The sequence below is a fragment of the Heloderma suspectum genome, chromosome 3 (assembly GCF_057233095.1).
Source record: "Heloderma suspectum isolate Gila_16-S chromosome 3, 16-S_ref, whole genome shotgun sequence".
Lineage (NCBI taxonomy): Eukaryota > Metazoa > Chordata > Lepidosauria > Squamata > Helodermatidae > Heloderma > Heloderma suspectum.
The window spans coordinates 16601659-16673747 of NC_139460.1; the positions used below are offsets into that span (position 1 = coordinate 16601659).

Sequence of the window (72089 nt, forward strand, 5' to 3'; positions counted from 1 at the left end):
TCCCAGCATCAGGGTCTTTTCCAGAGAGTTTTCTCTTCACATTAGGTGGCCAAAATATCTGAGCTTCAGCTTCAGTATCTGTCCTTCCAATGAGCACTCAGGGTTGATTTCCTTTAGGATGGACTGATTTGACCTCCTTGCAGTCCAGGGGACTTCCCAAAGCTTCAGACTTTGAAGCTTTGGGAAGGAAACTCAAGAAGTTTGGGGCCCAGATAGCTTTCTCATCCATCCTTCCAGTAGTTAGAAGAGGGATAGAAAGGGAAAGAAAAATACTCCGGATGAATGACTGGCTACGAAGGTGGTGCCGATGAGAGAGATTTGGATTCTGGGACCACGGCCTATACTTCCTGGAAGATGGGCTGTTGGCAAGGGATGGGTTGCACCTCACAAAGGATGGGAAGAATGTGTTTGGCCACAGCATGAAGAACTTCATCAGGAGGGCTTTAAACTGAATCCTACGGGGAAGGGAGATGTAATGTTGGGGGTAACAGTGGACGTAGGAGCATGCACTGCAATGGAGAGAACAGCTCTGATAGCACCTAATAATAGTCTTCAGACACATGTAGGAAGAAAGCCAGACTATGAAGCACATGGTCTTCAATGTCTATATACTAATGCCTAATATATACTAATATGGGAAACAAACAGAACAAACTTCAACTCTTAATACAGGAGGGAAATTATGACTTGATAGGTATAACTGAGACTTGGTGGGATGACTCTCATGACTGGAATACAGCAACTGAAGGATATAACTTGTTCAAAAAGAACAGGAGGAACAGAAAGGGGGGTGGGGTTGCACTGTATGTGAAAAATACATATCTCTGCACAGAAATACAGGAGGATGCGCTTGGTAGCCCCATCGAGAGCATCTGGATCAAAATAAATGGAGCAAAGAATAAAAGGAACCTGGTGGTCAGAGTCTACTACCGGCCACCCAATCAAGGAGAAGACGAGGATGAAACTTTTGAAAAGCAAATAGCCAATGTTTTAAGGAAGCATGATGTAGTAGTAATGGGGGACTTCAATTTCCCCGATATTTGTTTGGAGACAAATTCTGCAAAACATGGCCCCTCCAGGAAATTCCTGACTTGTGTGGTGGATAACTTCCTCCTACAGAAAGTAGAGGAAGGAATGAGAGGATTGGCTATCCTTGACTTGATCCTAACCGACAGAGATGATTTAGTGGATAAAGTAGCAGTTACAAGAACTCTGGGGGAAAGCGACCATGTTGTACTTGAGTTCTTGGTTCTAAGGGAAACAAAAGCCGAGTGTAGTCAAACGCGTACCCTGGATTTTAGGAAAGCTGATTTTAATAAACTCAGAACAATGATCAGTAAGGTCCCAAGGCAAGTGATGCTAACGAGAAAAGGAGTCCAAGATGGGTGGGAGCTTTTAAAAAAGGAAATTCTCACGGCACAATTACAAACCATTCCAACAAGAAGAAAAGGTGGAAGACAACAGAAGAAGCCAATGTGGCTTCACAAAAAGCTTAGGGATGACCTGAAAACAAAAAAGGACACATATAGGAAGTGGAAAGAAGGCCAAGTAACAAAGGAAAAGTACAGGCAGGTAGCACAGAATTGCAGGGATGGCATCAGGAAGGCTAAAGCTGAGAACGAGCTGAGGTTAGCGAGGGATGCTAAAAACAACAAAAAGGCTTTCTTCAGCTACATGCATAGTAAAAGGCAGAGGAAAGAAATGGTTGTTCAGCTATTAAATAAGGATGGCAAAATGATAACAGATGACAAAGAAAAGGCAGAGGTGCTCAATTCCTACTTTGGCTCAGTCTTCTCCCAAAAGAGGGTCTATGACCCCCTGGCAAAGGCGAAGTACAGGCTGAAGGGGCAGGATTGCAGCTTGAGAGCGATAGACATATGGTCAAGGAACACCTAATTACTTTGAATGAGTTCAAATCTCCAGGGCCAGATGAACTGCATCCTAGAGTAATAAAGGAACTGGCAGAAGAACTCTCAGAACCTCAGTCTATTCTGTTTGAGAAATCATGGAGGACGGGTGAAGTGCCAGATGACTGGAGGAGGGCTAATGTTGTCCCTATCTTCAGAAAGGGTAAAAAGGAGGAACCTGGGAACTACAGACCAGTCAGTCTGACATCAATCCTTGGGAAAATTCTGGAGCAGATGATAAAGCAATCCATCTGGAAGCACTTTGAAAACAATGCCGTGATTACTCGAAGCCAGCATGGATTTGTCAAAAACAAGTCCTGCCAGACGAATCTGATCTCATTTTTTTGATCAAGTAACCTCCCTTGTGGACTGTGGGAATGCTGTGGACATCAGATACCTCGACTTCAGCAAAGCTTTCGACAAAGTGCCCCATGATATCCTGATGAGCAAACTAGCTCAAAGTGGGCTAGATGAAACAACGATCCGGTGGATCCACAGATGGCTACAGAACTCAAAGAGTGCTTATCAATGGGACCTTCTCAAACTGGGGAGTGGGGTACCGCAGGGCTCAGTCCTAGGCCCAGTGCTCTTCAACATTTTTATTAATGACTTGGAGGAGGAGATGCAGGGAATACTGATCATATTTGCAGATGACACAAAATTGGGTGCGATAGCTAAAACTTTGGAAGACAGAAACAAAATTCAAAGTGATCTGGATAGACTGGAGTGCTGGGCAGAAAACAACAGCATGACATTTAATAGGGATAAATGCCAAGTTCTGCACCTAGGAAAATGAAACCAAATGCACAGTTACAAGATGGGGGATACGTGGCTCAACAACACTACAAGTGAGAAGGATCTTGGAATTGTTGTCGATCACAAGCTGAATATGAGCCAACAATGTGATGTGGCTGCAAAAAAGGCAAATGCTATTTGGGGCTGCATTAATAGAAGCATAGCTTCCAAATCCCGGGAAGTACTAGTTCCCCTCTACTCAGCATTGGTTAGGCCTCATCTGGAGTACTGTGTCCAGTTCTGGGCACCACACTTTAAGAAGGATGCAGACAAACTGAAGAGGGTTCAGAGGAGGGCAACAAAGATGATCAGGGGACTGGAAACAAAGCCCTATGAAGAGAGACTGAAAGAACTGGGCATATTTAGCCTTGAGAAGAGAAGACTGAGGGGAGATATGATAGCGCTCTTCAAGTACTTGAAAGGTTGTCAGAGAGAGGAAGGCCAGGATCTCTTCTTGATCATCCCAGAGTGCAGGACACGGAATAATGGGCTCAAGTGACAGGAAGCCAGATTCCGGCTGAACATCAGGAAAAACATCCTGACTGTCAGAGCAATACGACAATGGAACCAATTCCCTAGGGAGGTGGTGGGCTCTCCCACACTGGAGGCATTGAAGACAAGGCTGGACAGCCATCTGTCAGGGATGCTCTGACTTGGATTCCTGCATTGAGCAGGGGGTTGGACTCGATGGCCTTGTAGGCTCTTTCCAACCCTACTATTCTATGGTTCTATGAGTCTTCTCCAGCACCACAGTTCGAAAGCATCAATTCTTCGGCGCTCAGCCTTCCTTATAGTTCAGCTCTCACAGCCATACATTGCTACTGGGAAAACCATAACTTTGATGATACGAACCTTTGTCATCAAGGTGATATCTCTGCTTCTTACTATGCTGCCTAGGTTTGCCATAGCTTTCCTCCCAAGGAGCAAGCGTCTTTTAATTTCATGGCTACAGTCACCATCTGCGGTGATCTTGGAGCCCAAGAAAATAAAATCTGTCACTGCTTCCATTTAAACATTTGGAGCAATACTGACATTGCATCACTACTAACTGAGGATCTTGATGCTGTGGAACAAAAGCAAAGTCTAGAACATACTCTTTGAATCTAGTGTATTTGGTTCTAATACTGTCTGTCCTACGAGGTTCTAAAGACACTTCTATAGGTATCTCCAATATAGCTGAAGTTTCTTCACTTCCACTGGAGAGCTCTGATCAATCATTCTGCAATTGATTTTCTGGAGAAAGCGAATATCTCCTAGGTTCAAACTCCCCTGCTAAGGGGTTTAGTTGTGAGTGAAATGTAGGTTCGGTCTGTGATTCTTCTTCATTCTCTACTTGAATCACTACTTCATCAGCTTCCCTCTGTCTGGTTCTGCTACTAACTGGACTTGAGTGCACGAGTATAATTTCTGAAGATTCATGAGCTGTAATAAAACCGCAGGTCCTCAGCATATCCCTGTGAAGTGTTCTTATAGGGCCCTCTCCAGTTTCTGCTTGTAATTTATAAACAGGCAGGTCTTCTTCTAATTGTTCCAATATTATATGCACCACTAGTTCCCATCGATCAGCAGGCTTTTGTTTTCCTCTAAGACTAAAGCTGAGCACTGATGCTCGATCACCAGGCTCCAAAATTGAAGTAATCACTTTGTTTATTAGCCCGTTGATGCTTTGCAGCTTCTTTGCAGCTTCTAGTAGCAAGATCACAGGCATACCGCAGCACTTGCCTTGCTACCTACCCCATGAGCTACATGCAAGGCTGTGGGTAACAAACTTTCTATAATCCTTCTCCTTTTAGCCCTGTCGGGTATTGCATCATCTTCCAGAAATTCTCTAACCTGTACTCGCCGGCTGGAAAAATCAACTTCCCTGGTAGCTTTAGGTACATTGCCGGAAAAGCATTTTTATTTAAACTGTGTCTCTTTTGCAGATTTCATACTGAGGAAGGCTGTGACCGGGTGACCTGTGTGTCTTCTGCCCTGGTGCTATTGATGGACAACTGCTCTTGAGGTTCTTTATCTTTAAACTGGCCTTGGACAGGACAGCTGTTCAAACAGAGGACAACATCAAATACAGGATAGTCCTCTGGCTGCCCTTCAAATAGAGGATTATTCTCTGTAAAAGAGGATACCTGGCCATTCTATCTCTGCATGAGCTGCAGGAGGCTATTACCTGGACCAGGTTTCCTGTTTCGCCATCACTCTCTGGGTAGGGTGGCCATATGTCCTCTTTTACAGAGGGCAGTCCTCTATTTCAAAGGCTGCCAGAGGACAGTCCTCTACTTTGAAAGCATCCTCTGTTTGAAGGGCTGTCCAGTCCAAGTCCAGTAAAGAACCACCAGAAGGAAAAGCAGGGGTCCTAATGTTGTCCATCAAAAGCACCTGGACAGCAGACTGAGCAAGGCGCACAGGTCGTCTGGTCAGTCTTCCATGCTATGGTGAGAGGTACTGTATTTCTATTTAAATCATAAGGCAGTATCCAATACTGCCACTGTACTCCCTCTCAATCTGTTGCACAAGCAGGACCCACCACTCATAACAAAGAAAGTGGTGGTTCAAAAAGCAGCCCCAGAAGCAAGTAGCTTCTGTTTGCAAGCTCCACTGACCTTTCCCTTTTCGGAAATGAGCATTTCCGCTTGTTTCCAGCTACTCCTAGAGCTGCCAGCTTCCCACTGTGCCGGCGGCGGATCCCACAAGCACAGGAGGTGGGTTGGATACTGCCCATTTTAATTATTTCTCAATGTGTATCTGTACATATAAATTGGCACGTGCAAATTTCATGTATACCAGTGTCCTTTGATTGTGCAGTTCCTCTTTTTTGGCAGTTCATCAATGGCAAACCTGGGCAGTATCCAACCATGTCATTCTCAAAGTCAAATAGCGTTACCAGAGCTCTGCCGAATATTTCAGTTGTGCAAGTGCTTGTGCAACCGGTTGTGCAAACGTGACTTTAGTTGTGTTTTCCCCTTGGGATAGTTCAGGATAATGGAGGCGGCTGGCTCTGATTTCGGTGGGGCTATGAATCCAGAACCAGCCAGAACTCTAAAGGATCTATCCGCGGTGCTGAACCCTATCCCCAAAATAGGCTTAGCATGTTGGATAGCTCCTTTAGGGTTCTGGCTGGTTCAGACTGAAACCCAGAATGGATGCACAGCCCCACCAGAGCCAGAGCCATCAGCCTCCACTAGTTCAGACCCTAGTTTCCTCTAGCGCGATGTCACTTGCACCAGAGGAATTACACCCTTGGATACTGCTCCCTATCTGCAGTCCAGAATGTACGCAAGCTTAAAGCCCAACCTAAATTCCTCCCAGCAGTGTTGAGCTGGAGAGGGAGCACCAGATGAGGGAGCAGGTAGGGCTCCATTCCCACTTCGGGCCAGTATGCTGACGTACACGTGTTGGCAGAAGGGGTGTGCTCCACTGAGCTCTATGGCAATCCCACTCTGCACATGCCAGGGCAGATCATGCCCCAAGGTTACTCTGGCCCAGCCTGCCTCCACCTGGTGTCCCCCGGATAGGTTGGCCTGCCATCCCCATCACCCCCAACCAGCATGACCATCAACCATGCTCCTGGGGATGATTGTAGTTGCAGTCCAACCCATCTGAAAGAGTGCTAGGTTGAGGAAGCTGCTCTAGTCCAATGGCCCTGACTTCCAAGCAAGTACATTTCGCAGAGGAGGCTGGTGGCTCCAGTTTCAGTGGGGCGGAGATTCCATTCTGGGCTTTAGTTACAAAACCAGCCAGCCAGCTAAAAGAGCTATCCAAGGTGCTGAGCCCTGTCCCCCAAATGGGTCCAGCACCTTGGATAGCCACTTTAGACTTCTGGCTGGTTATAACTAAAACCCAGAATGGAAGCTCAGCCCCACCGAAACTGGAGTCACCAGCCTCCCCTGAGGTTCTGGACTGTAGTCATTGATATATATATGCTCCTGGATGTTTTAACTTTTGGTGGTGTGGGTTTGCCCTTGAGAATTAGTCTGCAGGTTTCAGGATGTGATCTTTAAAAAAGCCCATTACTGGAATGGAACTTGGATCATCCTACCAGCTTGTCTGCTCATAGATACCACTTATCTGCAGTGATTTGCTTCTCCTATTGTACGGTTATATGTCTTTATGCAGCACTTGGCACGAATGCTGGTAATCTCTCCATTTCCCTTATGATTCTGCAGTGCAATCTTTCTTCTACATTTAAATTGACATCATTTTTAAAAATCAGGTTCCTTTTCATCCTCCACAAAGCCCCACTCCTTCCTTTCATCACTGCTGGATCCCCCTCTCCCCCAAAACCCCACCATGCAAGACGCGAGTGGACAGCCCATCTATGTGACATATGCATCCTTTCCAAGTTGTAATTGTTTTCTTAATGAGGACCATGCTTTTATTAATCTCTGCTGTGTGATCATCTCTTTTATCTTATTTAACATTTGAGAGACATTTTGAAATGATTTTCTCTTGTTTTACCTCTACTAATTTCACTTATCGGAAGAAGGAAGAATGAAACATCTCTTGTCTTCCTTCCCTTTATGAGATGTATCCAATCTAAACTGTAAAACATTAATCTACATTATTATAGGGATGTCAGAGAATTTCGTCACGAATCTCGGGGAGGCCGAATGCCAGCGCATTCGGCCCTCCGAAATTGGTGGCGAAACGGTCTGCCCCCCCGAGACAGGACTTGCCTTGGGCGAATCCGCCTGGCGGCGGCGGCGACAAATCCAATGGCGGTTCGCCGGCGGTTCGGTGGCGGCGGCAGCCGGTCTTCTGACCGGCTGCCACTGCCGCCATTTGCAGTAAAAAAAAAAATAGTAAAAAGTGATAGGCTACATAAAGATTTACGTAGCCTATCATGGCTAGATTTTTAAAAAATACCGTGATAGGCTACGTAAATGTTTATGTAGCCTATCATGGCTGATTTAAAGGAAAAGAAAAACGCGTGTACACAAATGGCGGCGCCCATGGGCGCCGCCATTTGCGTTCCTTATTTTGACATGTCTTAGTCTACGTAAACATTTACGTAGACTAAGACGGCGAAAATAAGGGGAACGCAAATAGCATAGACACTACGCTATTTGCATTCCCCTTATTTTCGCCGTAGTCTACATAAAAGTTTACGTAGACTAAGATGTGTCAAAATAAGGAACGCACACTTTTTTTTCCTTTTAAATCAGCCGTGATAGGCTACGTAAACATTTACGTAGCCTATCACGGCTGACTGCAGGGACGCAAACGGCAGCGGCTACGGCTGCCGCCATTTGCGCACCCGGCTGGCCAGGATTTGAGGGGGGAGGGACGGAGCGCCTCACCCCCCCGGCTAGAGTTTCGGGGGGGGAGGGACGGAGTGCCTCCCCCTGCCAGAATTTCGGGGGGGAGGGACGGAGCGCCTCCCCCCCACCTCGAATCAAATTTCGTTAAAGGTAAGTCACTTTCGTACATCCCTACATTATTATGGTGGTGATTGGCTGAGTTCTGCTAATATCATAAAAGGTTAGGGTAGACTTATGGCACAATCTTATGGCCGCACACACACACACAAGAGAAAAAGAGAAGCAAATACTAAACTACCTACAAGCAACGCCAGGGTGGGGGGACTATGTATAATCCTAACAGAAAAGGGCTTTACTTAAAAAAAAAAATAGGGAAGGGAAGGAATACAGGAATTGAGAAGGGCCAAGAACAAGGAAAGAAAGAAAGATAGATGATAGACAGACAGACAGACAGACAATAAAAAATCTAGACAGAAAGTAAAGGGAAACTAATGGTTGGGAATTGAGAAGCGGGCGGGGGGTGGTAAGCTAAAGAACAAGGCAAGGCAAGGCAAACTAAAGTACTTTTAATGTTTTGTTTTTTAAATCATCAAGAATGAAAGGTAAAACCTATTAAAGAAAGGTTGGCATTGGGCAAGGAAAGGAGGAAACTCAAACTAAGTACTTTTTAAATGTTTTGTTATTTTTTAAAAAAGGATCTACAAAAGAAAGAAAGGGAATATTTGAATTGGGAAGGAAGAAGAAAGACAAAGCTGCAGTACAAACACACACACACACACACACACAGATCTAGCCAACTCTCTCTAGCAGCAAGTAAATAGGTTTCTTCAAGTACTTGAAAGGTTGTCACAGAGAACAAGGCCAGGACCTCTTCTCAATCGTCCCAGAGTGCAGGACACGGAATAATGGGCTCAAGTTACAGGAAGCCAGATTCCGGCTGATCATGAGGAAAAACATCCTGACTGTTAGAGCAATATGACAATGGAGCCAATCCCCTAGGGAGGTGGTGGGCTCTCCCACACTGGAGGCCTTCAAGACGAGGCTGGACAGCCACCTGTCAGGGATGCTCTGACTTGGATTCCTGCATTGAGCAGGGGGTTGGACTCGATGGTCTTGTAGGCCCCTTCCAACCCTACTATTCTATGATTCTATGAACCACCTCCAACTCTAACCATCACACTCTCTCTCACAATGAAATGAAAGCAGGGTGATTTCTCCAGTATTTTTCCAGTATTTCTCCAGTATTCCCCCACCCCCACCACTGTCACTGATTGGGGACTGCTGGGTTATGTTTAGCCCTAATTTGGCAACTAGAGTTGCCATTCTCCAAGACTCACCATTTCCCCCTCCCTTCTCCCCCTCCTCTCCCCTTCCCCCCTTCGTTCTCCTCCTCGCCCCCTCCCTGATTTTTTGCAAGTTGATACATTGAGAGACAGGCTATCTGGGAATAGCTTCAGTAGCTCCGAAGCTCCAAGGCGGACTGAGGCACCTTGGTGATGAGCTGCTTCGCTTCGGGGCGCCTTGGTGATGTTCTGTTCTGCTTTGCATCACACAGAGGCACCTCTGAAGCTGCCTGCTTCGCTTCTTTACTTGGGATTCAGACTGAAGCGGTGCACAGCCCTACTACTGAGCATGCTTAGTCCTCAATGGGATTTGGAGGAGGGGGAGGTTTTTTAAAAAGCTTTTTAAAAAGCTTTTTTTTTATACTTCTGCAAACTGTGGGGTTTGCCGAGCACATTCATACCTCTCTCTGTTGTTCCTCAGGGGCCCCACTTTGGCTCCATTTCTGTCAGCACTCACCACCTGAGTTTGCTATGAAAGGGACTGATACAAGACAAGCGTAGAAAAGGACGACACAAGGGAAACATTTTTATGTTCAAATTTCACAGCAGCATTTCAATCTTCATTTGGAAAGTTCATGACCATGCTGTGAAAGCCTTAATTCTGAATTACAGAGCATTCATTTATGGATCTTAAAATGATCTTAGTACATAAGAACTGCTAACTAACTACCCAGGTGCCTTTTTGTGCTTTTGTTTTATTGCAAGCTCACTACCAATTAGCGATCACTTAAGCTGTGTGAAAACTGACTATGATGGTAAAGTGGAGAAGAAAAACAACAACAGTCAACCAGCACTTGCATCCATCATCGTCAAAGAAAAGCATCTTGAATGGTTCAATTTTTATATGACTCCTCTCTCCAGGATGATTCAAATGACAGCTAGTTGCAGCAGTTTTATTACATATAGCATTAGAAGGTACATATCCTTGCACCATCTTACAATGATTCAACTACATGCAACCCAACTGTATTGTGAAACAACAAGCGTGTCTAACCAGCAGTGGTATTTGTGTCACAATGCATTGGACTGCCAATTGGGAATGAGTGAGAATTTCATTTGTTTTCTGGAAAAAAAAAACTTACCCAAATTCACAAATTCCTTCACAAACAGGATGGAAAGAACCTGGGATTAAAACAAAACACTGAATGTAGGAGAAAGTAAAATGGACAGATTTGTACATCCACAAAGAGGGATTTGACTGTTTAGGTCTTAAAAGTCTGGCTTTGAATCCGTATATTCAGCCATGTTTGCAGTGCTGGATCAGGGTTGCCACTTCTTTTTTCTGATGGGCTCCTCATCTTGACAACTACATGTTTGGCAGGTACAACACGGTCATCCCCATGCTAGGAGTAACTGTACCTATTAAATTTGGCCAGTGAAGATAGGTCAGGATTCCGTTTGGTTCACTGTTCCATAAGAACCTACCAATATGTATCAAATTTCTTCATAAACAGGATGGAAAGGACTTCAGATTTAAAAACAAAAATGGAATGTGGGAGAAAGTGACACTTACAGAGTTGTCTGTCCCTAGTGCCAATTAGGGGTGTATGAACCCCACTCACCCGTCCGGGCCGGGGCATCTGCTGGGGGGGAGGCGATCTGTCCCTCCCCCCGGAATCCTTCCCGGCTGGCTCCATTCTGTGGCAAGTCCGCCGAGCCACTGGCCAGGCCCGTCAGCAGCTGGACTTCTGGTCACTGCCATGCAAACGGCGTCTGACGTAGCGGAAGCCATTTGTGTCCCAATGTAAATATTTAAATGTAAATATTTATTTAGCCTATCACGGCCAAGGGCAGGGATGCAAATGGCGTCCGCCATGCTGAACACCATTTGCGTCCGCAGCCCAGCAGCGGATAGCTGCGGATGGCAGTGGATGGACCCGGACCGGCCGGTGCCAGGTAGGGTCCGTCCCTACTGGCCTTCACGGGGTGGCGGGGGGGGAACAGTCCATTCTAAAGAATCCAGCCTCACTGGAGTCCGTGGCAGATTTCTCCGCCATCCCTAGTGCCAATTCTGGCCTGAGAAAAGACTTGAGGTGGAAGAAATCCAGCTTTGGGACAATCTCTCAGATTTACAATTGCTTCCAGTTGAACTAACAAAGGATGCTGACATGCTTGACAGAAAATAAAACTTCTGGATTCACAGACTCAGGACTCCTAGTCTTTTTGGCCTTAACCTGGAGGAGAATTCATAAGCTTTATACTACTTGCACCTGTTTTTTTTCTTAGGAATTTTCATCTCCTGGCATTCCAAACTGCTACTCCTAGTATCCATTTAACATCACAGCCATTGAAGAAGACAGAAGCTGAAATATTTAGCCCTAAATATATTTTGAAATTACTCTGCTGTTAGTCTATCTTCCTTATATATATTTTATTTCAGACTGACTGCACCCATAGTGGAACCACAGCCTCATTGTTGCTTTGCTGTTGTGCCGCTGTATATGCACGCACGCACGCACACATTAGGGATCTAGGAATTTTGTTAATTCCATCTGTGTTTCATGGGTTGTCAGGTGCCTTTCATTCTGTTATCTGCTCATTGACAGAACTGGATTTTTTTTTAAACCAGAATTTCATTTTACTTAGGCTAATTTGCCTTAGCGCTAATGCGCACTGGCACTAATGAGAATTAATGCAAATCCCCACCCCTACCCCATCAGTGAAAAACTGGTCCAGATGACTCAGAAAAAGCTGGCCTAGTGCAGAATTCACAAGTTGGATTCTTATAAATCTGAACTCATTTGAATCCAGTGCAAATTTCTCTAATATCCCTACTGTGTATTTGCAAAAAAGAAGTAACGCAATTAGGGGGGACATTGTTTATTTCTTTGGGTCCATGGAACAAACATTTCCATATGTAGAATGTGGAGTATCTCATTTTATGAACCACCATATGAGATGGTCTGAGGCAATGAGTGATACCATTGTAGAACTGTTGTAGCCCTCCTTCTTCAACCTTATCCTTAAAAGCTGCGGTACACTTCTGATACAATAAAAAAAAGAGCTGAACGTCTGCATGCCCTGTTGAGGTAGGCAAGTATTCTTATCCCTGGTTAACAAATAGGAAAAGCTGAGGCGGGGCCATTAAGGCTGCAATCCTATACACTCTCTCCTGGGTGAAGAGATGCCTAGGATCTACTCCTCTTCTGAGTAGACATGTAAATGATTGCATTGCATGTGATTAATTCAAGACATTGAAGCAGATGCCTGTGTCTGAGATGTCATGAGGATTCACATGCTGGTGGTCAGCTTTCTAGAGGCCTCTGGAAAAGGAGTGGTCCGATCCAGCAGAGTTGTTCTTACATTAGGCATTTATGCTTGGGAATGTGCTTTTCCCAGATGAAGAAAACAGAAGGAGCTGAGCATCCAAAGTAGATCACAAAGAAGAGAAACAGGTTCTCAGGATGCAAGATCGAATTTATTATACGAAGCCTCTCTTCTTTGTGATCTTTTCCCAGATGGAAAACAGCTAACCTGTATTATAAGACTCGGTGGCCTTGTAGGCCCCTTCCAACCCTACTATTCTATGATTCTATTACCTTAAGGCTGCAATCCTAGGCCTGCTTAGTTGGGAATGAGTTTTGTTAAAACCAGCAGGGTTGAAGTTCCAAGTCAACATTGATAGGATCAGGCTGCAGGTAAGCAAGCAGAGTGTAGGGCTCGCATTCCTTTGAGATGGCCTCCCACAACTTGGTGCCCTCCAAATGGGTCAGACTACAACTCCCATAATGCCCCACTAGAACCCATGCTGTCTGCAGATGCTGTCTGACCTGCCTGGAGGAAGCAAGACTGGGACAGGCTGTTTTAATAGAAGGAGGCCAAGATTTTGGGAAGCATCGCTTTTTCTCACCTTTGTGTGACAAGCTACATGCACCTGCAAGCAAGCCACAATCCGTGAGGCATGGCACATCTTACTAATCTCTTTGGCAATCCTTAAAGGCTCAGTATGGTTGGCCAAAGGGAAGCCATCTCACCCAGTGCTGGGCATCTACAGCATTACATCGAACATGAAAAGTCAAAACTACACCTGCCCAAGTAGGCACTCTGAAGAGGAGCCCATGTTCTCTCTTTTTTTTAGGCCTAGTTCTGAATGAAGTGGTAACCTTGTTCCTTGGGCTGTACCATGTCACGGGTGAAGCTCACATGATCGAGCACTCCTCCGCACAAAGCTATTCTAGAACAGGGGAGGGCTGACTTCAGGCTTGCAGGATCTTCTTTTTTTTTTTTAAACTAGAACCCCAAGATCCACCAAACAGAGACTAGTGCAAAACAACATACAGTGAGGATTAAAGAATTCTAAGCTTGGGATGTTGGAGAAATCCTACTGGGGAGTGGAGTTTGAAGAGTTTTCTTAGGCTCAGCCCTGCGGACATCAGTTTGGTTCCTGCTGCAGTGCCCGACTCAAGCTGCAGTGAGTCAAGACAGTTTGCAGATTTCCTGAGAATCTTGCACAGGGTTTTTTGTTTTTATTTTTTGGAAGGTTCTGTAATTTGCACAAATTTTCAGAGCAATTTGTTCAAATTACAGCCAAAATCTTGCAAATTACAGCCAAATTTGCACCCATTTGGCTATCATTTGTGCAAATCGCTCAGAAATTGTGCAAATTGCAGAACCTACCCCAAAATGCATGAAAAAGTTCCCAGAGTTTGGGGAACAGCCCGCAGCTTGGCTTGCAGACGCAAAGCAAGTTGTACATGCTGCGGAACTCTGTTGAGCCAAAAGAGAACCGTATTTCCCAGTGATAAACGACCCTATTCTGAACCCACAAATTTGTTTTGAGCACCAGAACCAAACAGGGCTCATAATCTTTCCACACATTTTTATTGTGGAATCATTTTGTCTCCATTGTTAAATGACTGAGAGCCAGAAATCCTTGCTGATCTACTTTGAATCACTCAGAGATCTACCAGTAGATCCTGATCTGCCTTCTGCCCACCCCCAGTGCAGAACATTTGTTTCTGACACTAGAGATGTGTATAAATGGCCCCTAGAAATTCTCCACTCTGCTTTTGGGGCAGAGAAATTTCACTGAATTTCTCCAGGGGAAGGAGAAACTATCCAATAGTTTTCTGATGGGTAGGGCTCACCATTGGCAATAATTGTAGCAGTTTCTTTCTTTTTTTCAAAGGGCTTTTGGTTTTTTTTGTGCCACCATGGCAAGTAACAATAGCAACTGTGTTGGCAGCCTGGCCCCCATTTGGCATTGTTTGCAATGCCCCATACCTGAGGCATTGTGGTGGTAGTGGGGTGGAGGTGGTGGTAGTGGGGTGGGGGTGGTGAGTGGAGAGTTGGCCACCACCAAAGAAAAATTTCTGAGACACATGTCTTCTCAGCAATTTTGGCTCAGCTGTAGTGGTCATTCTTCAGGGTTCATCACCTTCCCCAGGGTCTTCCAAAAAGTAAAAATTCTGAGGGGCAATGGTGGATGCCTTTTGTCTCTAATGCAGATACTTATCATACTTCCCTGAACCCATAGCAAGTGTAAGGGAGAAAGTGTTGTGTCTAGCTCCAGGGAAGAGGTGGAGCTAGTTCTGTGCAAAAATCAGTTTTCCAACATCCCAAATGTTTTCTCTCCCCCTGCCCCGAATGAGGCTTCCATTTTTCTGCCTCATTCTCATGGCATTTTATACTTTATTTTGAATTTCTTTTGGTGGTGTTTTCAAGCTTACTTAATCACTGTGAGGTGGCTGAGGGTGCAATGTGTGTATTTTCTTTCTATTTATACAGCTTTCCATTGCTTTGCAGCATCCCTGGCTGCCCACACTTCCTGATTTGAAAAAGCCCTGTAGGAGGTGTTTTTTCATCATGTCTTCTCCTTGGCTTTAATTGAAGTGCAGGAAACTGAGGAGACTACAGGCTGCCAGAGAGATGATTTTACAGTGAAAGACAGGACACTCACACAAACACTTCGGCCACCTCTTAAGTCAGGTAAGAACCCAGTCCATGAGAATGTATCCAACATTCTCTTCTCTGAATTTCTTTCCAAAAGCATTGTTTTCTGTGAAACTGAATGAGAGTGCTCAAAAAAGCAAAGCAAAGAAAGAAGTTTTCAGCACAGCACTACCCAACATTTAGTTTTTATGTGCCACACACTTCTGTATGGAGAAGCAATCACATGAACCTCAACCTGCAGACTCAAGCAGTACAGCCCTGACACAGGTATATTTCCTCAGTGAAAACTAGGACTTAATGACACCCTTCAGATGTAACACCAAACCGTGATTTGGTGTAACACCAATGAACCCTCTGCTTGCAAAGCTGTCTCTCCCATCATGTGCTTCCTTGATTAGTAACTTCCTGTTTTTTGGCAAACCATGGTTTGCGATTACATCCGAACTGGCAAACTATGGATTGGCACTAGCCCTGTAAACTAGGACTGGGAATGGTGGCTTGTTTCCAAGACTCACGCCAGCCATATTTCATGGGATGTGAGGGCAAACTATGCTTGACAAAAACCATGTAGCTACTAATCAAACTGAGCATGTGAGAGGAGCGGGAGGTGGGAGTGCATTAACATGTAACATTGTTCATGTAACACCAAGCCGTAGTTCGGTGTTACATACACCCAAGAGTTAGGATGTCATGACACAAATAATAATAGCATGCTGAGATTTCTTTGGTTTGATATGTTCGTGGGTCACACGCGCCGGCCCCCTGTCTCTTTTTCGTAAGAACTATTCAAAATACACTGGAAATGAGGTTTCTGAGCCTTTGTGTTGTGAAGACTCAATCCTGAATCCACTTTTGTATCTGCACTCTCCCCAGTGAGACTATAAATACATTTCAGATGGAAAGTGAAATTCAGAGATGGTGAAGACTTTCAAACTTCTTCCCGTCTGAATTTCTTCCCAGATTTGGAGGTTTTTGCACTTTGAACCTTCTAGTCTTTGTTCTTTGCTTAGACAGCAACCTTTGTTCAGATAGCTGGGCATGCAGAGTTCACCACAGTTTTCAGTTCACATCTTCTTTTTTTCCTTTATATGTTACCAGTGGGCATGAGTGCAGATGCGCGTTGATTAAAATGCCACCCCAAAAGAAATCTTGATGCAATAAGACAATCACACCAGGGGTGCTGCTAGGCACTTAAAAGATTGGGGCTCAGGCCCACAAGCCACTAATCTGCATAAAATTTGCATATGGTAATTTATCCGTATGGGCAAATTCAGAAATCATTACTAGGATTTATTTATTTATTTATTTATTTAAATTGCACAGAAGGCAAAGTCAGCCAACCAATCACCTCAAATAAAATAAATTATTCTATTAATTTGCATTCTGCTCCAAATCAGTAGTTCCTCTTCAATTGCAGTACTTGAAAGGTTGTCACAGAGCGGAAGGCCAGGATCTGTTCTCAGTCATCCCAGAGTGCATGACACGGCATAATGGGCTCAAGTTACAGGAAGCCAGATTCCGGCTGAACGTCAGGAAAAACTTCCTGACTGTTAGAGCAATAGGACAATGGAACCAATTGCCTGGGGAGGTGCTGCTGGGCTCTCCCACACTGGAGGCATTCAAGATGAGGCTGGACAGCCATCTGTCAGGGATGCTTTGTAGATTCCTGCACTGAGCAGGGGGTTGGACTCGATGGTCTTACAGGCCCCTTCCGACCCTACTATTCTGTGATTCTATGATTCTAATTACAATTAGTTTGCAACGGTGTGAAAAAAAATGAAAAGAGTGAGTGGCTGGAAGGTTTTTTTCAAGAGCACACACACATGCTCCTTTGGAACCAATGGACATTCAGGGCTCTGGGGAATAGTTTCATGACCAGGATCCCCTCAGCTCAGGTCTAGCAATGGAATGACATCGAGATTTCGAGATTTGTTACTGTGTAGTGTTTTAATCAACACAGATATATGTTCAGAGCCATCACTAATCTGTAAGGGGCGGGGGAGACGTGAACTAAAAACTGCAGGAAATTACACTTTTGCCCATTTTGAAATTAGTTTGACGACTCAATCCTATGCATGTTTAGATAAAAAAAAGTCCTACAACTCCCAGCATTTCCAGCCAGCATGGCTGGCTAGGCAATGTTGGAAGTTGTAAGACTTTTTTCTTTCTAACCAGTTGTAGGATTGTGCCCTATGAAATCCTGAGTTAAATCAGAAGGCACGCAGAGTGGAATGCAGGGCAAAGCCAACCCACAGAACAATAACAAAATGGAACAGAGAACATCCATTGATCCCTAAGGCAGATTCTCATATTCCTCAGTGAGTGTTCAACCATTGGGAAACACTGCCAAAATCCAGGATTCATGTCACTGTGCTGCAGTGCAAAGAATATATTCCACTCCCCCCCAAAAAAAATCCCTAGAAAAATATTGCAAATAACTCCATTATATGTTTCCCCAAATAGCCATGAATATTCAACACTTTTTCTTCTCTTTTTTTTGCTTTCTGTGGACATGGTTGCAACTGAGATGCATCCACAGAACATCCTCAGAAAGCAAAATGTCAAGTTTCTCTCAAGAGGGTAATTCACAAAAAGCAACAAAAAGCTCAGCCTTCCTAAACAGAGCACCTCGGCTGAATAACAAGGATTAACTGAAATAGCCCAGGCAAAATAATATCAAATATTTATAGAAGATTCTTTGCAAACTATCCACAGAAGAAGAAGAATATAAAAACTTGGGAAGATTTCCCTCCTCCCACCCCTCAACTGCATGGTTTGGGAAGGATGCAAATTTTCTGATCTCAGTTTTGTGCTCAGGAGCATCAAAAAGCTGGGCTACATGCATTGGAGACACTTTTCTTCATGAGGTATTATTTGCTCAGTTCCAGCGTCCACTAACAGCTTTGAGATCGCTTAGGATTTGTAGCAAGCTGAACAGCTGATGAGCTTGGAGGAACTCAAGTGTGGTTTAATGACATCCATCTCAACAGGCTCCTTTGGGTTGCTCTCACTAGCCATGATGTGTTTCACCAGGCACCTGGATGCTTCGTCAATGTTTATGTTCTCCTGCAGGTGGGGGAAAAAAAAAGGAGTTAGAGATTAACGGCGCAATCCTATGGCCGCTGGACAGCGTCTAGACGGCCAAAGGATTTTTCAGTTTCTGGGAACTGAGCATGGAGCCAGCACTCCGATTCCAGTTCCCAGAAATCCAACTCACCGCCCCTTCCCCCACTGCCTTGTAGGAGGCACGGGTTGTCCCCAGCTCCGTGCTCAGAAGAGCAGCGTGGAGCAGCCAAAAGGGGGCATTCCTGGGGGTGGGGTGGGGAGTGCAGAAGCGCCGTTATGATGCTTCCTATGTGCCATCCGGCCTCCCCCCCCCCCAGGTGCCCTGGTTAGGCAGTGAAATAGGCCGTCTAGCCACAAATGCAGGGCAGCTGGAGTGCAGAAGAGAAGATCCCCTCCGCGTTTCGCCCACCCTGCATTGGATAGTTGACTGCCTCCAAGTTCGGAGGCGGCTGAGTATCCCCATCGGATTGAGCTCTAAGCTATTTAAAAACAAATTGCACAGGTTCTCCAGTCCTGCTGTAGAGAGAGAAGCTCTTTGATCAAGGTAGAGATACCCATTTAACAACTTTTGAAGTTGTCAGGTCAACCGCCATAATATTATCACCAATTCTGCGCCAGACTGCGTATTTGTTTATGGCAGAAGAACTGAACTTCTTTCAGCTCAAGGGCCGAATTCGGTTTCAGAAAAGCTGATGGTGGCTACATTCCAGTTGCGGGGGGATTGAAGGCAAAAGAGGCACGACTCCATGCACTAGTGTCTCACGGTGGAATGTCGCAGCTTAGAGACCGGCACTGAATGGGGGACAGGCACTGATGATTTACAACCTCAGAGAAGTTAAGTCTATCAGGCGGCATTCAGAGCAGTCCTGCAAATTCCCCTGGCGTACAAGAAGTTATTTTCAGGCTGCTGAGAAATGTCATTAAGAGGAAATAAGCCAAGCCTCCAAGACTACTTTTAAAGCCCTGTCTAGAATAGAAGAGAGAAAACAAAGAATTCCAGCACTCCAGAGGTCTAGACTGATTGATTGCTACCGGGAGAAGTAGTTCATTGGTACAGCATGTCCTGCTCATAGAGAAAGTCCCAGGTTTACTCTTTCGCATCTCTAGGTAGGGCTGGAAAAAGTCCTGTATGAAACTTTGGACAGCTGCTGCCAAGCAGTGTAGATAGTACTGAACTGGATACAACAAGGGTCTGGATCAGTATAAGGTAGCTTCCTACAAAGGGTCATGCCATCTCTCTACACCAGGGGTGTTCAACTTCTTTCAGCCCCAAGGCCAAATTCAATTTCAAAGAAGCTCTTGGGGACCACATTTCAGTGGCGGGTGGGGTGAATGGCAAAGGGGGTGGGGCTAAATTACCAAAATACCTAGTAATTTTTAGCTTCAGGGCACAATCCTATGCATGTTTAGACAGAAAAAAGTCCTACAACTCCCAGCATTCCCCAGCCAGCCATGAACCTTTCAGACAGAGGGCCAGATCCCATTTCGAAAAAGCTCTTCGGGGGAAACACACACACACACACACACACACACACACACATTCTGGAAGAAATGAAGGAAAAAGGGGGCCACAGTATGATACAAACAAAATTCATAGGCAGGTGTATTTACTGAAGAAATATTTTAATTATATAAATAGAAATACGCTTCCGTACAAACTCAACATCTGGCAAAATTTTAGAATTAATGTGGCTTTTAAAATGTCCAACCTTTTCACATTCAACTCTGAGGATATATTTTTTTAAATGTAAATCTTAATTCTGAGTGGTGATTTCAAAACAAATGTATTGTCAACTTTTGAAATTCAATACATTTACACTTTGCTGTTGCTTTTCTGTAACCCCCCCCCCCCCATGAGAACTGATATTGCTTGCAGAGAGAAGGGCGGATAGGAAATTATAAATGTAAAGTTTTCCAAGCAAATTTGAACTAGGAGGACATCTATAATACTGCTTCTGAATTCATTCAGGAAAAGTTACAACTCCCACATAATATCTCTGCATATTTGCACAGACAGGCTAGTTTCTTAAAATGAACTAAAGAACAAACCCATTGCATTAGAATTAGCCAATGATCTCTGCATGATACAAATTCGTACACCTCAAATTAGCAACAGTTCCAAGGCTGATCCAAAATTCGTTTTTAAAAACATCCTGACATCCTGTAACTCCTCTAAGGCTGCAAACCTACACACACTTAGGGTGCAACACTATGCATGTTTAGACAGAAAAAAGTCCTACAACTCCCAGCATGCCCCAGCTAGCATTCTGGGAGCTGTAGGTCATTTTTCTGTCTAAACATGCATAGGATTGTGCCCTGAAGTGCCTCCTGACAGTAACCCAGCCTTAGGAGAGGCATTTCAACCTTTTAGAATGGGGGAAAAACTGCACCAACGCCAGGAAACCAGCAAAGAATTGGTGGTAGGGGGACAGAAGGTGGGGCCAGGGAAAGGGTGTGTGTGTCCCTCTGAGGACACCCATAGAGCCGGATTGGGCCCCAGGTAGGTCAGACTGAGGTTCAAAACCCGATTTGTACACAGTTGCAAGCTGTTTGTGTGAAGTTTCAATGAATATTCCAGTAGCCACTTGGGAATTATCTATTTATCATTAAATTTATATCCCGCCTTTCTTCCAAAAATGGTGCTCAAGGCAGCTAGCAATACCAAAATACAGGTCAAGATGGAATTTTGATTAGAGCACAAAAACAACTCAATGAAAAACACACCTAAAACACAGTAATAGGAAGGAAATAATCAGCAGCCAACAAATTAAGGCCCCTTTCAACAATAAACTGAATTAGTGCTGATCAAGACTTTAACATATTCATTATTCACTCCATTTTGATCCTGCCCTTTGTCCATGTTTCTCAAAGCAGTGTACATGGTTCTCCTCTCCCATTTTATTCTCACAACAAACCTGTGAGGTAGGCTGGGCTAAGGGAAGCTGACTAGCCCGAGCTTTTGACTACAAAAAGCCATGTACAATCCTGTATAAGTCTACTCAGGAGTAAGTCCCATGGGGTGTACTCCCAGGTTAAGTGGGATGTGATTGCAGCCTGAAGATGCAATCCTATACCTGCTTACCTGGGTGTAAATCTACTTCTAAGTAGGAATATATAGACTTGCCCTGTTATTGAGCATTAACTTTTAACTAGAGCACACTTTATCAGATGCAGGAAGGGTTGCCTTTGCTGCAGCGGACTACCATAGCCATCCTTTCGCCAGTCAAATATTTCTTCATTTATTTTCAAAGAGACTTTCTGTGCTGACTTTTTTATCTAACAGATGTCCAGGGCAGCTAACAATATAGATCAAACAGATCTTTAAATCAATCAAAACAACACAATATTTTTTTAAATACACACCGCAAAAGGGGTTAAAATGTGGAAATGATGGCAAGTAAAACAGCAAATTAGATGAGTCAGATAAATTAAAATAAACAAACGTATGTAATATTTAAATATTAAAATTTAAATTAAAAAATAAAAAAATCATTTTTTAAAAAACAATTATTTTTAAATTTAAAAATTTAACTTATTAATATTTAAATAAAATATTTAATATAAATATTTAATATTTACATACACACACACACATATGTTTAATATTTATTTAATATTTATTTTAAAATAAAACAGCAAATTGGATGAGCCAGATAAATTAAGAGCCTGCCAGAATAAGTAAGTCAGACATCCCTCATCTGGTGTCCTCCTGCTGGCTGGGGATGATGGGAGTTGAAATAAGTCTTCATGAGACGGCAGAAAACCAACAAGGAGGGACAATCAGAATAGGGAATTCCACAGCCTGAGCAAGAATAGGGAATTCCACACACCCCTTGTGCGATTCCACCACACACGTGCCTCAGACATACCCATAGAACAGTGTCCTCAGCTGATCTCAGAATGCAGACTGAAACGTAGTTAAACAGCAGGTTTCGCATTTCTCTAGGGATGGACGAACGGGACTTACCTTGTCCCGCAGCTTGCTTCGTGGTGGGGGGGAGGCGCTTCGCTTCTCCCCCCGAAGTTCAGGCGAGGGGGGGGAGGCGCCCTGCCTCGCCCAGCCAAAATTCAGGCCGGGGGGGAGGTGCCCCATCCCTCGCTGCTGAAATTCAGGCCAGGGAGGAGCGCCCCGTCTACCCGGCCGCGAAAAAAAAAGTAAAGTAAAAACAAACAAACACACACCCGTGATAGGCTACGTAACGATTTACGTAGCCTATCACGGCTAGATTTCCAAAGTCAGCCATGATAGGCTACGTAAATCGTCACGTAGCCTATCACGGGTGACTTTGAAAAAAAAAAGCGCGTATGCAAATGGCGGCGCTCATGGGGCACCGACATTTGCGTTCCTTAGTTTGGCACGTCTAGTCTACATAAAGATTTACGTAGACTACGGTGAAAATAAGGGAACGCTATTTGCGTTGCCCTTATTTTCGCCGTAGTCTATGTAAATCTTTACGTAGACTAGACGTGCCAAGCTAAAAAATGCAAATGGCGGCGCCCCATGGGCGCCGCCATTTGCATACGCTTTTTTTTTTCCAAAGTCACCCATGATAGGCTACGTGACGATTTACATAGCCTATCACGGCTGACTTTGGGAATCTAGCCATGATAGGCTACGTAAATCGTTACGTAGCCTATCACAGGTGTTTTTTTTTTTAATTTACTTTTTTATTTTGCAATGGCGGCTGTGGCAGCTGATCAGAAGACTGGCCGCCGCCGCCGCCCCCGCCGAAATGCTGCCGAACCGCCGCTGGGACTCGCCGCCGAGAGGGACATTCGCACGAGGTAAGTCCCATCCTGGGGGGGGTGGGGGGCTGGCGGAGAATTTCTCCACCAATTTCAGGGGGCCGAATGCATTGGCATTCGGCCTCCCGGAGATTCGTGGAGAAATTCTCCGCCATCCCTTCATTTCTCTGAATTTTTGCTATGTAGCCTTTGAATACTGACATTGCTGGGAGGTTGTTCAAGGTTTGCTTGAACAAAACAAAATGAAAATAGTCACCTTGCTTTATAGAGAATAGCTGCTCCGAGCGGCTAGACAGACCGGCTGCTGCCACAGCTACCATGTGCACTTTCAGGAGCGAGGCTGCAAATACAGTACATTGTACTGAAAAGATGGCTCCCTTTTGGGCCCCATGAGGCCGCCATCTTGTTTGCTGTACCATGGGGCTAGGAGGGGTAGAGGTGTGGGTATATGTATGTATGTATATGTGTGTGTGTATACACACACACACACACACACACACACTAGAGAGAGACAGAGACAGACAGACAGACATATATAATCTATCTATCTATCTATCTATCTATCATGTGTACAGTATAATATATATATAATATATATATATATATATATATATACACACACACAAATATAAATTGCAAATTGAAAGAATCAGGATGGAATTGACTTAGGAAAGAGGACAGGTGAAGGTGGCATGGGCTGGAACTAGACTGATCCATCCATCCCAACGTTAATCTGAAGAGGGAGAAAATACCATTTTATTGAATACACCTCCAAGAAATCTCAGGATAAACTTCAGAATTCATTACTAGGATCATGTCTGCATCTTTTGTCTTGCTGTAACACGAAGGCACAACATTAATGTGTAATATCTGAAATAAATCTCCTTAGTCTTGGGTGATTTGCTTTCTTGGCACACATAATGTGCTTCATTTGTTTTTATGGGCCTTTTTCCCTTCCAAATTATTATTTTTTAAATGATTGGCCATGTAAATCTCTTAGGGTTTATGATTCTTGTGGTCCCAGGATGTACCGCTGGTTCTGGATTTATATAGTCAGGTAGTTTGAGTTAATGGCACTGTGAAATGTTGTGGCTTCTGAAACCCAGGGGAAACTGTACAGATCCCAGTTATTCAGAATTATTCCAGACCGTCAGGGTTATTCGACTATGGTCAGGAACAAGGAAATGCAGCCTTACTGTCAGCAGTATGGCCAGGATGGGATCGCACTGCCCCTGAAGGACACTAGAAAGACTTAGGGATGTGTGAATCAGCAAAACTCGAGTTGTCCAAAATTCTCCAAATTCCATCGCAAAGCTCATTTCGATTCAAGTCCGTATTAGGTTGCAATCTTTGTTTTTGTCTTTCAGGATGAAAATCCATATTTATTTTCATGCAGATTTTTCCAAATGTACGCATCAATTGTGCACGTGTTTGACATCTTCGCATTCTTCTCCCATTGATTAAAACATCCATGTGCCCAGTTTTCAAATGTGTGCATGCTGTAGAACGCTTTCTCGGGGGGAGGTGTCCACGAATCACATAAAAGTACGGTCACGTACAGACTTTGATCGCGGATTGAGTCCAAGTCCATGTTCGGACCAGAAGGTGAGAACTGGGTAAATCCTGATTAAAAAAATGAACTAAACTGAATTTTTCATACATCCCTACTTTCACTAGTGGCCTCTATGGCACAGAGCATCTTTCTCCAGCTTCGGCTGATACACCAACTGCTACTCAGACCGAAAAGAGATAGTGTAGCCACTGCTCCTTGCGCAGGTACTAGCAGCTTTTGCCAACCTGGAGCCCTCCAGATGTTTTGAACAATTCCCATCATCCCTCACCATGGGCCAATGATGGCTGAGGCAGATGGGAGCTGTAGTCCAAAACATTTGAAGGGCAATTTGAAGGACATCTTGTGGAATGCTCTTCCCAGCTAGCCCCCACACTGTTATCTGTTTGATGGCCGGCTAAGCCCTTTGTATTTTCCGAGTCCTTTTAAAGAATGCTTTGACTTGCATTGGCTAGCCTTTATGCAGCTTTTATTTTCATTCTGACTTGTGCTGTTCCTTGAATTTCACTGTATTTGATTACGTCGAGTGTTTCCTGGGTTGATGTCACATAAATCATTCTGGGAAATTTCTAGTGGAAGGTGGGGTAAAAATGTAAGAAAGTGTCAGGGTGGAAACTGAGCCCATAGAGCCGCAGAGCAGTTCTGATTCTGAGGAGGAACAGCAATCCGTGGGAGAGGAGCTCGCTCATCTCTCACAAGCACAGCAGCTGGCAGAGATTCCTCCTGCCAGCATTCCTGGGATAGATAGTGACCCTGGCAGTGAGAGAGCGCTGGAGGGGGGCTTGCTGGACGCTCGGTGCAGATGCAGGGAGCGGCGACAGCTGGAGGGTGTGGAAAGGAGGGGCTCCGCTCGTTTGGCGCTCAAACAATGGTTGTGTCCTGAGGACCCAAGGGAAAGAGGGAGGATCTCTCCATAGCCCGTAAGTTCAGAGTCTTCCTGTGGTTCTTCCTCAAACGGGGACCAACTGCCTTACCTGGAGCTTAGGCTATTCTGCTATCTTTCCCCAGTGCTGTTCCTTGCTTAGTCGCTAGTGATTAGTATCTGAAAGTGTCATAAAGTAATAAAGGAATAAAGCCTCGGAAAGAATCCTCATCGTCTGTGTCCTGAGTTGGCTATTGGAGGGGACTGCAAGAGGCAGCTAGGGCGCTCCTGACAGAAAGGAACAAACATTTCATTTCCACCCTTAGATTCAGGATACTAATGGAGGTTGCTCCACCCCTCCACAGATTCTTCCTTAGACCTTTTCAACAGGCCCCAGAAAGGGCAAATGTTTTTCCAGGACTTTCCTCCATCTCTTGGGAGGCTGCTGTCCAAGGCCAAGTCACAAGATCACCAATCCATCACTTAAACCAAAATGACTTTTTCCTATTTCAAATGAGACTAATGATAAAAGAACACCCCCAGAGGTTAAGAAGGCTTTTGGTACTTGAGCAAGGCTCAGCTGCAACACAGAGTTCTTTGATACTTAGAATCATAGAATAGTAGGGCTGGAAGAGGCCTACAAGACTATCGAGTCCAACCCGCTGCTCAATGCAGGAGTCCAAGTCAGAGCATCCCTGACAGATGGCTGTCCAGCCTCGTCTTGAATGCCTCCACTGTGGGAGAACCCACCACCTCCCTAGTTCCATTGTCGTATTGCTCTAACAGTCAAGAAGTTTTTCCTGATGTTCAGCCGGAATCTGGTTTCCTGTAACTTGAGCCCACTATTCCATGTCCTGCACTCTGGGACGATCGAGAAGAGATCCCGGCCTTCCTCCCCATGACAACCTTTCAAGTACTTGAAGAGCGCTGTCATATCTCCCCTCGGTCTTCTTTTCCTGGCCAGGAAGATCCAATCCCCAGCCTGCAGTGTAGGCTGCTGACTCCAATGTCAGTGGAACAGTGAATCCGCTCCAGCTTTCAGTCAGAACCAGTCAGAACTCTAAAGGAGCTATTGAAGGTGCTTCTAACTGAAACCTGGAGTGGATTCCCTGCCCCACTGACATCGGAGCCACCAGCCGCGATTGCCAACCTGAGTGGGCGAAGCCAGTTCAGGACTTGAAGGTACTTCATTGAGACGCTGCCAGCTGCTGACCTGTGGTTCACCACGTGGGGCAGCCACAGAGAGATCCAGCAGCTCCCCACAGGCCTCTATTTGCATCCATAGTCTTGGCAGACCTAGATAGTGACATCCAATACAATGTAGAACAAGGGGTAGACAACTTTTTTGGCCTCTGAGCACATATGGAAATATTTCTCAGGGCTGAGGGCACATGTGAGAATTTTATAGGTATACCGCAGGGGCAGGCATCCTCTCGAGGTTTTGGGACTACAACTCCCATAACCCACAGCCAGCATGGCCAATGGTCAGAGATGATGGAAGTTTGTAGTCCCAAACCTGGAGGGCACCAGGTTGCTGCATTAATCCAGAAACGGACAGACTTCACACTTGCAGGATCTACTCTGTTTTTTGTTTTTTGACTAGAACCATGAAGCCCACCAACCCAAGCCAAGCCTGGGGCAAAATGGTGGGCAGTTGAGTGGAGCCAGATGCAAAACAGTGGTTCAGGGGGTGGAGCCTACTACCTCCTGCACTCCATGAGCTGTATACGAGGATTATCTGCATGCACCAATTAGGGATGCTGGAGAAATACACCACAGACTCAAATGAGACTGGATTCCAAAGAATCTGACCTCTGGAGTCCGCGGCGGACCAGCTGCACTTACCCCTGGGTCACAGGGGTTCCTGTGAGGTGGCTCTCAGCTTCCTGAAAAAATGTGATATGCTACTAACAGCTGCCATTAGTTTATCGCAGAAAAGTTACAGCCATAAATGGCATATTTTATGCCATTTGCGGCCGTAAAGCATTTGCTTTTACCTAAATACAGCTGTAAACAGCTGCAGTTTAGGTAAAAGTAGGTGCTTGATGGCCGAAAATGGCGTAAAATATGCCATCTATGGCTGCAATTTTCCTGTAATAGGCTAATTGGCAGCTGCCATTAGCATAACACATTTTTTAGAAAGCCAGAGCACCGCTCTGCCAGCTTCGGCAGATGAGGCACAGCTCCAGAGGACTCCGTGGGGCCCCTAATGGCCCAAATTGCCCCACAGTGGGCCCCCACTTGGGACCGGACAATGGGGGGTTCATACATCCCTAGCACTGCTTCAAATCTATTGAGTTATTGCAGGTCAGGGATTTTAACGTCCTAGTTGGGGTGGGACAGGCATTTTCGTTGTTGCTGTTGTTACAAAATTGGGAGTCAGAAGCCACCAGCAACCTGCCTTTTGTCCATCCCTGCATTAACCAATCTGATGTGTCTGTTTTAATCTAGTTTTTTCTCTCACAAGTCAATCTGAGGCAGGGAGGGACTGGATGGAGTTGGTTTCCACAAGTCACAGAGGAAGCAAAGCAGAACTGTGCAGGAAACCCAGATTTCCTGAGTCCCAGCCCCCTTGTTATCATCTCATCACTAGGAGATAGTGATGGTTGTGTCATAACTGCTGCTTTAGAAAACATCATCCGAGGACCTAAGCTGAAACATTCATGCAGGGGAATAGTGTGGAGAAGTAGATCATAGGTTGGACCACAGCTCAGCCAGAAAGCTTACTCTGCATACCCTCCAACATAGCCGAGATGAAAAGAGAGACACAGACCCAGTGTACTCAGAACATACCTCTTCTCACACCAAGGATTCTGTCCCTGCTCCTCTCTCTTACCAAAACACATTCTTGAAGACACCTCCCTGCTGTCTGTACACTGCATTCATTTACTTTGCAATAGGATGCTTCATAATAATAGAATCATCAAGTTGGAAGGTACCTTGGAAGTCATCTACTCCAACCTCCTGCTCAAAGGAGGATCTACAATGCAGGATGCAACTCTCTCTCATAATGCTAGAACCTGGGGCCATCTCATGAAGCTGATTGCTGGGAGATTCCAGACAGAGAAAAGGAAGGACTAGAGATGTGAAGGCCCAGAAATGATGTTTAAGACAGTAGTCCTATGGTCTCTGAGCGAGCATCTCAGGGACCATAGGATGGCTCAGAAACCCCTTCCAAGGTCAGAGACAGCGCTCCGACCTTAGAAGCGGGAGTCAGAGATCTGACCTTCCCCCCACCCCCGCAGCTGACGTGGATACAACTGAGCCTTCTGCCTCTCTGAGGTCAGAAGATCGACCACGGAGAGGGGGAAAAGGAGGCATTCCAGTGGGTGGGGAGGTGAGGAGACCAGAGAGGCCAGGGTATAATTTATCTTGAACCTCCTCCAGTCTGCTTCCCTCCCCCTCTGAAGCATCCTTGCTAGACAGGCTGAAAAACCCATCTAGCAAAAAACTCAAAGATCAGAGGGTGGGGAGGCAAAGATCACATCCAGCACTCCTCCTGCCCTGTCTGCTTCAGCCCAGCACAGCATAGCAATCTCAGAAGCCTCCCAGGTGAGGGGCTTCTGAGCTTGGAGACACTATTTTCCCAAGGGGAAGCTGGGATATGTATTCTGAGTCCCTTCCCCACATGGGAAATCGATGTTCCAAGATTCGGTGCTGACACAGCCCTTTCTCCCGCTCTGGGTAAGGTTTGTGTGTCCTTGGGTGGGCAAGGCAAGGGGGGCCTGACACAGCAGGCACTTTGAGGGTCTCTAAGTGCTTTGTGCACACTTGCTTAGAGCATGCACAATGAGCCAATCCCCTTTCAGGGCAAACGCAGGGATGCTCATGCATCCCTAATAGAAAATGGTTAAATAGGCAAACAAACCTTGATGCTCTGGATTTCTGTACTGAGCAGGGGGTTGGACTCGATGGCCTTGTAGGCCCCTTCCAACCCAACTACTATTCTATGATTCTAAACAAAACTAAGTGGTGATTTCAAGCCACATTTTAGATTGTATTTTAAGAGGATATTTTATCTCACTGATATTCCTGGGTCATTATCCACCCGCCAGGGACTGGACAGGTTAGAAAGCTAACTAGGCAGCACCTGTTTAATACAGCGTTGCATGAATGGCTACAAAACGCAGAAGCAATTTTCAAAGCAGGACAGAATTAGCAGTGTTCTATGTGTCCCATGCACAAGACTGAAGCAATACTTCCAAAACAGGTCACGGTTTGGACTCACCTCTTGCCGAAAACTTCAAACAATGTTGAGACATATTATTATGGGGCCAGCAGTTAAGGTTGAGCTCACTCATGTCTGTCCTGTTCCTGCCTGTGGAATGAGCTCCCTAGAGAGGTTCGCCTGGCACCTACGTTGTACTCCTTCCAGAACCAGGTGAAGACCTTTTTATTCTCCCAGTATTTTAGCATGTTAGCTTCCTAGTCTTTCAGTTCTGTTGTTTTCAATTTGTATTTTCAATCTCTGCATTGCTGCTAGGTTTTATTCTGGTTGTACTGTTATTTTGTGGTTTTAAGCTTTCATATTTTATATTGTTTTATGTTGTGCTTTGTGGTTTTTTGTTTTCATGAACCACCCAGAGAGCTTTGACTAATGGCTGGTATAGAAATGAAATAAAGAAATTAAAAGAGGTAGCTTTCATTTTGAAATCTATAGCAATTCCAAGCAGCTTCCCTTAAATCTCTTGTGAGCTAATTACACAAGAAGCATTGTAACCTCTTTTGAACTGATAACAAACTGAGGGGCAAACCAATGCAACGAAGGAGATCTATGAGGAGGATTTGCCTTTCCACCATTTTTATTTTGCTGACTATTTTGCTTTGAAGATAGGAGATGTGATGCTTTTAATCTTTCCTCACATGCCTTTTCCCTGATATAAATGACCCCCCCCCAAAGTTGCTATTAGCTATGCGTGGGGGAAGAGAACAGCATATGTACCTGTCTTATTTGACCACACTGTTAGTAGAAGCTTTGGGGCAGCAAGAATTTACAATGAGGAAAGGGAGAAAAGTGTTAAAGCTAGGGATGGGGGATGCCATGTTTCCAGAGTCTGAGCCTAGCAGTTGCAGGTTTAAGGGTCCAAGAGTTCCAAGGTAGTCAGCACAAACAGGGATCAGGCAAAAGGCAAGGTCTCAACAGTCCAGGTCACAGGCAACAAGGTCCCAAGGCAACAGAGCAGACAAGGGCAGGCACGAAGAGGGTCAGAGTTCAGTCCAAAAGTACTCATGGCAGGAATCAGTCAAGGAAGCTGTCCAGAGTCAAAGAAAGGGAAACTGGATTCAAGAAAGTCTGGTCAACATTGTTCCCAGCAACTCTCTCAGCTGTACACTGCTGCTTTTAGGTAGAGGCTGTCAGAGCCACACCCAAGCCTCAGCTGTTCGTGACTGCAGCTGAAAAAGTCCTCCCTGTGAGCAAGCCTTTTCTCACAAGGAGGCCTCTGGCTCAATCTAGCCCTCTTTCTGAGTTCCTGTCTTTTTCAGGTGGCATCTCCCCCGAGGGCTTGGGAGTTTCCCTGCCTCCACCTCTGAGGTGGAGTCCTAGTCCTCCATAGGTGATGCCCTCATGGTAGTCACCCCTGAGGGCCTAGTCTCCTCCTGGTTTCCTAGCAGATCCAGGGCACTGCTGGTGGTGGATGGTTCTTAGTCCTCCAGCTTTTCCTCTGAGGAGGGGTCTTCTAGTGGGGGCATGGCAGGTGAGAATTTCCTTTCAGTTTGGTTTTGATAAGGATTTCCCCAAATTCTCAAAGTTCTCCAAATTCAGAAGAAAAAGAGCTAGGGATTAAACAAAAAATTTAATGTGGGAGATACCGAAACTGACAGATTTGTCCATCCAGGGCTTTGAGTGCTTTGCTCTTAAAAGTCTGAGTTCGAATCCCTGTGTTAGTCCTGAATTAGAACTGTCACCTCTTTTTTTCTGACCGGCCCTTCAACGGCTGCATGGTGGGCAGGTATATCACAGTCCTCTCTGTGCATATTGAATGTGTCTGGTGCAAATGGATGAGAATTTCATTCCTCTTCATTTTTTACAAGAGTTTCTCAAAGTTCTTCATATTCAGGGGAGAAAGAACTTGACAGATAGAACTTGACAGAGAATTTGAAGGCAGGAGAAAGTGAAACAACAGATTTACCCATCTGTTACCCAGATTTACCCTAGTGAAAACTCTTTCTCAGAGCACCACTCCCTGGAACTTCAAAACGGCCTCACAGACATCACAGCTGGTCTGACCCATATCTTCAACATCCTCAGAACTAGCCAGCCAGCTGCTCCTGGAAAACCCGCAAGCAGGCCAGGATGGTAACGGCCCTCCCTGTTGTTTTCCCCACAGTTTGTGGTAATCTGAGTTATATTCCAGGCAGTGGCGGTTGGTGGCTCCAAGGTCAGTGGGGCAGTGAATCTGCTCTGGGTTTCAATCAAAACTCTAAAGCTGCTTCTGATTGGTTCTGACTGAAACCTGGAGCAGATTCACTGCCCGACTGACATCGGAACCACCAGCCTCCACTGATTCCAGGAGAGAGAGAGGGAGAGAGGCAGGCAAAGGAGACCTCAAGGCCTGTTCCAGCTGGTTTTCCCACTCCTCAGCCACAGTGCCATCTACCAGCAACTGCCCTATGGGAAAGATTCCTGTAGAGAGAGAGGGATAGATACCGATAACATGAAACATCTGCTCCTCTTGTGGTTGGTCTCCCTCCTCCCCTGCATGCCCCCCCACCCCGGCCAACCATGACCAGTTATACTGTGGGAAGGATCCTGATGAGTTTTTGTTAATATTGTTTTTTTTTGGATTTTATAATTTTTATATTACTTGCAAGCCACCTTGGAAGGATTTGTATCCTGAAAGGTGGCATATATATAATTGCAATCGATAAATCCATATTGACTTGGACCCAAAAGTTCCTTCCTCCAACAGAAAGAGCTTTCTCCAGCAGAAGGGGTTTCGTCCATTTGAGGGAGGGGACCTTTGGATCAAAGGCAAATGCTATTTTGGGCTGCATTAATAGAAGTATAGATTTCAAATCCTGTGAAATACTAGTTCCCCTCAACTCAGCAATGGTTAGGCCTCACTTGGAGTACTACATCCAGTTCTGGCCACCATACTTTAAGAGGGATGCAGACAAACTGGAGAGGGTTCAGAGGAGGGCAACAAAAATGATCAGGGGACTGCAAACAGCCCTGTGAGGAGAGACTGAAAGAACTGGGCATGTTTAGCCTGGAGAAGAGAAGACTGAGGGGAGATCTGATAGCGCTCTTCAAGTACTTGAAAGGTTGTTGCAGAGAGGAAGGCAAGGATCGCTTCTCGATCATCCCAGAGTGCAGGACATGGAATAACGGGCTCAAGTTACAGGAAGCTAGATTCCGGCTGAACATCAGGGAAAACTTCCTGTTAGAGCAATACGACAATGGAACCAATTCCCTAGGGAGGTGGTGGGCTCTCCCACACTGGAGGCATTCAAGATGAAGCTGGACAGCCACTTGTCAAGGATGCTTTGACTTGGATTCCTGCACTGAGTAGGTGGTTGGACTTGATGGTCTTATAGGCTACTTCCAACCCTACTATTCTATGATTCTATTATCCCAGTGCCTCCAAACTTAGTTCAGTTCTTAGCTGTCGTGGCTGCTAGTCATTGATAGATCTGTCTTTCAAGAATGTGCCAAATCCTTTAAAAAACAACAACAATATTTAAGCTAACAGGCATCTCCGCATGTCATGGCAAAGAGTTCCACAAGTTAAACACAACCATTGTGTGAAGAAGTCCTTCCTTTGGTCTATCTTGAACCTGCTCCCTCTCCGTTTTGATGGGGCAGTTATGAGTCGGGTTGGAGAATCCAATTCAGGGGAAACAATTTGCTTCTCCATTAAATGCAAGAAGAAATTCATTTTTATCAACTCCATAGCAGCTGGTTTTACTTTGCCACTGGCCAAAGCACACTGGAGACCCGATACAGTTATTTAAGAGCTTGATGTAATTAGGACTTTTAAAAAGTTAATTTGCAAGCTCTCTCTAACCAAGACTAGAGGCACTTCTGCAAGTACAAGTGCACACACACACACACACCAAACTATGTATTAATCTAGCTCCATCTGTAAGATATTTTCAATCCTCAGTGGCCTGATCTTTCCACATATGGAAAGCCAATGCTGAAAATAGTGATGCTCCTTGCTGCCCGTGATACACCCCTGGCTATAACGACGTTAAATACTGACTGCAAACTAATTTGGTCATAAAGAATGAGGGTTTACAGGAGGGAAGGGGGACAAACGTGTACTCTTAACAGATTGGATCTAAGGGTAGTATCCAATGTTAATTCTATGTAGACTAGGCCCACTGAAATGAATGGGACTTAGGTTAGTCATTTGAGAGGGCCTACTCTATGAGGGCCGCGGTGGCTTAGTGGTTAAGACGCTGAACTGCAGACTGGAAGGTCGGCAGGTCAGCAGTTCGAGACCCGAGTGCCGCGTGACGGAGTGAGCTCCCGTCTTCAGTCCCAGCTTCTGCCAACCTAGCAGTTCGAAAGCAAGAAATTGCAAGTAGATAAATAGGTACCGCCTCGGCGGGAAAGGTAACAGCGTTCCGTGCACCTCGGTGTACAGTCATGCCGGCCACATGACCACGGAAGCGTCTTCGGACCGCGCTGGCTCTTCGGCTTAGAAACGGGGATGAGCACCGCACGCTAGAGTCAGACACGGCTGGTTGGGGACACCTTTACCTTTACCTTTTACTCTATGTAGGACTAACATTGGATTACCCTAAGTAAATTCAGGTAATATATCATTGTATGTGCACAGGGCATAGTCTAAAGTAGGTGTGGGAAGACTCCAGGCTTGAGGGATCGTCTTTGTTTTTTGACTGGAACTGCACCTCCTGGAGCCTGGTATATAACGGTGGGTTGGGGCAGAGGTGGTGGTTGTGTCATTGTTAACAACGAGACCACGCCTTCTCCCTTACCAGCCTGCCTGATCACTGAGGTCACCCGATGAGGTGCTCCTGGTGGTTCCCCATGGACCTGTGGTCCATTCAGAGTCCACTCGGAGTTGAGCGTTTAGTGTCCTGGCTTCGTCTTTGTGGAATTTCCTGCCAGTTGATGTCAGGCAGGTACCAACCTTGGTTTGTTTTTAGTGTTTGAGTTAAAAATGGATACATTTCTCCCCCAAGACTCCATAAAAGGTGGCTGGGGGGGGGAGACTGAGAGAGAGAGGGGGGGGGAGCATGTGAGGTTTTGTGAATGACAGCTGTAGCATCCAACTAGGAATGACTTTATTAGGGCTTTCCTTTTTACTTGCAAGCACAGTACCCTAGGGAGGGATGTAGAAGGAATTCATAAGAAGCTTTTCCAAGGCTTTCGCTGCATGCTGTGACAGTGTATCTGTGGCAGCAGTGGCATTCAGGGTGTCCATGAATGGCTCGAAAGCCAGCACTGGAGACATGTCTGTTGCCACCATTTCCTATTCAGTGGATGGCTGGTGACACCACTTCCCCAACCAGGTATGTGGAGTGCTGACAGAAATTTGGCTTCAGCTCCTCAGAATAGATAACTATGCCTGTAAAGCTCATGCAGTTCTGTCATGAAATAGAAAAGCTATGGCTATCACCCACTTTATTTTTTTTTAAGCACTCAAATTTTAAAGGTGCCTACCACAGAAAACCTTGCACCTATTTGTCTGAAATTTGGCAGGCTTTATCCGCTTAGAAGGAGCTACTGCAGCTGTAAGGTTCTTCCAATTCTTCTAAAATTTTTAAAAAGTTATAACTGTTCACTTCCGCATTGATATTTAACAGAAACATAGAAAGCTCTGGGATTTCCAAAGAGAGGCTCCACTTTGGACATGAGGCATTGGTACTATTTATTGTATAAAGGAGTTCTGAATGTTATAGTGCAACTTTTCTTATACTGATTAGTTTTCTAGGGCCAAAACACAGGCATTACTTTAAACTTGTATCTAGCAGATATATCTTTTTAAAATTTTTACTCTAGGATAGGTGCATGGGCCGCAATCTGGATTGGAACCTTAGCATGGGAGGTGGGGACTTTTAACGTTCAGAACAGGGCCCATGTGCCTACTCTAGAGTGTGTGTGTGTGTATATATGTGTGTGTGTGTGTGTGTGTATGTATGTGTGTGTGTGTGTATATATATATATATATATATATATATATATATATAAAGGTAAAGGTGTCCCCAACCAGTCGTGTCCAACTCTATGGTGTGGTGCTCATCTCCATTTCTAAGCTGAAGAGCCAGTGCTGTCCGAAGACGCTTCCGTGGTCATGTGGCCAGCATGACTGAACACCGAGGTGCACGGAACGCTGTCACCTTTCCCGCTGAAGCGGTACCTATTTATCTACTTGCAATTTCTTGCTTTCAAACTGCTAGGTTGGCAGAAGCTGGGACTGAAGACGGGAGCTCACCCCGTCACGCAGCACTCAGGTCTCGAACTGCTGTCCTGCCGACCTTCTGGTCTGCAGTTCAGCATCTTAACCACTAAGCCACAGCTGTTATATATATATGTATGTATGTATGTATGTATTACTTCTGGTCTGCTGTTTTTTCCTAAGGCCAGGGGTCCGCAGATGGTGGCTATATATATAGCCTATATATATATCTATATATCTATATATATATATATCTATATATATAGGCTACGAAGTCCAGCCACCATCTGCAGACCCCTGGCCTTTTATTTATATATATATATATATATATATATATATATATATATATATTATAGATAGATAGAATATATATTATATATATATAAAATATTATATATATATATAATTTATATAATTATATTTTATATAATTATATTATATATATATATATTATATTTATATAATATAATTTGAAAATTTATAATATATAATTTGAAAGGTGAAAAAACTATCAAAAGCTGTGGAATGAATCACAGAGTTTTAAAACATGTGTTCGTCAGCCTAGATAAAACCTGAGTTTGCATCATCAGTTTCATATTTGTGTTGATAAATACATATAGTATTGTCCCACTATCATGGTGGGACTGGACTTCACCACTGGCTAGTAGAAGCTAATGTTTGGCTACGAAGTCCAGCCACCATCTGCGGACCACTGGCCTTGGGAAAAAACAGCAGACCAGAAGTAATACAAGAACAGTTCCCTTAGCACAGTCTCCCCCAACCTGGCTGCTCTCCAGGTGTTTTAAACTACAACTCCCAGAATTATTGGTCACTGGCCACCTGGGCTGATGGGAGTTGACATCCGGCACACCTGGGAGGCAGCAGGTTGGGAAAGGCGGCCTTAGCCGATGTAACACAAAAACAGTTACCTTAGCTGACGTTTCGAACCATCCCACAAAGCCATTCTCGTGACAGAACTGCTCCATCTTGATGCCATTGTTCGCAAGCCCATCGTTGCTCTGGTCACATTTGTTGGCCAAGAGAACTGTCGGCACAGGTTTGCCGTCAGGAAGAGTCAGCTTAGTGTCCAAATCCTCTTTCCACTTGGTTACTGCTTCAAACGTTGCCGGCCTCGTAACATCGAAGACAATAAATGCTCCCATAGCTTCTCGATAGTAGACACGGGTCATGTTCCCAAACCTTTCCTGACCTATAATGATAAAAGCACACTTCTTAACATTCTCTCTCTCTCTCTCTCTCTCTCTCACACACACACACACACACACACACACACACACATTTGCCAAGTCAATATTCAGGAAAATCCGACACAAAACGAGTTAAAAACCCACCGGATTTAGGGCAAGAAACGCCGGGATACCTACAGAACGCCATCTGACACTATCGACTTGGGGTGGAGTAGAACTGGAGAAAAAGCCCCATGTAGATGAGGCCATTGAACTTGACGGGGAATCTTTCAATCTGATCATTTCCTGGGTTCGGATTGAGTACCAGTTATGAGCAAATGGCTGGATGTGCCTGATCTCGGAAGCTAAGCAGGGTCAGCCCTGGTTAGTACTTGGATGGGGGACTGCCTGGGAATCAGGCTTCTTGCATGGAGCAGGGGGTTGGACTCGATGGTCTTGTAGGCCCCTCCCAACCCTATGATTCCATGATTTTATCTGGTCTGTCTGAAACCTGCCTTACTAAATCAGGCCATTTATTCCCTCTAGAATCCATGGGGAAGGATCCGACGGAGCCCATGTGCTCATGCTTTTGACATTGTCCTAGCGGAAACCAGCACTTATGCAATATCTATAGCGCTTGCTAACATGACAGTTTTCCTGGGAAACCCATCACGCTAGCAAGCACTATTGGTGGTGCACAAGTTTTGGGTTTCTGCTAGTACAATGTCAATAGCACTAGTGCATGGGCATGGTTAGATCCTTCCTCATATCTTCAACTGTATATCGCTCAAACCCCAGACATGTGGCATTCGGTGGAGGGACCCTCTCTATGGAACATCCTCCCCAGAGAGGCTCACATTGGCACCTTCAGTGCCAGGTGAAGACTTTTGATTCTCCCAGGCACTTTAAAGAACTGTTTTTAGTGCTTTTCAACCTTAGCACTCTTTCATTTTGCTGCTGGTTTCACCTTGGTTGTATGTACCTGTAGCTTTTGTTTTTGTTACTCCTTGCTGCTAGTTATCTTAGTTTTATTATGCGCTGTTTTTATTTGTTCCTTCACTGTTTGCATCTTCTGTTTGAATGTATTGTACACTACCCAGAGAGTTTGGGTTAATGGACAGTTTTAAAAGTGCAGTAAAGCAAACAAATGTGCACAGCATGAGGCTGAACAGTTGGGGGGCCTGTGGTTCCCCACTGGAAAGCTCTTGCAGCTGCTGCTTGGAAGCAGGGCCATTTTAAAACCCCAAACTCCTAGAGCAAAGCATTCCTTGCTTTCCAATGGGGAAGCACCCCCCAACCTTGCTTCCCATTAGGAACTGTGCACAGCCAAAGTACTGACAGACAGCTGCGTGATCTTTTGACACAGCTTGAGATGTTCCACTAGTCCTCCATTGGCACCTGTACCACATTTTGCGGAACAACGCTAACTGGTGAACTCTTTCCACTCACATTTCTTTGGATCTGCCCCACTGTCCCTACAGAGCAGGGGTGCAGAACCTCAGGTCCAGGGGTCAAATCCAGCCCACCTGGTCCCACTCCATCCCTCCAAGTTTTCCAAGAATTCCACGTCCCTTTCCCCTGGCTGCACTCCCCCCCCCCATTGTTTGATGGTTTCTTGGCTACTGTGTAATTTTTCCCCTCACTTTAAAAGGTTGAAATGTGCCTCTTTTAAGAGCTTCTTCACATGGAGCTTTTATCCTGCTATTGAGATTGCTCACTCATGGATGTTTGCGGGTCCTTTTCATGATGTCGTCAACCTCCAGTGCACATTCAGAGGTACTTCCTGGTTACTCCATCTTAAAAAGATCTGGAAATAATGAACTATCAAATTAGGTTGGATTGTTATGCTATCAAAACAGCCACTAGATGGTGCTGTTCCATTGATCTCTATGAAACCTTGAAAATTAAAAACTTCCCCTCTCAGTGGTCATGTGGTCGCTGTCTGGGAGCCTGCTGTAAATGTGGAAAGGCTCCACAACAGGAGGGCTTCTGGTTTTTTCTTTAGTGTAAAGGCAGCCTCTAAGGCTTAGCTAAGAGCTTTAAACTAATTTATTTATTATGTTTCTATACTGCCCAATAGCTGAAGCTCTCCTGGCAGTTCACAAAAGTTAAAACTAAAATATGTGGGGATTTTGGTGCCACCCTTTCTGCCCTTGGCTCCGCCCACCACTGGAATGCAGCCCCTGAGAGCTTGTCTGAAATAGAATTTGGCCCTCAGCTTGAAAGAAGTTCAACACCCCTGCTATAGAGCTTGAGTTTTGGAGATGGAATTTGGGTCGCTCTGCTGACATGATTTCGCAACAGAACATGACAGAAAAAAGAGATGCAATCAGAGATGGAGAGAAGGTATTTTAGAAACTCCACAGAAATATGGATGGTCATATCCAAGATACAAATTTGCCCCTTCTTGCGGGGTGGGGGGAGGGGAGATAACTGTAGTTACGCTGGATAAAATAAGGAGGACCACAGACAATACTTTTTGAAGAAAATAGACCAGATTAGATCACCCAGGGAGATCACGCTGTGAACAGATATTCACTCTACAACAGATCGTTGAAAAAGCTATTAGTTGGCAAAGCCTCATCTTAAAATCAATTTTATTGGTTGATTTTTTAAAAAAAACAGCCCATCAACAGAGTAGCTTGGTGAAACACACTACTAGATGCATGGAGACTCTGAGAAAATCAATCAATGCTTTTTTTTTATGATGGAAACAACGTAAATATGAAAAAGCTGATATTGGACTGGGTGTGTGGTGTGATGCTGTTCCTGAAAAGAGACTGAGCTGTGCATTTCCAGTGTTTACAAGAGTATCCATTGAAAGCAGACACTTCCATATATGGAAAATAATGGGTCAGCCCCCTTTTCGTGCTAAGCGTGGTATGTCACCTTGGTCAGGTCAAAGGTAAATGCTAGCATTAGGCAAACATTCAGGACACAACATGACCTTGTAAGCAAAGTGAGAGAACGATGCTTAAAGAGGCAGGATTGCTGAGATGTTCATGCCATAGGGCTGACTCAAACCAGAGATGGCTCCTTGTTTTGGAGGGCCCTGGGGCAAGGCACCCCCAACGGGCCCCTTCCCTCCGTTTGTCTACTTTCTCACCATTGTGATCAGCTGCTTTTGCTCATCATCTTCTTTCTCATTGCTACAAACTGTTTGCTTGCCAGGCAGAGAGCCAGTGAGCATCTGGCCATGGCATCCACTTCTCCTCCTTCTCACCTCCACTGTTATCTGGGCCAGAGTGAGAGGCAGGTGAGCAAGCAGGCTGCAGTAGGGAAGAGGAAGCGAACGCCAGGGGGCTGTTGTCAGTGGGCCACGGCTGGGGGGTGGGTCCTTGGCAGGTGCCCACTCATGCCTAACCTTGAAGCCAGCCCTGATTCAATCTCAAACCATAGTTTGCTAGTTCAGATGTAGCACCAAATGACCGTTTGCCCTGGGACAAATCTAGAAAGCCTTAGAAGAACAGTACTTGCTTTAGCACTGTCTGTGAAACTAAGCCAGGGATGTTGGACCACTTTCAGTCTGAGAGCCAAATTAAATTTCAGAGAAGTTCTTGGGGGCCACATTCCAGTAGTGGGTGAGACTAAAGGCAAAAGGGGTGGGGCCAAAAATACCAGCATAGTAATGGAATTATGGAATGATCTCCCTGACAAGGCTTGCCTGGCACCAGCATTCCTATCTTTTTGGTGCCAGGTTAAGACCTTTCCCTTTTCTCAGGCATTTGGCAGCATATCTGAAGGATCGTCTCCTCCCATATGTGCCTTCCTGGACCTGAAGATCATCCCCAGCAGTCCTTCTGCGTGAGCCCTAGGGGTGGACGAAAGTCACTTACCTGTCCTCGAAGGACGTTCGCGGTGGGGGGGAGGCGCTTCGCTGGTCCCCCCGTGAAGTTTAGGCCGGGGGGGGAGGCTTCCCGCCTCGCCCCGGCCGAAATTCAGGCCGGGGGGGAGGCTTCCCGCCTCACCCGGCCGAAATTCAGGCCGGGGAGGAGGCGCCTCGCCTCGCCCGGCCGTGAATGCGAAAGTTAAAAAAAAAACAAAAAACGCCCCCTGATAGGCCACGTGACGATTCACGTAGCCTATCACAGTTAGATCTGCAAAGTCAGCCATGATAGGCTACATCAGTCGTCACGTAGCCTATCACGGGTGACTTAAAAAAAAAAAAAATCGCGTATGCTAATGGCGGCCCCCATAGGGAGCCGCCATTCGCGTTCCTTATTTAGTCGTTGTAGTCTACGTAAATGTTTACGTAGACTACGGCGAAAATAAGGGCAACGCAAATAGCGTTGCCCTTATTTTCGCCGTAGCCTACGTAAATCTTTATGTAGACTACAGCGACCAAATAAGGAAGGGGAATGGCGGCTCCCTATGGGGGCCGCCATTATCCGTACACACTTTTTTTTTTTTTTTAAAGTCACCCGTGATAGGCTACGTGACGATTGACGTAGCCTATCACGGCTGACTTTGCAAATCTAGCCGTGATAGGCTACGTTAATCATCACGTAGCCTATCAGGGGGCGTTTTTTTTTCTTTCTTTCATTGCAATGGCGGCGGCGGCAGCCGGTTGAAAGACCGGCTGCCGCTCCTGCCTCGCTCGAACACCTGCCGAACCGCCGGCCGGACCAGCCACCGGGAGGGACATTCGGTGAAGGTAAGTCCCGTCCCGGGGGGGTGCGGAGGATTTCTCCCCGAAACTTGTTCGGGGGGCCGAACACGTTGGCGCTCGGCCCCCCGAAGTTTCGGGGAGAAATTCTCCGCCATCCCTAGCCTGAGCCCCTGCCAAAGGAAGTGAGGCGGGTGGCTACCAGGAAGAGGGCCTTTTCTGCTGTGGCACCCTAGCTGTGGAATGAGCTCCCTAGAGAGGTTCGCCTGGCACCTACATTGTACTCCTTCTGGTGCCAGGTGAAGACCTTTTTATTCTCCCAGTATTTTAGCATTTTAACTTCCTAGTTTTTTAGCTTTGGTGTTTTAAATCTGTAATCTCTGCATTGCTGCTAGGTTTTATTCTGACTGTACTGTTCTATTGTGGTTTTAAGCTTTCCTATTTCATATTTGTTTTATGCTGCATTTTGCAGTTTTAAATTTTGTGAACTGCCCAGAGAGCTTCAGCTATTGGGCAGTACAGAAATGAAATGAAATAAATGAATGAATGAATGAATAAATAAAAAAAAAAATACAATGAGTATCTCCATACTAGCCTAAAATCCCGCATTTAAAACAGGGCTTTCTGCTTCCCTTTTAAATGCAGGATCATAATGGACTCCCTTTACATGTGCTTCCTTTCCCCCTTCTTCTCCCCCTTCTCTGAGTCTTCTATAGGTTTCATTGGTCCAGCTCTTCTTCTTGCAGCTTTTCCTTTTTCACGGAGGGAACTCAAGCAGAACACAAGCAGGGTAATTTGATAGCTCATTATCTCTGTTCTATTTAAAAATGGAATAATGGTCAGTTAGTGCAGGAGACGCCCTGGAAGTTAATGGCGTCATCTAAAGGGCCCTAAAACTTCCGTGAACAATCTCAATAGCAGGATAAAAGCTCCATGTGAAGAAGTCCTTAATCAGGTCCTATTTTTGTTCTATGGTTATGGTTGATTGCTCAAAGTTGTTTTTAGATATATGTTGTCTTGGTGTGTACTGTCCATTTGTGTGTGTGTTTTTTAATGTAAATGGGTCTTTAAACTTTGTATACTGTATTTTTAATGGGTTTTTCATCTTTCTAAACTGCCCAGAGAGCTTTGGCTATGGGGCGGTATAGAAATGTAATACATAATAATAAAAATAAAAATAATTAAAGCTCTTGCTACCAGCATCTACGCCTTTGGAGAAGCATTTCAACTGTCTAGAATGGGGTTGTGGTAACTGCACAAAAGCTGGGAAACTACCAAGTGATCGTGGTTGGGCCAAAGAGTGCGGGGCTAGGGGAAATGGCCAGATTGGGAACTGCAGAGGCCAGACTGGAACCTCATGTGGGCCAAACACCCCTGAGCTAAGCAGTATACCAGTCTGAGCACTTCGGAGGAAGGATGGGTTTACAAAAGTAACAACTAGATCACTTCAGGAATCCAGATCCATCACTTATCACTCTGGCCACTCTCAATGCCTCTTCTCCCTCTTGCATTTTTTAAAAAAATGAGCTAAAAGCATACAACATAAGGTGGGCCATTCATTACATAGACAAAATCGCAGGTTTGTAACACTGAGCTTTTGTTTAATAGGCCAACATTCTTTTCACTTCATTCGTGTTTTTAAAATAGGGGACAAATTCACGCACATGACCCAGAAACTCCAAAAGTTTCTTGTGCCTTTGCTTATTTCTGTCTTGTACAACACTGCTGTCCATTGATAAAGATGAACTCGAGCATGTTCTTTTGGGGAAAAACTGAAGGTCATAACCAACAGTTCTTACAAACAGTTTCCGGTAAAGATGCCTTATGATCCGTCTCAATGGACTAATAAGATGAATCGCTACATCATGTGTTGTTTAAACATTTCTTGTTGACGTTTCCTTGTATGCCAGGATATCTCCTTTGCAAAAAATATACTAGTTTTTGATACAGTAGCCTAAAGGGAGAATTCTTTAAAATGTATTGCAATAACAGTGCCATCCCATACATGTCAACTCAGAGTCAAAATACACATTATCCTCATTGTGTAGCTAAGCCTGATAGTTTTATTTACTCTAGTGTAACTGTGGACAGTCTCAATTCAGATTGGGACCAACACTCTCTAGGAGGTGAGGCTTATGGCTCCCCTCCTTTTTGTTTCTGAAATTCCACACAAACACCCCTGTGGGACAACCCAGTATGCAAGCATACACTATTGCTGTTGCGCTATACCTCACTTATGCTAGCGCTACATCAATGGTGTAAGCAGACAGACAGTGATGGATATTGCCCCACGGCTCAAACGGGCAATTAAGACCTACTTGATTTGCAAAAGACCGGCTCCTGGGGAGATGAAAACTGATGGAACTGGTTTGTCTATATGGATCAATACAGCTGCCTACATTTTGCTACTCTACTTGGGGATGTGGCTATGGGGACTATCACAATAAGTGTCTGCACTTCAAAACTGACCACTATACCATTGCTTAAAGTGCAGCGCCCAGAACTGGACACAAATTTAATCTGTGTGGGAGAACTTCTTAGTGGGTCCATGCATCAAAATTCAGCCTCTGCTGTTTGGCGCCCACACTATATTCCCAGTAGTGAGTGGCAAGAAAGAAAATCGCTCCACTTTTACAAAAGTTGTGGTTTATTGTTAAGGGAATGTATAGCCAAGAAAGCACCGTGACTATCTCATTTTTGCATGAGAACACAGTATGCGTTCCAGCAAAAGTGCACTCTAATGTACTCTGCACTGACGCGTAATGCCAATATTTGCTTTACAGCACTTTAAGCACTTGAATAGTATCCCTAGGTTCCTGATGGCCTTTGTTCATAAAGGGGAAACTGGCAGCCATGGAAAAGGAATCTATCCAGTCATTATGGCTGCTGTTTTCAATGTGAGGCTCAGAGATTAGAAAGCTGGGGCAGAAAACAAAAACAAAATAAAATAAATAAAACAGCACCAAAATTCAGCCAAGAACACATTAATATTTCTCACTCAACCTGAGCTGTAGAGATGGCTTAAACTTTGCCACCCCCATGTGATTATGGCTGAAACCTTCTTCCCCTTAACTGAGACCTTCCCCTGCCTGGGTCCCTCCAGATGTTTTGACTATAATTTCCATCAGCCCCAGCAAGATGGTCAAGGACAATGGGAATTGTAGGCCAAAACATCTGGAAGGACCCAGGTTGGGTCCTTGGTTGAATTTTGGTGCTGTTTTCTTTATTCTGTCTCAATTGCCATTTCCTAGGACTACCTGGATATGAGGTTAGTGCTTAAATCTGATTCTCCCTTTAGCTACCATCTTGGTTGCCAAGAGACTGCCAAGTCTATGGTAGTTACACAATGAATGAATGAATGAATGAATCCTTTATTTATGATCAACTGACCACCATCAAAAGATACAAAATACATAACAATACAATATGTTGTTCTACATCATAAAACTAAATCACAGTGCCATAGAGGATCTAATTAAAATAGCAACTCCCTTGGCAATTAATCTGTTGGATCCTTTGAGTGAGATGCACCTAAGAGATTCTAAAGACCAACCTGAAAAAGATTGAGTAATTGGAAGTATCAGGGCATTTCTGACCCCCTGACAGTAACAGCAATTGAACAAAACATGTATTACAGATTCTACTTCAACATTGTTACAAAGGCAACATCTCTCATTTACCAGTGTTTTGGAATATCTTCCAGCTAAGCGTTTAGAGGGTAAAACATTAAGCCAGACCAAAGAGAATGCTTTCCTATATTTAGGAACTGATAGCCAGTTTAAATAAGCCATTCTGTCTTTGGAAAAGGAGCCTGGCAAACCCAAAAATCTGGGGGAGCATGGCCCCTGTGCTGCACGATAGAGTTCTTGGAGGTCAATATCTTGCAACCTCTGTTTAACTAGAAATTCTGCGCTATCCCAGTCCAAAGACAGCAAATAGGAAGGGGAGAGCCCTATTGAATTAACTTTCTGCGCCACTTCCTTTCTCCAAAGTGATGTACAGGAATCAGTTACTGCCAAAGATGAAAAGGAGGTGGAGGGACCACAACGCAGCAATAGAGCCAGAAATGAATGGAATGTGTCCGTGCCAGACACTTCAAAGAATTAAGGCCAGCCTCCAATTTAAGAACAGCACCCCCAACACACCTGGGTACACCAAATACAGATCTGAGAAAATAAGATTGTACACCTTCTAAAAAGCATTTAGCCGTTGGAAGCCAAATTGGTGCCCCAAAGAGTGTCTGACAGACGATTTTAGCTTTATAAACTCGGATGGCTGCTGGAATGTGTTTTCCACCTTTAATAAAGAAAAGAATGGGCTACAGCATTCTCATTTTGTTCAGCTTTGGTCTTAACAGATTTCCCCTGCACCCTCCAATTTACAGTTTCATAAAATCAGATGCCTAGATATTTATATAGCTCTACTTGCTCCAATCTGTTATTATTTAGAGTCCAGGAGTATCTAACCTTCTTTTTTGAAAAGACCGAAACTTTGGATTTTATATAACTAATAGTTAGAAGGTTTTTCTGACAGTAACCAACATCTTTGGTGGTTACATGGTGTCAATGGACATTCAATTGGGCATTGCCTGTGGCACCATTGGTGACAAGCAGGCTTGAGCATGGGAGGGGGAGAAGGGGAGATTTTATGCAGTTATGGAGCTCCAGAAGATCCTGGCAAGGGCTGCAAGCCCAGGACCACAAGGGGGGGGGGAATGAAGGCTACACTGTTGATCATGCTCGAGGAGGTGTTCTGCAAACGTGTTTCCTTGGGTTATCTAGACCTTGCGAGATTCCCTGGAGCCATGTTAGAAAAGGATAAACAACATTCTGAACTGTGAGCGGCTGCTCCTCTGAGAGAGGGAGAGGGAGGAAGCGAGAGCTTGACCAGGAAGCTCTAGCCCTTGGCCTTTGAGAGGATGCGCCACCACCCTTGTGCTCTCTCAAGAACTGCAAGTCCCAGGGTTTATTTGTACCTGCTTGCATTTTCCACACAGAGGCCAGAGCAGCCGACAGGGGATGGAAACAAGAGTGGGAGGTAAGTACCACAGACTTCAGGGACACTGAGAGCCAGTGATGCTGCTAGGATTTACAGGAGGGGTGTAGAACCTCATGCCCGAGGGCCAAATCCAGCCCAAATGAATCTCCAGCTTCCCCAGATGGGCATAGAATCATAGAATAGTGGGGTTGGAAGGGACCTACAAGGCCATCAAGTCCAACCCCCAGCCCATTGCAGGAATCCAAGTCAGGGAGCATCCCTGGAAGATGGCTGTCCAGCTTCATCTTGAATGCCTCCAGTGTGGGAGAGCCCACCACCTCCCTAGGGAATTGGTTCCATTGTTGTATTGCTCTAACAGCCAGGAAGTTTTTCCTGATGTTCAGCTGGAATCTGGCTTCCTGTAACTTGCCCCCTTCCTCAGGCCCCCATCCCCTTTTCCCAACTACCAATTGTTTCATGCTCTCCTGGCTATTGTGCAGATTTTTTCCCCATTCTAAGAGTTGAACTGCCTCTCCTAAGGCTGGGTTAGTTGCTGGCAGTGAGAGCTTTAAGCTAAAATATCCTCGTGTTTTTTAGTGTTTTGGCTCTGCCCCCTTTTGCTTTCATCCCCGCCAAGCACTGGATAATGGCCCCCGAGAGCTTCTCCAAAATCGAATGTGGCCCTCAGGTGGAAAGAGTTTCAACACCCCTGATTTACAGGCTCCAGACCACATCAGAGTAAATGCGTGCATAGAAGAACAGTTGCTAGATCCCAGGGAAAGGGATAGTGTTGAAAGAGCTTTCATCACTCACATCAGCACATATACCACACTGCCATGGCTGGCTACATATATAAATCAGGCAGCCAGAAACATAAGGAGCTGAAAGAAGGGAACTTAAAGAAGGTGAAGGACACCAATCAATTCTGCAGTTTCTCAAAGCAGAGAGGACCTTTCACGGAAGACAGGGCCCTGTGTTTCTACCAGGCACAGAGAAATGATGATTGGGCACTGATAAAAAGGGACAACCCTAAACTCTGCCCATGCATTTTGCAAGGAATGGGACTGATTTACAAAAAGGCACCCAAACCCACATTTTTTAAACTTAGGAACATAGAATGCTGCCCATTGGTCCATCTAATTTGGTCTGTATTGGCTGTGTTTGCAGATAACACTTAATTATGGTTTATGTTAACCACAGTTTGTTGGTTTAGCCATGAATTTTCTTGCAGACAAGCAAATGACCTAAGTCTTGTTTTCCCTATTTCTGTTTTTGCTGTCCCAGACTCCCAGCCATTTTGCCAGCCTTCAGAGTAGTTGCATTTTCAGGCCACTCTTGCTGGGTGCCTCTCGTTCAGGGCAGACAGTAGCACAAACAGTGCACAATGTCTGCCACGTTGCTGCTGTAACAGAAGAAGACTCACACTTTTTGCCTCATACTAGCACAGGATTCTAGAGCAGGGGTGGGCAGAAAGTAGATCCCCAGATGCTTTGGACTTCAGCTCTCAGCATTCCTCACCAATGACCATGCTAGCCGGGGCTTCTGGGAGTTGAATTCCAAAACATGCGGAGATCTCCCTTCTGCCAACCCATGTTCTAGACATGTTGTAGCAGCCTAAGAAGTTGGGAATTTGTGCAATGTTGAATGTATGAAATACAAAGACACTCATTGCATAAGTGTGGCTAATATCAGCTGTGCCAAACACACAGCACAAACTTCTAAAACCCCTTAATTCCAAAAGAATGTAAGAAAATCTGTGGCCCTGTTTCATGTAATTTGAGAGAGAGACAAAAATTATTAACAGTAGAGTTTAGCAATTAAAGCTGTTGATTCAAAAAATAATTCCATAAAGCCTAAGAAACATCAGAAGATTTTTTTTAATATAATCTTCTGATGTTCCTCAGACTTCTTTGGAATTATTTTTGAATCAACAGCTTTAATTGCTAAACTCTACTATTACTGATGTTCCTCTCTCTCTCTCTGTATATATGCAGTTAATTATTGCCTCTAGAGGCAATTGATTGCATGCTTATTGATAAAGAAAAACCCATGCAACTTCTTTCTTTTCCTCTTGTATATAATAAGAAAAGATCAGCTGACATGGTACCAAATAAATGCTTCTGGATGCAGTTGGACCAACGTGCCTGTAATGGGTAAAAAGAATGTAAAAATAAAGGATCCAACAACCTAACGAAAAAAGTCAAAATTGCCGTCTGTAACTATTAAGGTTTTATTAAAAATCAGACCTCCATATATTTGAATATATATCCCCCCGATGTAAAGATAGCTATATAGTGAACTTGGGTTTGCAACAGAAAATGCACTCATAATGCCTGGCTGGGCATGCTGGGAGTTGTAGTCCAGCACATCTGGAGGGCACCAGGTTGTGGAAGGCTGGAATGCACATTACCATCGAAAGAGGGGTGAGCCTCTCTGCAAGGCCCTTAAGTCCAGAGTGTAAAATCACATAAGTGTAGCACTGCACAGGCCATCTAGTCAAGGATCCGGTTTCACAGGCCAACCAGATGCCTCTGGGAAACCCACAAGCAGAACACGGGGGCAGTAACCCTCTCTGCTTGTTTCCCCTCAGCCGCTCAGAGGCACACTGGATTATACAGAGGCGTATTGCTGGACTGTTATAACACTGGACTGTTCCCACATCATTGGGTTATTCAGAGGAACATCTGGAAGGCAACAGGTTGGGGAACGTTGAGCTAGTCCTTTGCACATATCCACGTACGTATATGTGTGTGTATATAAATAGGGTAAAGTCTGCTGTCGCCCCTCCTGACCTCCACACATTTATCTGAAGGCCTGTACAGAGCTGATACACACATAGCTGAGTCTTCGTAAGGTTTCTGGTTTTGTCAAAGCACCTATGCTTTAAGCACGCGCATTCAGACGAATGGGTGGGCAGATAGCAGAAATGATTCCAACTCCACCCCATAATACATTTACTGGGAGCGCACGCCTGTGCATGTGTGCTCCGAACTGCACCACAGGGTGTTCAATGGGGCATGCTCCAGAGTAAGCATGTTTTAGGATTGCAACCCTAACCTCTGAAAAGGCTTCGGCTGCATGTGCTTGCAGCCTCAGGTTTGTCCCGGTTTGCGGCTCACATTCTATATTATCAAGCAGACACTTCAAGTTCCTTAGCTGTACACCTAAAAAAAACCCATAATGTGTGAACCAACCAGCCTTAGCTGAGAACCTGACCACAGTGGTTGTTCCCAGAAGCACTGAGTAGTGTGTCCACGTTTTCACATGACTGCAGGAAAGCCAGTCGGATAAGACAAAACGCCTGGTTTGCGTGGAACAACAAACCAGGGTTGTTGTTTTTTTAAACCCTGGCTTGCTGCAAATGTGGCAGTGTGCTGGTATGTGGTACTTGACTGCTCCCACGAGTGGTGCAGCTAGATAATTTTAGACCCTGGACTTAATCGCCATTATGGGGGTCCCCTTTCAGTGACCATGGGTATTACCTAAGTTGTGAAGGACACAACTAACATTTCTTCCCCCAACGCCTGCCACCACCATTCCATGCTTTACAACTGCTTCTCCATTCCTGCTTTGTTAGAGGAATAACAGCAAAGCGTTTGCTGGCCTGGATTTTGAAAAAAACCAACTCTGGGCATGTGCAGTTTTGCATTTTAAATCATAGCACCATCATAACTACTTGAATACAATGGAGATTGTTTCATCACCCGCTACTCTCTGGGTGGTCATTTGGGGGGGGGGGCGAGGCAGGGCTGAGGTCCAACCCTAAATGCCACCACTGAGTCCTGCTGCCCATGTGAGCGATTAAACAGCCCAGGGATCCTCCGTTCCTGGGAAGTTTAGTGTTGTGTGCAAACCAGGAACTCTGGCTTTCAGAGCAGAGACAAGCCAGAGTTGGAACCTGGGTTTAAGTCTGAGCTTCAGCTTCAGCTTGTGTCTCCCCCGACAAGCCAGAGTTCCTGATTCGCATGTCACGCTACAGAAGCCAGGGACGGAGCAACTCTGGTTTGTTTAGTCACCACATTCACAACAACCCAAGATTTTTTTTAAAAAAAACTGGGTTGTTGTGCGAACTGGGCTATTATTATAATCATCGCTTTGCCTGGGCTATAAGGTTTTAAATAAATAAATAACCACTAGAGTTAGCCGTTTGGCAGCTCTTTTTCATCTGAAGTATGTGTGCAAAGCAAGCCATTCTTTCTAAAACTCACCCCGTTTCTTGCAAATATAACAGACAGAATGGATGATATACAAATGAGAGTTTTGTCCCAAATAGGTGCGATTCAGAAGAGGAGAGAGAGAGGAATTGAACATAGCAGAAGTTTTTTTGTTTTGTTTTGTTTTTAATGAATTTCCATATCTGAATGGTGGCTCTTGGCCATCTCCAAACAATTCCTTAGCCCATTTCAGTTTTTAGTTGGGATGAGGGACATGAGTAAGTAAGGCCTTCCTTACACAATTCCCTCTCCCCAATTCCTACTTCCCAGGTAAGATGTATTCTATATTTTCGCCCTTAATTTCTTTAAGGCAAACCCATGTAGGGAAATAACACCCAGCCTGCTTGCAGATCATCCCATGGGATCACTGACAGATGTGGATTTTGCTGCAAGTAAATGCAGCAAAATACATGTAGGAGGGATAATCACATATGCCAATCTACATGTGGACTGCATGTACTTTCCCATATGGGAATCCTTTCCATGTAGAAAAAATGTAAATGTATGAAGTGGCCACTGGTTTAAGGTTGTTGGGTTGTTGTTATCTTTTAAACTTTTAAAAGGAGCTGCATTTTAATAGTAGTGAGCTATCAAGAGTAGCTATTTTTCTTTTCTTACTATTTAAGAGATACATTTTGGAGACAATTTCTGAAATGCAGTCTTATGGCTGGATCCAGACTTAGTCATAATTAGAGTAGACAGATTTAAATCAATGGGACTTAAGTTAGAGAGCAATCTTGTGGCCCTTGGACAGTGTCTGGGGGCCATAGGATTGTTCAGTTTACTGGCTCTGAGGTTGCCAGTAAACTGTGCCCCCCTCCCCCGCATAGCCAGCAAGGGGAAAACTGTGCTGGCTACCTCTCCACGCTCAGAAAACTGAGTGCAGACATGGAGGGAAAGGGGTGGTTCCGGGGTGGGGAGGAGACTAGGGAAACTGCTTTATGCTGCTTCCTATACTTGTTCCAACCTTCTTCCCTCCCGCTCCGAAGCACTGTAGCTAGATGGGCAAAATCGCCCGTCTAGCAAAAATTCAGGGCAGCTGGAGCACAGAGGCAAGAATTGCCTCCATGCTCCAGTCATCCTGCATTAGGATACCCAGCAACCTCCAACTTCGGAGGCTGCCGACTATCAACACAGGATGGCATCCTTAAATGACTAATTTAAGTTAATTGCTTTCAATTCAGTTTTCTCAACATATGACTAAGTCTGGATCTGAAGGTTGGTCAGAAACCCCTTTTTGAAGTTTCTTTGTTGTCGTTATTCCTTACAGACAGCGCACCATGCTCGGCAGCATAACGGGCACAAAAGAGTGCTCTCTGCTCTAATACGTTTACAATTCAAAGGCATCATCTGACAAAGATTAAGCAATTTAATGATAGCTGGACTGTGCCCTGTGTGTGTGTTAAACTTTTTAAATGATTTCCCCCTTGTATCTGTGACAAAACGCTCCAGAACGATTTAAAAGCAGAGTCTCAGATAACTTTTTTTTAATATATTGGGCACTATGTATCCACAGTTAAACGTGTTAAAATCCCATGGATTTTGATCAGAGCACGAAGCACATTACTAAATCTCTACCAAGGAACCTAGCGGGATTTACAAGAGTTTAACTTTGGCTGGATCCTGTCCTAGGTTTCATTTAAAAATATATAAAGGATATATATTTTTAAATGAAACCTAGGACATCACCATGTCCCTCCCCCACTAAATCGGCAGGACTCAAAAATGCTTAAGCCCCACTGAGCGCTGCAGACCTTCCCAGGAAACTTGCATAAGACAGCACTGGATTTGTGTTTGTCTGGACAAAGTTTAGAAGCCAACTTCATAATGGGATTTGAAAATGCTTAGACTGCAGTCCTATGTGTGCTTCCTTGGCAGCAAGCCCCAAGGGATCCAATGGGATCCAAGCAAACATGCATTGAATGGTGCTGTGAAATCTAGAAACCAGCTTCTGGATGTGACATCTTTAGGGCTGCAATCCTGTGCATACTTTCATGGGAGGAAAGAGCCCCGCTGAACTAAATGAGGCAGCTAAGTAACTGTAACTTTGGCTGGATCGTGCCCACAGTTCAGAACCCAGAACCTGAACGGGGTTTAAAAAATCCTTAAGACTGCAGGCCTGTTCATGCTAACTTGGGAACAAGCCCCAGTGAATTAAGGACTGGACAGCCAAATAAGCATTTTTTCCCCATTTTTTTAATTGTGAGTTTTAACAAAACAAAACAGACAAACAAAAAACCCCTAACAAAGCTAAAAAAAAATATAACAAAAATAACAACATATTCTAAAATCCTTAGTTGCCAAGTAAACATGCTGTGAGTTTGGACGAATTGTGTCCAAGTTTCAAAACCAGCTTCTGAACAAGTCTTAAGGGTAAAATCCAATACAGGTCCTACTTACTGTAGGAGAAGCCGACGCAAGGCTTACTTAGAGTCCTACTCCAAGTAAGACTTACGTTGGATGTTATCATGCATATATAATTACGCACCTGCACTTCTGGAGACAAGGAAGTACTTTTAGCCCCCGCACCTTTTCTGCCCCTCCCGGCCAATCAGTTCCCCAGAGGAGCCGTTCCCCAATCTGGCGCCCCCCAGAGGCGCGCGACTACAACTCCCACCACCCCCAACCAGCAGGGCCAACAGTCATTGCAGCCCCACACCCCTGAAGGGCGCCACCATCCGCCCTCCCTAGGGGCGACGCTGGCTGTGGACGACGGGAGCGGCAGTCCCCGAGCCCCTCTGGGCCGGGCGACGCGGGCTGCCCTCGGGAGCTTCGCTTCGGCCGGAGACACCCCGCCCGGCCGGCCCCTGACGGCACTCACCGGCGATGTCCCACAGCTGCAGCCGCACCACCGTCTCCGGGTCCCAGCTGAGCACCTTGAGGGCGAAGTCCACGCCGATGGTGGCCCGGTAGTGCGGGGAGAAGTTCTGGTGGACGTAGCGCTTGATGATGCTGGTCTTGCCCACGCCCAGGTCGCCGATCACCAGCAGCTTGTAGAGGCGCTCCGTCGGGCCGGCCGCCGCCGCCGGCTTCTGCATCGTCCCCGCTGGCGCGCTGCCCGGCTGCGCCCGCTGCTCCGCTCCCCGCGGTCTGGCGAGCGCCGGGCTCGGAGCGGCCGCTCGAGGGACGGACGGACGGAGCGAGCGAGGAGGGCGCGGGGCCGGGCGGAGCGAGGCGGGGGCAAGGCGGGGCGGGGCGCGCGGCGCCTTTCTCGCTCGCTCCGGAGTGAGTCCGCAGCCGGGGGTCCTGGCGGCCGCGGGGACACGCGCGTCGGCTGAACTCTTCGTCTTCTGGCAAAGTTTACCCTGGGAATGGTATGACGGGGGCGGATCGCGTGGGACGCATCCTGCCCCCCTCCGCAATTTTCTCCCCCCGCCCCCCAGCAGGCACGATCCCGGGACAGCGCTCATGAACGGCCCGTTGTTCTGCCTGGTTTTGTTTTAGCGTTGTACGTCTCCATTCCATCGAGTGGATCGTTGTTCGGCAATCTCTATTTAGAGGCGCGGGGAGGCGGGTCGGGGCCGCAGCAGGGGTGGTGGTGGTGGAAGGGCTACAGCAGCAATTTGGCCCTCGGCTACCATCCCCCGGCGACTCCAAAGTAGGCCAGCCGCCGTAACGCTTACTTGTGGAGTAAATCCATTCGCTTCAATCGGATTACGCCAGGTTTTCGTCTTCTTTTTCCGATCAGAAAAATCCGATCCTCGCCCACCCCCACACGCTTTTACTGTTGAGGAGGGCTTCCCATGCGTTTACAGCACAATCCTGCTCATGTCTACTCAGAAGTAAACCCCGTTGAGTTCAGTGGAGTGACTCCTAGCTAAGCAGGTTTAAGCCTGCAGCCTCAGGGCACAATCCCAGCGTATTTACACAGAAAAAAGGGGGGTAAGGTCGGGTCTCCGGGAACCAACCTCAGAGCCCGAGTTCCAAGGTTGGTTCCCAGAAAACCACATATCCTATGGCCATCTGGCCGCTGACTAGCAGCCATAGGATTGCTCCCTTAAGGAGGTCCAGACAACTTCATCTTCAACCCTTGACCTTCGCTTGCTTTCCTACCACTTCTTCTTCTGTCTTTTTTGTTACTGCAGATAATCCATTTAGAATGAATGGCTGTGCAGTGCCTTCCCATAGGTCCGGAGAAGACCGCTGGTCTGGAAGCACCCTACTTGGTGGTGGTTTTAAGGCCTGCTTTATTACTTGGCTAGTTTTAGCCCCTCAATTTTAGTTTTTACCATATTTTATTGGCTTGACGTTGCATTGTATTTTTTAAAAATCATATTGGCTTTCGTGTTTGCATCTCTATTTTTTTATTATGTTGGGTTTGTGTTATGTTTTTGTATTTTTCTTTGTATTTTATTTCATTATTGTTCTATTTTGAAAAAAATCATACGATGCTTAGTTTACCTGTTTTCTAGGGGTCTTATAATTACAAATAATAAATAAGAACTTGGAGAGCAATCCTACAGTCCATGGGCAAGCATCCCAGGGATCATAGGACGGCTCGGGAAAACCCTCGGAGGTCGGAGACAGTGCTAAGTTGTCGACCTGACCCCAGATCCCTCCCCTTCATGTTGGCAGAGAAAGAACTGTGCCAGCTGCTTCTCCAAGGTTGGAAAAGCAACCTCGGAGGAGGAGGAGGAAAGGGGCATTCCAATGGGTGGGGAGGGGAGGAGACCCGAGAGGCCAGGATATGAGATACCCTGAGTATCCTCCAGCCTCCTTCTCTCCCCCTCTGAAGCTCTCTTGCTAGACAGGCTGAAAAGTCCATCTAGAAAAAAAAAATGCAGGAGATTGAAGGGTAGGAAGGCAATGATTGCCTCTGCCACTCCGCCCGCCCTGCCGGCTTCAGCCCGGGAAGGCATAGGAATCTTGGAAGCCTACAAATTCGGGAGGTTCTGAGCAGTGAGGGCACACTCTTATATTCTTTTTTTTAAAATTAATTTCATTTATATCCTGTTTATTTATAAATATGGGTATTATTCATATTGTGTTTATATATTGCATTATTTATAATAAATTGTTCATTACCCAGGTGCAAGTTTCACAGGTTAAAATGAAATTTAGAGTACACAATCCATTGCATGTTTAGACAGAGCTGCTGGAGTTGTAGGACTTTTTTCTGTCTAAACGTGCGTAGAATGGCACCCTTACTAAGCAAGTATGCATAGGATTGCAGCCTTTGTTATGCAACAAGGTCCTGGCCGGAGTGGTGTAGCGGTCAGAATTTCACACTAGGGTTGTGGTGACCCTGGTTCAAATCCCCACTCAGCCATGCAGGGAGGGGGCCTCCGGGAGGGAAGGTCACATACGGTCACTCTAACCTACCTCCCAGTGTTGTTGTTGTTGTGACAATTGAAGGGGGGGGGCATGGATGCTTCTTTGATCTCCTTAATGGAAAAGCAGCATATAAATATAATAAAGATGCAGCATATAATGGAGTAATGGAATCCTGAGGTGATAGAACGGAGTGCGCGTGAGTGTGTGTCACATGTTTTTATTGTTCCTCTGTCCCTGTAAGTTTAGAAAGAGCCAGTGTGGGTAGCGGTTAGAGTGTTGGACTCAGGAGATCCAGGTTCTAGTTCCCAGTCGGCCACGAAGCTCACTGGGTGACTTCGGGTCAGTCACTGACTCGCAGCGTAATCTACCTCACAGGGTTGTTGTGAGGATAAAAGGGAGAGGAGGAGGATCATGTAAGCCACCTTGGGTTCCTTGCAAGAGGAAAAAAGGCGGGATGTAAACATAATAATAATAAATGTAATAATAATTTTTAAAATGTAACAGCAGGAAAGGAGCCTCGCTAGAACATTCCTCCCTGATTTACTAGGGTTTTTAAAGTGCAGGGCTGTAAGGCCCCAGGCCTGAACCAAGCTATTAATTTTAGAGGCGCTTAGATGCTCTCTGACTTTGGTCAGTTGGCAGGCTGTTTTCCCTAACAGGCCTCTTGATTAGATTTACCAGGATGAGTCAAAGGGCTGATAGCAGTGGTCTCAAGCCATTCCATACTAATGAGTAGAGTGCTTTATCAAGATGGGCCTGGGAGGTAAAGCTTGTTTGTCTTAAAGCTGCAGGTGGCTGTGCTGAGAACCAAGTGCTGCTAGTCTGTGTTGGGAATGAAAGCTGGGGGTGCTTGCTGCTGTCATGCTGCCTCATTGCTAACATGTATGCTATAAAACCCATGTTACCCCATGGTTCTGGGTTCAGAGAAGCTGGCTGATCCAACCATTAGGTAAGCCTTTATTGAGTGCTGTAAGTTACTCAATAAAGTCCTTGTAAGTAAACCTGGATCTGATTTATCACTATCTTGGCACCTCTAAATTAAGAGGTTGATGCCCATGGCCGGAGCAATACAAGGGCAGACTGTGGTTTGAGATGGGAAAAGTAAAAAGTGGTATCTGCCCAACATACTCATGGTCTAAATAATCCCCCCCCCCGCAACACACCTGTAGCCTAAAATGCTACAACAACCTTCCCAAGCCTGGCCCCCTCTGGATGTGTTTGATTACAGCTTCCATCATCCCCAACCAGCATGAAGCTGGCCGAGGATCATGGGGGTTGCAGTCCAACACACCTGAAGGCCACTTAGGTTGGGGAAGGCTATGCCAGTCAACTCTACCACCTCATTCTCCTGCCTATGTAGACCAGGATTTGGGCTATTTCAGTCTCACCCCCGCCTGCTATCTTGCGCATGCAGTGGCTAATTTACACATGGAGGTCATTGCTTCCTGTTGCAGTCCAGAGATCCAGAAGCATTGTGGCCTCAAACAACAGCAACCATGGGAGGTTGATTAGGCAGGGAGATATGAGAGCCATGAATATTCGAATGAATCTCCAGTTGAGGTTTTGTTTTACCTGGGGGAAGCTGTAGCAGTTAGCAGCTTGAGATTCAAGCCCACTCTGTTTTTATTAGAAACAGTTGAGGACACAGCAGTTTAGCCGATACTCTGTTAGTCATGTTAAATATCCAATTGCCGTTGGATCCAGCCATATCCCTGCTGAAGTTTGCACAGCAAGTTGTTCCTGAGAAACCTCTTGGAACCCCTTGCTTGTTTGTTTTTGCTAGGCCTTGGAAAATGTGCCCAAGCACTTGGAAACAGGATTGGGTATAAACTACGGGAACTAATTTCATTAGTGAAGTTAACAAGCCTATCAGGGATCTTAAGTAAAGTTTTTAGCATTAGGTAAAGTTTGGTCTGGAGTAGCAAAATGCTTAACGAATCAGGTCTCTTTTTAACAGATAATGATACAGCATGGTTGAATCTTGTTGTTCAAGTCCTGGGGTGGGGGTGGGGGAATCTGTTTTACGGTTTAGTTTTTGCTTATTTGGATGGCTTAGGAAGCTCTTCTTCTCCCTTTTGGCCAAACATAGAGATTTTCTTTATTATTGGGTATTGTCAACAATCTATAATGAGGAGAAGAAATATAACAGCACAACCCAGTGCTAGTTTTCTTAGGCAGCAAACTCACTTACCTAGGAGCAGTGGTGTAGTGGGGTCAGGACTCACAGGGATGGGTACTTTTATTAGCAGGGACACTGAAATCATCTGCCACCCCCCCCCAAAAAAAATCCCTGTTGCCCCTGAACATAGCTGGAATCCTCAAAGTAGCGGGGGGGGGGAGAATTATTGTTATTGTTATTAATTTGTTGAGGAAATTATTTTCCCCCCCTGCTGTAATGCAAAGTATTTTGGGGTGGCTTGGTCTTGACTGGGCAATTAAGACCCAATAGCTTTACAAACGACCTGTTCCTGGTAGAGATGAAAACCACTGCAACTGTTTGTTTTTTTTAATATGGGTCAACACTGCCACCTGAATTTTTGCACTCTCTTTGGGGGCACTGTCACGATGACTGCCTGCACTTCAGAATTCACAAACACATCACTGCCTACGACAAAGTCCCGTCGAACCTCCTGCCCTGCCTCGTGCGTGCCACGGCATGTGCCAGCTTCACCCCCGGAGGCTGCGCATGTTCAGATGCATGTAGGGCTCCTCCATGTGAGTGGGATGTGTCGATGTGAAGGTGGTGTGGCTAGCAGAAGTGTTCTTCCTCGTGGCTTCTTTGAACGTGTGAGAGGGGCTGTGTGAACACCCCTGTGTGACTGACTCTTCGAGGTATATTTGTTGAGGAGGAGAAGCAGCTGACGGACAGAGGAAGAGCCATGCTGGATCAGAGCAACGGCCTACCTAGTCCAGCGTTCTGTCTGCACAGTGGCCAACCAGATGCTCCCAAGGGAACCCCACAAGGACTACATGAGTACAAGGGCACCCCCTTGTAATGGCACCCACCCAGCATCTGGGAGTCAGAGGCATAGTGGAAGTAACTAGTCGCCACTGATAGCCTCCTCCATGAATTTCTCTAATCCTCTTTTAAAGCCCCCCAAGTTGGTGGCCATCACCACAAATTCTGATAGTGAGTTCCATAGCTACAGGGAGCATACGGGAAAAAGGAAAGGTTACTCCTGTGCAAGCACCGAGTCATTGCTGACTCCTAGAGGGATGCCGCTTGTGCTGGCGTTTTCGTGGCAGACTGTAGCGGGGTGGTTTGCCAGTGCCTTCCCCAGTCGTGACTACCTTTCCCCCAGCAAGCTGGGTACTCATTTCACCAACCTCGGAAGGATGGAGGGCTGAGTCGACCTGAGCCGGCTACCTGGGACCCAGCTTCCACTGGGATTGAACTCAGGTGATGGGGAGAGTTTCAGCTGCAATACTGCCGCCTACCACTCTGCGCCACTCTGCGCATAAAACTCCCCTGCTAAAGCAGCTTCACTGGCTCCCAGTCTGTTTCTGGGCACAATTCAAAGTGCTGGTCATGACCTATAAAGCCCTGTACGGCTTGGGTCCAGGTTATCTGAAAGACCGTATTCTCCCCTATGAGCCTGCTCGTGCCCTGAGATCTTCAGGGGAGGCCCTTCTCGCAGTCTCGCCACCATCACAGGCTCGCCTGGTAGAAACGCGGGAGAGGGCCTTCTCGGTGGCTGCCCCAAAGCTCTGGAACTCCCTTCCCATGGAGGCGAGAGTGGCACCCTCCTTGGTATGTTTCCGCAAGCAGGCAAAAACTTTTTGGTCCAGCAGGTCTTTGGGGATAGACAGTCTGGACCCATGAGAATATGATGGATTGATACAATTTTTATATTGTTGCTGTCTTTTAAAATTTTGATATTTTACACAATTTTAATATCATTGATGACTTAATTATATTTTTAACTTTTGTGTATTTCTATTTATATGTTTTAACTGTAAAGGTTTTTAATGTTGTAAAGCCGTCTTCAGTCCCAATATTGGGAAAAATGTGGGATAATAATAATAATAATAATAATAGAACTGTGTGTTGCTTCGTGAAGAAGTACTTCCTTTTACCTTTCCTGAGTCTCCCACCAATCAGCTTCATACAGTGACCCTTTGTTTTAGTATTATGGGAGAGGGAGAAAAATGTCTCTCAGTCCACCAGCTTCTACTACATTCTTTAATTTTCCAGTTAATTTTTATTGTATGTTTTCTGCACAACTCATCAAGCTAAATGAACCGAAAAAGTGACACAGCCAGGGGAATTGATATCCCTCATGTTTCTGATGCTGACTTGCAAGATGCAAGAACAGTAGTGTTGGCAGCCATCTTGAAGGTTGCCATGCGTGGCTCTGGGCTCAGTGGATCATGAGTCGTGTCATCCTGGTACATTGTGTGACAATCATTCATCAGCTCCTTGGAGGGCCCAGGAACTCACACATCCATAAAGAAATTCAACGTATTACAGAAGACGTTTTATTTCTCCCAGCTTCTGTCTGTGGGGCAAGAGAGATTTAATCAGTTGGTTCAGGTTAGGCTCCATTTCGTTCCCTTACTTCCCCCACCCTCCTTTTGAGCAAAACATTCCCCAAGGTGAAAGAACTGTTGATTCATCAAACATACCTATAGCGAAAATGGCTCTTGACTCACTAAATACACACTTCACTGATTGGCTGAGAGACAAGGAATTTGCATAAATAAATATACAATGGATCTCTTGTATAATCCAAAGAGGCGATTAGCTTACTTCTTCCTCCAGGGTTCATGGTGTGAGATATATGTATCTGCCACCGAAGTTGGGTTTATATTTTCACCAATCATTTCAGTGATTTATTTGTTTGTTTTAAAAGAAACAATTTTCTTAAAAATTCGACAAGAGCACAAAGCAAAGTCAAGTGGAAGCCAGAGTGTGATTTTTATCGGCTTGGAGTGGTCAGTCTGTGCAAGGAGACAGGATTACATTAGAATAGAGCTGTTTAATTCTATCCTGTTTTATAGTTCATTTTCTCGAGAGGAAAAACCTGGGGCGGGTTTTGAAAAAGCACCGGGACTTGTTCTATTACATGGTAAATGGACATTGCACATATTAGTTTCCCCTCCTCATATGCTCTTGGATGGCTTGGCCCACGCTTCATCCTGTATAGCTCAAGGCAGCTGTAGGCTTTTGTCCTAAGTAACCCTCTTGGATTCATGTGACTGTTCTTCAGTCTTCTCAACAGATCTGAAGACTGGGGGCATGATCCAGCATCTTCGATATGCAGAGAGTAGAATATAGAGCAGGAGCGATGGCCCACGGGCCAAACCCAGCACACCTGGGACCCCTTCAGGTTTCACCAGCTGACCGTGCCCCTTTCTCCTGACCACTGGTGGCTGGGTGTTTTCCTGGCTTCTGCACATTTCTTCTTCCACTCTATAAGGCTGAAATGCCTCTCCAAAGGCTTAGCTACTCGCAGGAAGAGCCGTTAGATGAAATAATCTGACATGTTCTCCTTGCCTCTTTGGCCCTCTGCACCACTGAAATGAATTTGGCCGTCGGGCTGAAAGAAGTTCAATACCCCTGATGCAGAGCAACTTTCCCCAACCTGTTGCCTTCTGGTTGTGTTGGGCTACGACCCCAATTGTGCCCCGGGCAGCATGGGGGTGATGGGATTTATTTATTACATTTATATTTATTCATTACATTTGTATCCCGCTTTTTTTCCTCCTTAAGGAACCCAAGGCGGCGTACGTAATCCTCCTCGTAATTTTCTCCTCACAACAACAGCTCTGTGAGGCAGGTTGGGCCGAGAGTCACTGACTGCCCCAAAGTCACCTAGTGAGCTTCATGGCCAAGTGGGGACTAGAACCCGGATCTCCCGACTCCCAGGCCAACACTCTCGCCAATACACCACACTGGCTCTCTGGGATTTGTAGTCCAGCATATCTGGAGGGCACCTAGTTGGAAAAGGCTGGTGCAGAGAGCTCTGCAAAGAAAAGTGTTCTAGCCTTCTTCTTCCCCATCAGCCTGGCCCTGTGTTGGTGATGGGTGAGAGGTTAAATTTGTAGCATCTCCCATTAGAATGACTATTTATCTGGTGGTGGATTAGACCTCTTCCTGAGAGCCTGGAGAATCACTGCGATCCAAGTAAACAGTACTTGGATATCGAGACCAATAGCCTTACTTAGTGTAAGAGAGCTTCTGGAGTGGTAACAGGCCTAGCAGGTCTGAACATAGAACACTGATTCTGGCTAGGGATGTATGAAAGTCACTTACCTTTTTGCAGGTGTGATTTGCGGTGGGCAGGAGGTGCTCCGTTCCTCCCCCCGGAATCCTCCCTGGCTGGCTCTGCTCCGCGGCAGCTCCGTGGAACCGCCAGCCAGGGCCGTCCGCAGCTGGAGTTCCGGCCGCGGCCGGGCTGCTGCGGATACAAATGGTGGCTGCCGTAGCAGCCGCCATTTGCATCCTGCCAGGCTGCCGTGATAGGCTATGTAAATATTACGTAGCCTATCACGGCAAAGAGCAGGAACGCAAACGGCGGCCGCTACGCCGTTTGCGCCGCTGTTCTTTCCGTGATAAGCTACGTAAGTATTTATGTAGCCTATCATGGTAAAGGCAGCCATGCAAATGGCATAGTGGCCACCATTTGCATGGCTGCCTTTACCGTGATAGGCTACGTAAATACGTAGCCTATCACGGAAAGAGCAGTGGTGCAAACAGCGTAGCGGCCGCCGTTTGCATCCCTGCTCTTTGCTGAGATAGGCTACGTCAATACTTACGTAGCCTATCACAGCAGCCTGGCAGGACGCAAATGGTGGCCGCAGCAGCCAGCTGAAAGACCAGCTGCTGCCGCCCTAGGTAAGTTTCGTTCTGGGGGGATTCTGTGGGGTGGCGGGGGTGGGAGGCCGTTCTGCCACGGGTTTCGGGGGGCCGAATGCCAGTGCATTTGGCCTCACTGAAATCCGTGGCGGAATTCTCCGCCATCCCTAATTCTGGCCCACTTGCACTTGCTGCCTTATGTTTCCGAGCCCAATTCAAGGTGCTCGTTTTAATCTACAACGCCTTACATGGCTTGGGACTGCAATACCTGATGGAGCACCTCTCCCGACATGAACCTACCCATACACTACGTTCAGCATCTAAAGTCCACCTCCGGGTGGCTCCTCCGAGGAAGGCGGCAACAAGGGAGAGAGCCCTCTCGGTGGTGGCCCCCCAATTCTGGAACTCTCCAACAAGGCTCACCCGGCACCAACATTGTTATCTTTTCGGCGCCTTTCTCTTTTCTCAGGCATTTGGCAGCATACAATGACTTTTCGACAGGTCCTGGAATTTGTCGTATGGTTGCTTTAAGTTGTTTTCAGATATATGTTGCCTCTGTGTGTGTTTATGTTTTTATGCACATGTTTTTTAAACTTTGTATACTGTATTTTTAATGGTATTTAATCTTAGTAACCCCTTCATGGATCACTGCCTTGTTGTGGCGAAGGGGCTTGCGTAACTCAGTGAAGCCATAAGCTATGCCGTGCAGGGCCACCCAAGACGGACAGGTCATGGCAGAGAGTTCTGACAAAATGTGGTCCACTGGAGAAGGAAATGGCAACCCACTCCAGTATTCTTGCCAAGAAAACCCCATGGAACGTATCACAAGGCTAAAAGATATGACGCCGGAAGATGAGCCCCTCAGGTCGGAAGGTGTCCAATATGCTACTGGGGAAGAGCAGAGGGAATTTCCAAGTAGCGCCAGAAAGAGTGAAGCGGCTGGGCCAAAGCCGAAAGGACACTCAGCTGTGGATGTGTCTGGTGGTGAAAAGAAAATCCGATGCTGTAAAGAACAATATTGTTTAGGAACCTGGAATGTCAGATCAATGAATCAAGGTAAGCTGGAGGTGGTCAAACATGAGATGGCAAGATTGAACATCGACATCTTGGGAATCAGCGAACTAAAATGGACAAGCATGGGCAAATTTAATTCAGGCGACCATTATATCTACTACTGTGGGCAAGAATCCCTTAGAAGAAATGGAGTAGCACTCATAGTCAAGAAAAGGGTGGGAAAAGCAGTACTGGGGTACAATCTTAAAAACGATAGAATGATCTCAGTACGAATCCAAGGCAAACCATTCAACATCAGAGTAATTCAAGTCTATGCCCCAACCACTGATGCCGAAGAAGCTGAGGTTGATCGGTTCTATGAAGACCTCCAACACCTTCTAGAACGAACACCAAAAAAAGATGTCCTCTTCATCATAGGGGATTGGAATGCTAAAGTAGGAAGTCAAGAAATCACCGGGATAACAGGCAGGCATGGCCTTGGTGTACAAAATGAAGCAGGACAAAGGCTAATAGAGTTTTGCCAAGAGAACACGCTGATCATAGCAAACACTCTTTTCCAACAGCACAAGAGGCGACTCTACACATGGACATCACCAGATGGTCAATATCGAAATCAGATTGATTATGTCCTTTGCAGTCAAAGATGGAGAAGCTCTATACAGTCAGTAAAAACAAGACCTGGAGCTGACTGTGGCTCAGATCATGAGCTGCTGCTTGCAAAATTTCAGCTTAAATTGAAGAACGTCGGGAAAACCACTAAACCGTTCAGGTATGACTTAAATCATATCCCTTATGAATATACAGTGGAGGTGAGGAATAGATTTCAGGGATTAGACCTGATAGACAGAGTGCCTGAGGAACTATGGACAGAGGTCCGTAACATTGTTCAGGAGGCAGCAACTCAATCCATCCCAAAGAAAAAGAAATGCAAGAAAGCCAAGTGGCTGTCTGATGAGGCTTTACAAGTAGCTCACGAAAGAAGGGAAGCGAAAAGCAAGGGAGAAAGGGGAAGATATATCCAACTGAATGCAGAGTTCCCGAGAATAGCAAGGAGAGACAAGAAGGCCTTCTTAAATGAACAATGCAAAGAAATGGAGGAAAACAACAGAATGGGAAAGACTAGAGATCTCTTCAAGAAAATTGGAGATCTCAAGGGAACGTTTTGTGCAAAGACGGGCATGATAAAGGACAAAGAAGGCAGGGACCTAACAGAAGCAGATGAGATTAAGAAGAGGTGGCAAGAATACACAGAAGAACTCTACAGGAAAGATCTTAATGTCCCCGATAGCCATGAGAGTGCAGTCACTGAACTGGAGCCGGACATCCTCGAGAGTGAAGTCAAGTGGGCCTTAGGAAGCATTAGTAACAACAAAGCTAGTGGAGATGACAGTATTCCAGCTGAGCTATTTAAAATCCTAAAAGATGATGCTGTTAAAGTGCTGCATTCAATATGCCAACAAATTTGGAACACTCAACAATGGCCGCAAGACTGGAAAAGGTCAGTTTACATTGCAATTCCAAAGAAGGGCAACGCCAAAGAGTGTTCAAACTACTGCACAATTGCGCTCATTTCACATGCCAGCAAGGTTATGTTCAAAATCCTACAAGCTAGGCTTCAGCAGTATGCGAACCGAGAACTACCGGAAGTACAAGCTGGGTTTCGAAGAGGCAGAGGAACTAGAGATCAAATCGCCAACGTTCTCTGGATCATGGAGAAAGCAAGAGAATTCCAGAAAAACGTCTATTTCTGCTTCATTGACTACGCTAAAGCCTTTGATTGTGTGGATCACAACAAACTGTGGCAAATTCTTAAAGTGATGGGAGTACCAGACCACCTTACCTGTCTCCTGAGAAACCTGTACGAGGGTCAAGAAGCAACAGTAAGAACCAGACATGGAACAACCGATTGGTTCAAAATTGGGAAAGTACGACAAGGCTGCATATTGTCACCCTGCTTATTTAACTTATATGCAGAGTACATCATGAGAAACGCCGGGTTGGATGAATCACAGGTCGGAATTAAGATTGCCGGGAGAATTATCAACAACCTCAGATATGCAGATGATACCACCCTAATGGCAGAAAGCGAAGAGGATCTAAAGAGCCTCTTGTTGAGAGTGAAAGAGGAGAGTGCAAATGCTGTTTTGAAACTCAACATTAAAAAAACTAAGATCATGGCATCTGGCCCCATCACTTCCTGGCATATAGAAGGGGAAGAAATGGAAGCAGTGACAGATTTTACTTTCTTGGGCTCCAAGATCACCACAGACGGTGACTGTAGCCATGAAATTAAAAGACGCTTGCTCCTTGGGAGGAAAGCTATGGCCAACCTAGACAGCATAGTAAGAAGCAGAGACATCACCTTGCCGACAAAGGTCCGTCTAATCAAAGCTATGGTTTTCCCAGTAGTAATGTATGGCTGTGAGAGCTGGACTATAAGGAAAGCTGAGCGTCGAAGAATTGATGCTTTCGAACTGTGGTGCTGGAGAAGACTCTTACGAGTCCCCTGGACTGCAAGGAGGTCAAATCAGTCAATCCTAAAGGAAATCAACCCTGAGTGCTCATTGGAAGGACAGATACTGAAGCTGAAGCTTAAATATTTTGGCCACCTAATGCGAAGAGAAAACTCTCTGGAAAAGACCCTGATGCTGGGAAAGACTGAAGGCAAAAGGAGAAGGGGACGGCAGAGGATGAGATGGCTAGATACCATCACCGATGCAATGAATATGAACTTGAGCACACTCCAGGAGAGAGCGCAGGACAGGAAGGCCCGGCGTGCTATGGTCCATGGGGTCACGAAGAGTTGGACACGACTGAACGACTGAACAACAACAAATCTTAGTAAACTGCCCAGAGAGCTTCGGCTATGAGGCAGTATAGAAATGTAATAAATAATAACTAATAATAATATATTCCTTCTAAACTTTTTTTTGTTTTGGTGGTGGAACTCCTTTCTTATAAAATTATATTAAGAGCTCTGCTTTATCCAACTGAGGTTTGTTTGTTTGTTTATTATTTAAGCTGGGGTAGAAACTTCCAGGGGCCAATTCCCCCCTCAGAACTCACTCGGCACCACCACCACCCTGCCAAAATCGCCACCACCATGTTTTAAAGCAAAATTGGGCTCCCAGAAGCATCCGGGGAACACAGTTTTGCTTTAAATCAAGGCACACGCCCCCACACCCTTTGTTTTAAAGAGAAATCATTACTCCTTTTTTTTTGCCACTGCCAAGCCATCAAATAGACGCCGTAGTCTACGTAAATCTTTACGTAGACTACCGGGACCAAATAAGGAACGCAAATGGCGGCACCCATAGGGCGCCGCCATTTGCATACGTGCTTTTTTTTTTCAAAGTCACCCGTGATAGGCTACGTGACGATTAATGTAGCCTATCACGGCTGACTTTGGAAATCTAGCTGTGATAGGCTACGTTAATCGTTACGTAGCCTATCACGGGGTTGTTGTTGTTTTTTTACTTTTTGTTTCGCGGCCGGGGAGATGGCACGCTTCTCCCTGACCTGAATTTCGGCCGGGCTAGGCGGGGCGCCTCCCCCCCTGGCCTGAATTTCGGCCGGGCAAGGCGGGACGCCTCCCCCCCCTCGCCTGAACTTCGGGGGGAGAAGCGAAGCACCCCTGCGAAAAGGTAAGTGACTTTCGTACATCCCTACAGGCTGTACAAAAAAATGACCACGGATGCCACATGCAGCCCACTTGTTCCCCCACCCCGATTTAAGCCATTTCTTAGCCATCTCTCAAGACTTCAGTTTTTCCAAGGAGTCTTACAATGTAAAAGCAATGCAGTGCAGCAAACCTATTAATGAAATTGTCTTAAGTATAAATAATTTTATATAAAACCAGTTATGATAAAATACCACCTCCATCAGCAGCGAATGCCATAACAAAATTCAGCGGACCATCATCTTGATGGCCAGGTTCCAAGAAAAGGCATTAGGAAAAAGCGGTCTCTGGTGACTGGTGTAAACCATTCCATGGTAGGTGCTCTGAGAAAGCAAGAGTTCCCAAGGAAGGTGAATAATGGTGCGTTGCTTTGGTAAGCTGGCATTCCCTACCCAGGTAAACAAGCATTTGGGGCAAGGCTACAGGAAACCAAATTAGCAATCCTTTAGGGCAGGGGTGGGCAACTGGTGGCCATCCTGATGTTTGTTGGACTCCAGCTCCCATCATCCTTCACCATTGGCTCTGCTGGCTAAGGCTGATGGGAGCTGCAGTCCAGTAACATGTGGAGGGCCACAAATTGCCCACCTCTGCTTTAGGGTCAGTTCACCCCTTCCACCATACAACTGCAGTTTTGCACGAGATGGGTGCCGAACAATGGGCTTTTCTACGTGAGGCTTTTTAGCCCACACCTTTACCGAGGTTTCTGCTTCTGGATTCTTTGCGGGATTCAGATTGTTTGTTTGTTTATTGCATTTATATCCCACCTTTTTCCCCTCTTGCAAGGAACCCAGGGCAGCTTACATTAGCTTCCTCCTCTCCATTTTATCCTCACAACAACAACCCTGTGAGGTAGGTTGGGCTAAGAGTCTGTGACTGGCCCAAAGTCACCCAGTGAACTGCCATGGCCAAATGGGAACTAGAACCCGGATCTCCCGGCTACCAGTCCAACACTCTCGCCACTACACCACACTGGCACCTTTTTGCCAGTGGCACCTTTATATATGTGTGTGTGTGTTTTCCTTTCTCTGCCTTTCTATATGTTTCATTACACAACCACTCGATGGCGCTGTGGCATAGCAGAATTGCGCAAATACACGAGAGTCTCATTCTGCCATTTCTAAATAATACCACACTTTCCTCGATCTAAAAAAAGCCATGGACATAGTTGCAAAGAGCGGGAGAGGCCCTGGAGGGTGACGACATTGTGCAAAGGACCTGCAAACTACCGTGAGTGAGCAATCACAAGCGCACAATAAAAGCCTCATATAGCAAGGCTCAATCTGAAAGAACTGCTGGATTTGGCCTAGATTAGATGTGCTTCTTGGGAGGAACCAGGAAGCAGTTGAGGGCAAAAGTCAGTGCTTCTGGCCTGAGGAGAGAGAGGCCACAGTCTGACAGAGCTGTGTAGAGGGGCCTTTGTGTAAATAAAACTTGGAGGTTTGTTTATAAAGCAGAGTCTGTTTGATTCTGTGGGTTACTATCCACCAACTTTGAAACATACATGAAGGCCCTTATGCACAGAGGCCTGATTTGAGTGATTATTTCCCAACCTCAAAAGAGGGGGAAAGATCACACAAAATCAGGCTTATTTGCCTGCAGGCGTTTACATGTAGTATGTGCTTCACATGTTACCTTAGGCATGTGTTTGGAGTGGTGTCATGTAGGGTGGCCATGTGTCCTCTTTTAGAGAGGACAGCCTTCTTATTTGAAGGCTGCCTCTATTTGAAGGGCTGTCCAGTCCAATTCCAGTTTAATGACAATGAAACTTGACAAGGTAGAGCTGGGCCTTGAAGTCGCCTATCAACAGCACTTGGACAGCAGATTGAGCAAGGCACACAGATCTCCTGGTCACAGGCATATATACTATGATGACATGTAGTGTATTTCTATTTAAATTACAGTAATTATTTCAAGATTTGCATCTTTACATAAAGGTTAGCATATGCAAATTTTATGCAATTGGCATCCTGTTTTGTCCTCTTAGTTGGTGCTGTGTGTCCTCTTTCTTTGGCTATTTGTAGATGGCCACCCTGCTGGTGTTCCTCCACCGCTACATCCCATGAAGAAATCTTTGGCTGGACAAATATGTAAACAGGCCCGTAGGTTTGCTTGGCAAAGGCCTCAGAGGAACAACAGGCCTCCAAATTTCATTGCTGCCAGGGCAAAGTGCTAAGCACTGCTCATGAAAGCCTCAGGGCTCTTCAGGATTAGGCCTCTGCAGGACAAGAGCTTTCTTGCACTGAATACTATATAATGCTCTGTTAGGGATCCAGCATGTGTCGCTTCCTCGGGACCTTCAGAGAACTGACTGTACTCTTTGAGACAGGAGCAACAGGGGTAAAGAAGACTGTATTCACAGAGCTATCTAACAATTCAACCATTTCCTACAAAAGTGGGCAACTGGTTAAAGGCTCTGCAATGATGACCCAAATTGTCTCACGCCATATTCTTCAGACTGAGTCTATTCCTGCAGTTCTTTGTCTCTCTCTTCAAGAAGATGAACAAAGGAAGAAAGGGCCAAAGGAGGAGGAAAAACAGCCTGCTACTAAGAGCTGGCTGTGTCCTTTAGACAACTCCATGACTATTCACACCTATTCTATCTGGCTTCCAATGAATCATAGAATCATAGAATAGTAGGGTTGTAAGGAACCTTGAGTCCAACCTGCTGCTCAACGCAGGAATCCACGTCAGAGCATCTCTGACAGATGGCTGTCCAGCCTTATCTCGAATGCCTCCAGTGTGGGAGAGCCCACCACCTCCCTAGGGAATTGGTTCCATTGTCGTATTGCTCTAACAGTCAGGAAGTTTTTCCTGACGTTCAGCCAGAATCTGGTTTCCTGTCACTTGAGCCCATTATTCCGTGTCCTGCACTCTGGGATGATGGAGAAGAGATCCTGGCCTTCCTTTCTGAGACAGCCTTTGAAGTACTTGAAGAGCGCTATCATATCTCCCCTCAGTCTTCTCATGGCTAAACATGCCCAGTTCTTGCAGTCTCTGCTCATAGGAGAGACCCCTATTGTTTCCAGTCCCCTGATCATCTTCATTGCCCTCCTCTGAAGCCTCTCCAGTTTGTCTGCATCCTTCTTAAAGTGCGGTGCCCAGAACTGGACACAGTACTCCAGATGAGGCCTAACCAGTGCTGAGTAGAGGGGAACTAGTACTTCCTGGGATTTGGAAGATATGCCTCTATTAATGCAGCCCAAATAGCATTTGCCTTTTTTGCAGCCACATCACATTATTGGATCACATTCAGCTTGTGATCGACAACAATTCCATGATCCTTCTCGCTTGCAGTGTTGTTGAGCCATGTATCCCCCACCTTGTAACTGTGCATTTGGTTTCTTTTTCCTAGGTGCAGAACTTGGCATTTATCCCTATTAAATTTCATTCTGTTGTTTTCTGTAGGGATGTCAGAGAATTCTGCCCGGATTTTAAATGGGCTCGAATTCTGACAAACCCGGTCTGCAGAATCCTCCTTGGAACGGGATGGCCAGGTCGACCCGGACCAGAGCTCACGCGGACCCAATTTTTTTTTCTCCGTCAAAGGGTGGTTTTTCCGAAAATAATTACAAAAATAAAAACATAAATTGGAAATGGAGGAAGAAAGACTGCGAGCAGCTTTACCCTTTTTACGAGGCATTTTCTGGAGGCTTTCTTTCGCTGAGGCTGAGTCATCCATGGAAATCCTCCATCTTTTCTGTTTGTTATCTGTGGAGGTCAGGAGAGTGAGTTGAGGTCTGGTGAGGTCCGGTGAGGTGAGGTGAGGTCAGGACAGCTCCAGTGAGGTCAGGTGAGGTCAGGTGACTGGAAGTTACACAGGGAATCCCCGCGAAGGGCTTTACTCTTATGGAGACCGAGGGTGCGCGGAAAGGATTTCTCAGCAGGAATTACAAAAGTATTTACGTAAGTTCCGGAGCCGGAAAAAAGGGGGGAATCCGGGGCAGGCGGACGGCGGAACAGGGTGGCCCTCGGTTCTGCAACATCCTCACGGAGTGACTCCACTCCACGAGGATTTCAGGGGGGAGGAACGGATCACCTCCCCCACCCAAGGATTCCCCACCGGAATGGACGGTGGGGAATCCATACACCCCTAGTTTTCTGCCCAGTGCTCCAGCCTATCAAAAACACTTTGAATTTTGTTTCTGTCTTCCAAAGTATTAGCTATCCCGCCCAATTTTGTGTCATCTGCAAATCTGATCAGCATTCCCTGCACCTCCTCCTCCAAGTCATTAATAAAAGCTCAACCTTGGGTGCATCTTGGCTGTACCAATTGGGAGAAAGATCATTTGCTGAGTTCAAAGAGCAATGGCATGTTGGGAGATGTTCTTGGTGGTTGCTCCTCTGTTGTGGAACTCCCTCTCCCTTGAGCAGTCATTCAACTTGAGGAGCCCTAGTGTTCATGAAGATCTTGTAGAAGGTACCTTATTGAGAATATCCATTATGGCAGATGAGCTTCCCAGAAAGATCTTTCCCCCAATTGTCAGCATTCTGTACCCACTGAGCATGCTTAGTCCCCATTGAGTTGTG

General features: G+C 45.7%; 1 protein-coding gene across 1 annotated transcript; it reads right to left on the reverse strand.

Moving 5' to 3' along the window:
• Positions 1 to 15365: 15365 nt before the first annotated feature.
• On the reverse strand, positions 15366 to 53888 carry RAB38 (RAB38, member RAS oncogene family). The gene is made up of 3 exons (XM_084842556.1): positions 53618 to 53888; positions 36742 to 37022; positions 15366 to 18261 (listed from the first exon to the last, which is right to left on the reverse strand). Exons 1-3 carry the CDS (start codon positions 53832 to 53834, stop codon positions 18109 to 18111), a joined length of 651 nt encoding a protein of 216 aa, XP_084698682.1. The 5' UTR covers positions 53835 to 53888; the 3' UTR covers positions 15366 to 18108.
• Between the last annotated feature and the right edge of the window lie 18201 nt (positions 53889 to 72089).

Bases quoted from the DNA above. Each gene is read 5' to 3' on its own strand.
- RAB38 (XM_084842556.1), bottom strand. From the start codon at position 53,834: ATGCAGAAGCCGGCGGCGGCGGCCGGCCCGACGGAGCGCCTCTACAAG. The intron at 37,023-53,617 runs GTGAGTGCCGTC...TTATCATTATAG, and splicing joins GCAGCTGTGGGACATCGCCG to GTCAGGAAAGGTTTGGGAAC. The intron at 18,262-36,741 runs GTAACTGTTTTT...CCCCACCTGCAG, and splicing joins GGTTCGAAACGTCAGCTAAG to GAGAACATAAACATTGACGA.